This window comes from Solanum dulcamara, chromosome 3 (assembly GCF_947179165.1).
Source record: "Solanum dulcamara chromosome 3, daSolDulc1.2, whole genome shotgun sequence".
Taxonomy (NCBI): domain Eukaryota; kingdom Viridiplantae; phylum Streptophyta; class Magnoliopsida; order Solanales; family Solanaceae; genus Solanum; species Solanum dulcamara.
In genome coordinates this window covers 69,263,619-69,335,707 of record NC_077239.1, presented here as the reverse complement: position 1 = coordinate 69,335,707, position 72,089 = coordinate 69,263,619, and the positions used below count along the sequence as shown (strand labels likewise).

At 34.0% G+C, this 72,089-nt stretch overlaps 2 protein-coding genes across 2 annotated transcripts in view; both read left to right on the top strand.

The window, feature by feature from the left end:
• Positions 1 to 48,378: 48,378 nt before the first annotated feature.
• LOC129881725 (transcriptional regulator SUPERMAN-like) lies at positions 48,379 to 49,133 on the top strand. Its single transcript, XM_055955838.1, has one exon. The coding sequence runs from the start codon at positions 48,500 to 48,502 to the stop codon at positions 48,920 to 48,922; it is 423 nt and encodes a 140-aa protein (XP_055811813.1). The 5' UTR covers positions 48,379 to 48,499; the 3' UTR covers positions 48,923 to 49,133.
• Positions 49,134 to 69,407: 20,274 nt separating this feature from the next.
• The window catches only part of LOC129881724 (nucleolar complex-associated protein 2-like), a 4,023-nt gene continuing 1,341 nt past the window's right edge, over positions 69,408 to 72,089 (top strand). The window contains exons 1-5 of the mRNA XM_055955837.1: positions 69,408 to 69,433; positions 69,550 to 69,674; positions 70,273 to 70,344; positions 70,427 to 70,978; positions 71,676 to 71,981. Of these exons, the coding sequence (XP_055811812.1) occupies positions 69,603 to 69,674; positions 70,273 to 70,344; positions 70,427 to 70,978; positions 71,676 to 71,981 (1,002 nt within the window). The 5' untranslated portion in view covers positions 69,408 to 69,433; positions 69,550 to 69,602. The remainder of the gene's footprint in view (positions 69,434 to 69,549; positions 69,675 to 70,272; positions 70,345 to 70,426; positions 70,979 to 71,675; positions 71,982 to 72,089) is intronic.

Here is a 72,089-nt window from a genome sequence, read left to right as displayed (position 1 = left end):
AAAGTGTTAAAGGGGGTGGAACTGAAGGTTCAGGACCAGAAACACTGAAAATTAGAAGAGTGGAAGCTAATCCACTATCTGAATTAGAACCAATGTCATATAAATCATTATAAAAATACAGGTCTGGGTTAGTGGTGTAATGGTAGAAAAGATAGATGGGACATTAGAAGAAGCTGATGAGACAGAGAATTTTGGTAAAGTAGAAATAGAAGGCAAAATAACAATTTACTAGAAAACACTGCAATAGAGGAGATAGTTGAAGAAGTTGATATGATAGAGGTACCTAGAAAAGCGATATCAGAAGAGGCACATAAAGATGGCAAAGCAGAGGTACAGGGGATACAAGGAGAGAAATTAATGAGAGAGCGTATCCTGGTAAAGGATAAAGAGAAGGTAGACTAGGAGATGTATTAGAGAAAGATGCAACATAGGGTATAGTGAAAGAAGTTGATGAGATAGAGCTACCTAATAAAGCAGAAACATAAGGCACACGTAAAGATGGAAAAATAGAGGTAGAAGGGATAGAAGGAGAAGAAGTTGATGAGGCAGAGTATCATGGTAAAGGATAAAGAGAAGCCAGAATAGCAGATGTACTAAAAAACGCTGCAGCAGAGGAGATAGTTGAAGAAGTTGATGAGATAGAGGTACCTAGTAGATGTGTTTACTAGGTGAATTTCTACCAACTAGATGTTTAAAACGACACAACTTTGAGAAGGTCTTGGACATATATGATCTTTTTGATAGGATTTTAAAATTTATCTTTCCACTCATGTTTGTGAGTGTTGCGTCCAAACGCACACGTACGTATACACGGTCGTTCAAGTAATAAAGAAGCTCTCTTTAGGCATCGAATGTCGAACCCACAGATACTTATCGATTAACTATTTTACTAAATTATACTAAGTCTGACTATTTATTTAATACGCCAAAAGAGTATGATAGGTACTTGTATGCTAAAAGTTGCACGAATTAAATAATAAAATTAACTTACAATGATTTAAAAAATTCCAAGGTTGCAGCTTAACTAAGAATTCATGCGTCGTATTATTTCTATGGATTTTAGAAGGTTATCAAATTACTAATTTATAGGGTTGATATTATGATCATGATCTCTTGACCTCTAAACACCTACCTAGTTGACCATCTAACTACATCATTGGGTGAGAATAGATAAAATCAACTATTGAGCATTTAGTTTTCATCAAGTTTCATAATCAAGAACGACACTTAGGTATATCTATATCCTAAACACAAATTAATTCAAGTGGTATACAAGAAAAAATCATGCTTAAAGCATGATCAAAACCCCAACTCAACCCCAAACTCGGGAATTACAAGTTAAAAAATATCTCAAACCTCACTCTCGGGCAACCCACGAATCACATATTCTCAAGCACATAGAATAACAAATAACCACATGGGCTAAACTGCAGAAATAAGCTCCCACACGGGCAACACTAATATAACAAGCTCCCACATAAGTATCACAATATAATCAACAATGCCAAATCATATTATGATCCTATCCCAAAGGCTATGACATAAGAATGATCAATTACCCAATCACAGTCTCAAAGAATGATAGACAAACGTACCTCGAAGGCCGAAAACCTCACTTGAACACTCTACTGGAGCTTTAACCCAAAACACCAACAATGAAATGACCCCCAACTATCAAGAATAGAAAGGATTCATAAAAAAGAGTTCAACGATACGCATATTGCAACTTTGAAGAATCGGGGTCAAGATCGTCCAAAATCACCTCAAAAACAAAAAGGGTAAAACTGAAATTTTACTTAAAAATCAGGTTCTACATATCAAGAGGAGTTCATGGTTGAAATATCCATTAAAATTGAGTTTGAAATCATGATATTATAGATTTTGAAATTTAGGGGAAGAACCCCAAAACTCACACTGAAATCTTGATTTTGAAATATTTTTGGAAGTTCAAATCATTAGGGAATAATTTAGAAATGATAAAGAAACTTACTCCAAGGAATTTCCTCAAAAGATTGCTTCAAAAATTGTCTCTCCTAAACTCCAATTGCGTAACAATGGTGGAAATGAGAAAAATGATTTAATTCTTGACTAAACACTATTTATATCTAAAATACCCTTCGCGATTGCAGGCCACTATCTTCTGCCTTCGCAAAGCACACTAAGAATGATCATCGTGAATGCGGGCTTATAGACGCGTGCGAAGCACTGGCCAGACATACTCCACGATTGTGGGGCTGCCAGCCGCGATCGCGAGGAATAATTGAGGGAATTTTCGCGAACACGGTCCTGACCACCATGATCGCGAAGAAGAAAATGGACCTGCACCAAAAATCAAATCAAACTCAAACTCAAAGTCTCCGATCGAATCCTCAAAATTCATTTGGGGTTTAATAAAAATAAACCGGATATGTTGTTCATTAAATTCAATATTCCAGACTCAATGGAAACGTCGAATTTCCAAAAACAAATGTTATGACCAAAATAACATCATAGATCTCTCTTATGTCTGGACCTTAAATTTTAGCGTAAATACTCAAAACAAACTCTAAGATCTCAGGGCTCTAACCAACCACCCTATGTCGCGACCCAATCCACTGGGTCGTGCGGGCACCCACTCTATGACTTAAGTAAGAAAACCCTTAACCCATTACATAAAAAGTATTGCGTAATTTAAATCAAAACTTGAGTAATTAAACCAGATGTTTATAGACATCTGTAATAATACACTTGTACAAAAATAACACGTAAAATCCCCATGGATACTATTCTAAAATAGGTACAAGATCTTCTAAGAGTGGTAATAAAATAAAAGAATAATGACACAACTCCCACTATAAGAAGGAAAAATAGAAGTCGCTGGAGGATCGTCTTCGTCGTCACCTAGGAGACATAATTGACCCTGCGACCAGACTATACCAAGTGGAATAGCAAGATTAGTATCAGTACACACAACACGTACTGATAGACATCATCGTTCAATCTGATACTCATAACATAGTATATGAATAGAAAAATAAGAGAGATCATACTAATTAAACTTTACAAATCTGTCCACGTCAACCGAATAAATATTCTCCTTATTCTTACCCTTAAGGTCTTCACCACTCTACTCTCCAGAGTTCCACTACCCATTCTAATTACTACTTATGACCTGTGGGTTATGGGCCCACCATACTACTGTTTATTCACTCTAACAGTCCCCAACTAACAACCTTATCCTCCCAATGATTGCACCCAGCCATTGCTGGTCTTGGTCAAATTTTCTTACAATATAGGGCCTAGCCATCCCATAACCATACTTCCTCACTAAACCCGATTTTAGATAACCCGTAATACTACCACAGTTACTCATGGATAATTCAATGATACAACTGCCTGTGAACAAGCAACCTCCACCTCGAAGACTATAAATATAGAATACTTCATATAACACATATGTCATATCAAGGCCTAATACGACCCACCCTCTTACCCACGAAATAGTTTATACATGCTCAAAGTTCTTTATAACAAAAACACCTCAACTCAAGGGTTCCTTTATAAGTCCTTAACCCATGACTCATTCACCACTAACCTTATTATTACATGAAAATATAGATATCATCGGGTCCTCTCATAGGACCACCTACACACACATACTTGGCCCTCTCAAGGGACTCAATCAAATCATATATGTGTAGAAATATGACACTCGATCCAAAAATATGTCAAAACCTGACACCCGATCTAAGATATGTGTGTCAAAATATGATATTCGATCTAATTATGCAAACCACCACAACTATCAAATAATAGACCACATTATATCACCAAGAACATGTTTATCACAAACAAGCCAGTAAGTGATTATTTGTGTAAAGTCTAACATGTTTCCCCTAATCATACACATCTATGCATACCATAGGTAACTCAACAAATACCTAAGACATTTTCGGGAGACAAACCATTGCCTACACTACCAAAACCCTCAAGGTTTAGCATCAATATCTACTTGCTATATAATTTTGTACACCCTACTATGCCCGTTACTATTTAACCGTCTGTATACAATAATATCACAACCAATAAACTTTCCTAATTCTTACAACACCTTTTTACCCAGATAACATTCGAGTTAAACCCTAATGCCACCAAATTTCTATCTGTGCCATGACTACAACTTAGTTATACGATTTCTCATTAAATTTCCTTCTATACTACACAATAGGTATAGATTTACTACTAAAAAAAGAGAAGCCTAGCCTACCTGGGCACCAAGCAACTGTGGAGAGATATTGTGATTGAAATCCTTGGCTCCAGATGTTCCACGGGCAGGATTGGACTGAGTTCTACCGGTTGAAAGCCTTCTAATGCTGAGATTCCTTCTCCTCTTCTTCTCAAGTCAAGAGCAGCCTTTTGGAGGGTTTTTGCAATAACCCTCACCTCTAAATTACCATTGGGAGAAGTGAAAAAAATAAGAAAATTGCGACTTAAGTTTTTGACCCATGTCCTCCCGCTCTAGCAGTGCCACTAAGGCGGGACCATCCCGCTCTGGTGGGATGGTGGGACCCAGTTGAGTAGATTTCTTCCAATTTCTTTTAATCTTAAATTAATGACGATTCAGGTCGTTACACCCTACTAGACCAAAGTCGAAGTTTCAGACACAACAAAACTGATGGAATTATCATCCAATGCTTGGATCACGATATGTTGACCAAAGTTAACTATCTCATTAAAATTTCCATCCCAGGTCTCAAAATCTCCAAAATCCCACTTGATCACATCAGGGACTACACAAACTGCTCCCAAAACACAAACAAAGCATGAAACCGAGAAAAAGTTCAAAATGGCCATTTCACACGTAGAAGAATTTCTCAAAAATTGGTACATTACAATACATAAGCGTATTTTTCTTTATAAGATTGCAAACTTTATATAATATTTTAGTATTATTTTTCTTTTTCCTTTATTTAGTTATTTTTCATGAAAATCTATTTTTATTGAATTTACTAAAATTATATTTTCTATATATCATATATATTGCTATATATTTGCACCCTATCTATTGTGTTATTTAGTTTTACCTCTTAATTCTATAAATAAAATAACAAATTCCGATACCCTTTAAATTCAACATTTATATTTTTAGTTATGATAAGTTTATATAAGCTCGTTTACTTCATATGACCTTAAACATACATCTATATTTTTAATATAAAATGCTCATACATTTCAAATATATTTGTTTATTTATTTACTTATTTTACTATATAATAAATATATTACTATTAAATTTGCTCCATACATATTATATATGTATATATGACATACTTTGTATTTTTACTCTTTTTTCTCAAATTAATGAAAATTTTCTTATTATCATTTTTTAAAGCAAATAAATAAATAAAATATCCCTAATTATTTTTTTCTAAAACTAAATTTAAGGACCATCCTTGGATAAGCTCTAAGGGGTGCCTAACACCTTTCCCTCGAGTAACCAAAATCCTTACCTAGAATCTTACTGGGATCGCAATTCAAAACAAACTTTACATTTACTTATTTTGAGAAATGATTTTCTTAATTTTTTCCTTAAAATTAGGTGGCGACTTTAAATAATTTTCAAAATCAGAGGCATAGCCACTTCATGTTGTGAACTATTTCGACCATTTCAAAAATGAGGTGCGACACTAACAATTGCATGAATTAAATAATAAGATTAACTTACAATGATTGGGACAATTCTAGGGCTGCATCTTAAATAAAAATTCATGTGTCATATTGCTTCTATGGATTTAAGAAGTTTATCAAATTACTAATTTACAGGGTTGATATTATGATCATGATCTCTCAACCACTAATCACTTACCCCAGTTGACCATCTAACTACATTATTGAGCGGGGATAGATAGAATCAACCATTGAGCATTTAGTTTTGATCATGTTTCGTAACCTAGCACAACACTTAGGTATATCTCTATCCTAAATACAAATCAATTCAAGTGATATGCAAGAAAATATGATGCTCCTTGTATTCCATGTTCTATCCCTCTATTCCTCTCTCGAGTTCAAAAGTAGATAATATATTTATTTCAATGGTGAGAAGCATCAAAATACTAATTCAAGACCATAAGAGTAATTTAAGAGATAACCGACCTCATCCATAAAATTAATATTCAATAATTATTCTTAGCCACAACCCCAAAATGAGAATTCTTATAGTTACTCCTAATAATCACAAATTCAAAGAGAATTGTTTTAATGAAATAATGTCTAAGAAAAAGAAGAAGAAAAGAAACCTAAAGGTGGATTCTATTCCTTGCCTTTTACTCTCAAAAATATGATGACTCCCTTACAAAATATGCACAATGTCTATTTATAGGGTTTGAGAAATAACTCATTTTTCTCCTTCAGTTCAAACTTTACGAAATCTGAAATTTTCACGTCGGGGCATCAGTTGCGCATCACCCCACCATAGCGCCAGCCAGAGCTCTTTGAAGTTCGAGTTCTGGCATGCCGCGCCGGCAGTGCGCCAATATTTTTGTTGCCTTCTTCAAATACTACCACGTGGTAGCTTGCATATTTCCATCCTAAGAACTAAAAGTCATCTGTACCAAAACTCTAAACTAAACAACTCTAAATCAAGGGGTTACAACCCCCAAAGAAGAATAAATATAGTCATGAACTAAACCAATGTTTGAATCTAAGTCTTGGAAAAAGGACTAGAAAATAAGAGAGTTCACGGCAGCTTGAAAGAACAGATCACCCTTGAACTCGAACAATAGGCACTCCTTTAAATGTGATCTCTCCGCAGTCGGCTGAATATGTCCTATACTCAACAAAAGGCAGAGTGAGAGTAGTATCAGTACACAAAAATAATGGTGTATTGGTAGGATCACGCGGTTAGCCAGTAAATGGATCATAGACAAATAAACTCAAAACAATAAGCACATACATATAGAATAAGTCAACCAATCTCATGTTCAACCATATTCATCAAGATCAAAACTCAATAGTTTCAACATGTTATAACTTCACACAAGGGTCCTCGCAAGGGATCTACAAACAATCAACTTTGTGTCGAAATGTGACACCCAATCTAAATATGTATCAGAATGTGACACCTGATTCAAACATACCACAATCATAAATATATTCAATATTTACAGTATTATATCACCAAGAACAGGTTCATCATAAAAAAAAGGTCAGCAAGTAATCATTTCACACATAATCTAGCATGTCTCCCTATTTAAATATATATATATATATGAATATAATAAAGCAATTTAAAAGTATATGAAGCATATACGGAAACAAAATCATCACCTACCTCAAATTCAAGCTTCAACAACCTTACAATGCAAGAGCTTTCCCTTTCCGGGTTTGTTCCTCTCGTTCTTGGTCTAGAAAATAGTAAATACATATAAAGGATCAACATAATGTCCTTAACTATCATGAAAAATAACACAATTCTTATCCTAGGCCAAATCCATGATCCAAACCCCACCCTAGGACTATTTCCCACTATTAGTTTTCAGTTCAAACTCTCCCCCAATGATTACCAACCATAGTTTATAGGTTTTAGGAATCAAAGGATGAATTTAGGAATATAATACTTACACTAAGCATGGAAATACATGGGAAATTGATGAAATTCACCCTAGCTCGCCTCCTGAAGTCTTAGAAACTGATTTTGCAGAAAAAGACTATTTCTGGGGGTTTTCCTAACTTAAGTCGTGACTGTCCCTCTTTGACAGGACCAATTCCGCTCTAACGGGATAGGTAGGGATAGAGAGCTCATAAAGAGTCTCCAAGTCTCTCCTTTTACAACATACACTCTTTCCAAGATGTATTAAACTATACCCTTTACGCCAACTTCGATTTTAGGAGTTTTACTTGCCTGAATACAATTTCGTGAAGCTGTAAATGCTCTATATCATCTTGGATATCAACCTATCCAATCCAATTAGGGATTTGATCTTTCATCATTTATATGATTACCCTAGGCTTCACCTGACTTGGAATTTTTTCAAGTCTGGCTTAGGCTAAATTTTTTCAAAGTTACTATCCAAAGTTTTCTGGCCCAAAATCATTCCCCATTGGCCTATTCCTATCGATGGGGACAAGTCATTACAATAGCTACTAATTTACCCATCACTCATATCTGAGTGACTAACTAGGGAAAACAGGGGTAAAGTAGAGATAGATTAGTACATATTTCGGCAAACAGTTGACGATACTTGTCTCATATGTCTCTTTTAGTCTCCCATATAGCTTCTTCTACCGAATGATGTTTTCATTACACTTTAACCATATTAATCTCTTTGTCCTCAATTTTCGGACATCATGATCAAGAATTGCAACTGATTCTTACTCATACTGGAGTTCCTTGTCTAACAACACCGCGTCTCATTTAATGATATTGTCCCCATCCCTATGGTAATTTTTCAGCATGGACTCATGGAACACTGGGTGTACGCCACTGTCCCTACACAGTCAAGAATTTTAAAAGGGCCATTATAGCGAGGAATGAGATTGCCCTTCTTTCCAAACCTCATTGCCTCTTTAATGGGCGACAATTTTAGAAGTACATTCTCACTGGCCTCGAATGTCATATCCCTTACTTTACGGTCAGCATACTCATTCTGATGACTTTGATCTGCTAGAAGCTTAGCTTGGATGCTTCTTACCTTCTCCTGAGCATCCCTCACTAAGTCTACCTCCAATGTTTCCACTTTCCCATCTTCAAACCACCCTATGGGAGACCTACATCCCCTCCTATATAGGGCTTCGAATGGTGCCATATCAATACTGGAGTGGTAGCTATTGTTGTAGGAGAACTCACACAAGGGAAAAAACTTGTCCCAATGTGTTGCATTTCGTATTTTTGCATTTTGGATTATTCGTAAGCTAACGATTATAAATTCAAGGACTTTTAATTTTGAATTTTAAAAGGACATGATTTGTTGTAGATGCCAAGTTATTTGAATAATTTATGTGTAGTAAAATACATCTCAAGAAGGACCCTTAAGCCAAATCAAAATAGAAGCCATCAAATATGTTTTTCTTAAAATCACGTTTCGGGTAAGCTGACTTTGGGAGGCCATACCCTCTTTATAATTTGGGAATTTGGGAAAACTCTCAAAATGAAAGTTGTAGGTAATTGAAATATCTTTCCAACCATAGGTCGTGGGATGAAATGTGATAACGGAGTAATAAGATATAGACGTTTTAAGTCTGACAGGCCAAACTAAATAGTGAATTCGGCCCAACCCAATTCTAATTCGGGTCAGGCCCAATACCCACAAAATTAATCTAATTCTTATCTCTTCCTTCATACTTTAGACTAAGAAAATATCCAAAAAAATTTCCAGAGAGAGAGAGAGGGGAAGTTCTTGAGAGAAAAACCAAATCCGACCAAAATTAAAGCCCGAATCTCAAAGCTCTTGAAGAGAAAATTGTTGTACGTCGCATTGGCTTCAATTTGAGCTAGATATCATCCAATAAGGAGAAGATTTTATGTGGTGCTGCAAATTTAAGGTAATATTAAAGTCTCCTTTTCATTGTTAACAAGTTTAGTTAGAGTTTTAACGGATTAGAACGGAGAAAATAGTGTTATAAACTAGTTTGGTGATTTGTTGAGATTTATAGGTTAAAGGGTTGTTTTAGGTAGATTAAATGGATGGAATTAGCTTAGTGATGATGTATAATAATGTTTGATATTGTTTTGATGTTGTTGATGAGTTGTTGTTCTTGAATTTGGAGGAAAAAGGTGTATGAAGATTGTGAATGTTCAAACCCGTTTTTGGAATTGAGTAGCTGGTAGTAATTCGGGAATATCTCATTGTGTAGACCTTCGATTTTAGATATTAAACATGTTTTGGAAAGATAATACACGTACCTACAACTCTTATGTTTATGTATTAGTCTATATCTGCTGTTATTATGTCGAAAACGGAGAATGAATCATAAGACAAATTCTGTCCAGATTCTGGATTGAACAATCCTTCATGTATAGCTGTTCGTATTTTGATGATATCTCTTTGTAGAAAATGATTTTTGAGTTGATTTCTTTTGCATTGGAAACTTAAGACAGATATCTAAATGTTTCATGAAGGTCATAAAGTCCAGTTTTGCCGTTTTCATTTTCAAAATTTAGATACAACGTGAGGTACTTGACTTTCCGAATTTACTGCTTTGGTAACATGAGTCGGGTGGAAATATTCTAGGCTTATTGTCAATAATAAATCTTATTTTGTGTCAATATTTTGGATTGTTGATGTTGATTGATGATTATATGGCTGGTTTGAAAGTGGGAAAAGTGAGCGGTATAGGGGAGGTGCTGTCCAATTGTTTTTAGAAATAACCTACTAACGATAGACTATGTTTTATTCTTGTCCATAGCTTAACCATAGTGCTTAACGTTTTAATATAGGTTGAGACAATATTGGACAGCATATACATATAAACGCTAAAGGTATGTAAAGTTAACATTTTCTTCTTTTGGCATGATCCATATGAAACGAATGACGTATGCTTAAATTCCAAAGAAACTCTTATTCGTAGATATACTCGGATGGCTACCGTTCTTGATTTTCAAAATTTATATTGTTATGTCTTGACTCATGTGTATGATTCCAGTCATCCTAGTTGGTATAACTCATGTTGTGGTATAATTCATATTTTAGTATAATCCATAATTGGTGTGATTCATAATGACTATTGTCTTGGTTTTCAAATGATGGACTGTTTTGCTTATTCTATTAAGTCTCCGATAATGATCAAATTTCACAAGGTTGCTAATGATACCTTATTCGTGCATATTGTTATCGTATTATTCACCGAGTCCTACGATAGGCCGGGTATGTTATCATGTATGGATTCCACTACATTATTCACCGAGTCCCTTACTAGAGGGTCGGGTACGTGATATGATAATATGATATTATGATGATATGACGATATGATTATGGCACCGAGTCCCATAATGGGCCGGGTACGGTATCAGTGTACACTACTCTATTCATCGAGTCCCTTGCTAGAGGGCCGGGTATGGTATATATATACATATAATGATATATTGATATAATTGTGACACCGAGTTCCGTAACGGGCCGGATATGATATATGATGATGATATGCATGTATTCATTTCATAAGACACAGGTACAGTGATTAGCTCCTGAATCTTTATTGCAGATGTGATCTCCTTTACGGTATTTTATGCTTTATATACTCGGTACATAGTTTGTACTGACCCCCTTTCTTCGGGGGGCTGCATTTCATGCCCGCAGGTACAAATACTCATTTTGGAGAGCCGCCAGCTTAGGATTCTACTCAACGAGTTTGAAGTGCTTCATTGTCTCGAAGCCCAAACTTTGGGTACTAATCCTTATAATGTATATATTTGTGTATTTAGGGGTACGACGGGGCCCTGTCCCGTCATATGCTATTGTTAATCCTCTTAGAGGTCTGTAGACATATGAGTGGGTTGTATATAGATGTTGTCCGGTGTACTAGTATGACTTATATTTTTGGACGTTTACATTCAGAATGGAAGCCTTGTCGGCTTACATATTATGTTATCTTATTTTTGACAATTAAGACTCCCCAAGAAATAGGTGATTTTGGTATATATATAAGTAACAGTTTGAGACGACGTGCTACCCATATAAATCTTATATCATATTTAATTACCGATTGACTATAGATAATAGGTGTGTATATGAGGGTCCAATTCGGACACTAGTCACGGGGTTAGGTCGTGACACAATGTCCCCCAAAATCTATCACACATGCCCTCAACATATTTTCCAACACTTGGATAGTCCTTTCTGACTGCCCGTCTTTCTGTGGATAGAAGGATATGCTGAAAGTGATTGAGTACCCAACTCTTCATGCAACCTACCCTAAAATTGGAAGTGAACTGCGTACCACAGACTGAAATGATAGAAAGGGGCACCCCGTGCAGCCTTACTATCTCCTTCACATAAAATCTGGCGAACTATTGTGCATTGTAGTACACTCTAATAGGGATAAAGTATGCTGACTTTGTTAACTTGTCAACTACCACCCAAATGAAGTCATACTTTCCCAAAGTCTTCGGAAGTCCCACCAAGAAGTCTATGGCTATTCTCTCCCATTTCCATTTAGGAATGGGCATTCTTTGAAGCAAGCCTACAGGTGTTTGGTGCTCATATTTCACCAGCTGGCATTTCTGACCCTTGACTATATTCAGCTATGAATTTCTTCATACTAGGACACCAATATAACCGTTTTAAGTCTTGATACATCTTAGTCACTCCCGGATGAATAGAGTATCATGAACAATGAAATTTAGACAGAATCTTCTAAATTAGTCCATCTATACAGAGAACAGAAATCCTTCCCCTAAAGTGAAGCACCCCACTTTCATCAAGTGTTGAGTGTTGAGCCTTGCCCATCAACACTTTTCCTTTAATTTCATTTAAGTTAACATCTTCAAACTGCTAGGTCTTGATCTCTTTTATAAAAGTGGGCCTTAGATCAACTCCGGCCATTATCCCACTTTTCCCTAAGATGCCTAGCCTCATGAACCTAGCCTCTGAGGCCTGAATTTCTCTAGCCAGGGGCTGCTTAAGGGATCCCAAATAGGCTAGACTACCCATGCTCATCAGTTTTTGGCTCAATGCGTCTACTACCACATTAGTCTTGCCTGAATGGTGACATCATAGTCTTTAAGCAACTCCATCCACCTTCAGTGTCTCATATTCAAGTCTTTTTGGGTAAACACATACTGTAAGTTGCGGTGGTCAATAAACATCTCGCACTTGACACCATACAGATAATGTCTACAGATTTTTAGTGCAAACACTATCGCTACTAACTCCAAGTCATGAGTCGGATAGTTCCTCTCATGCACCTTGAATTTCCGCAAAGTATATGCTATAACATTCTTATCCTGTATCAACACAGGACCCAAACTAGAATGTGAAATATCACAATAAATAATGAAGTCTTTACCTTCGACCGGCAGGGTCAAAATTGGTGTTGTGGTCAGAAGAGTCTTGAGCTTTTGGAAGCTCTCTTCACACTTGTCAATCCACTTGAATGACACCTCCTTTTTAGTTAGTTTGGTCAAGTGAGTAGCAATAGAAGCAAAGTTTTTTATGAACCAGTGATAATAACTGGCCATTCCTACAAAGCTTCTAACCTCAATCACGAAACTAGGCCTAGACCAGTTTGTGTGGATCCACCATTACCCCTTTTTTTGAAAAAACATGGCCTAAAAAGGCAACTGAAGGCAACCAAAATTCACACTTAAACAATTTTGCATACAACTTTTGTCTTCCTAAAACACCTAAAACAATTTGAACTTGATCTGCATGTTCCTATTCACTATTTGAATATATCAATATATCATCTATAAATACTATTACAAATAAATCCAGGAATGGCTTGAACACCCTATTCATCAAACTCATGAAGGCTATACATGCGTTGGTCAACCTAAAGAACATCACCAAAAATTCATAGTTATCATACCTGGTTCTAAAAGATGTTTTGGGCATATCCTCAGGCCTAATTTTTAACTGGTGATACCCAGACCTGAGATCAATCTAGGAGAACACTGAAGTACCTTGCAACTGATCAAAAAGGTCATCAATATGAGGTAAAGGTATTTATTTCTGATGGTAACCTTATTTAGTTATCGGTAGTCAATGCGCATTCTCATACTACCATTATTTTTCTTGACAAACAATATTGGAGCACCCCAAGGGGAAGCACTAGGATGAATGAACCCTTTGTCAAGAAGCTCCTGAATCTGATCCTTAAGCTCCCTTAACTCTGTCGGAGCCATACGGTAGGGAGGAATGAAAATTGGATGAGTACCCAACTCTAAGTCAATGCAGAAATCTATATTTTGGTCAAGAGGCATATCAGCCAAGTCGGAAAGGAATACTTCTAGAAATTCACACACTACTGGAATAGACTCAATAGAAGGAGACTCTACCTCCACATTCTCAATATTGTCCAAGTAGGCCAAATATCCCTACCCCACCATTTTTGTAGCCTGGAGAAAGGATATGACCTTAACTGGCTTAGGCTTGTACACCCATTTCCACTCTAACCTTTCCCTCCCCGGCATCTCTAGAGCTACAGTTTTTGCATTACAATTAAGTACAACAAATTAGGATGACAACCAAGTCATGCCTAAGATCACATCAAAATTTGTCATGTCTGAGATCACAAAGTCAACCCAAGTCTAGTATCTCATAAACACAATAGAACAAGCACGATACACATGGGTGACTATGACTGACTCTCCAATAGGGTAGAAACATGAATAGGGGCATCCAATATATCACATAGTGCATCAAAACCCAATGCATATTTTACAGACACATAGGAATAAGTGGAATCCGGATCAAACAAAATAGTAGCCATCCGATCATAGACAAGAATAGTACTTGTGATAACTGCGTCAGATGCTTCTGCCTCGATCTTTCCCAGAAATGCATAAAACTGAGCCCGGTCATCTTGATGGACTACATCTCTGCCTGGCTAGGCTTCTCTTCGACCTGCACCACCATTACCTTGGCCCCCATAGCCTCTTGAATTTCCTCATCGCCCAATTTATGGATGCCCTCTACCATTACTCCCTCTAGCTACTAGGACCACTACTCTGGCCTTCTGCAGTGTCGAAACTGTCCCGCGGGAGTGAGAACCTCCCTCTGTATATGGCTCGACTCTCTACAATTAAAACAGTCACAATTAAAAGATGGGCGGCTACCTGGAATAATCAATGAACCTCATGGTCCAGATGTTGCTATTGAGTACCTCAAAAACTGCCAGTAGAAGCGAGCAGATCTGACTGAATTGGCCGGGCTGCAATCGCCGACCTACTTGATCCCTTAGAATAGGATCCCTAGAAGTTACTTGTACTCTTGGGCTTCTTAGCCAAAGTTTTGGCTTGCCCATCTTTTCTCACACTTTCAACCTTCTTGACAAAGTTTGTGACTTTATTGAAACTCCTGCCAAACGAAGTCATATGGATAGAACGTACCTGCAACTCGGGGTTCAACCCCTTCACGAACAAACTAATCCTCTCCTCCTCTGTAGTGACCAGCTAAGTAGCGTACCTGGATAATGCATGAAACCTGGCCTCATAAGCAGCCATTCATAACCCTCCCTCTTCAAGGGCTATAAACTCATCCTTCTTTCTGTCCGCCAAAGTATGGGGCACATACTTTTATAGGAACAGAGCATGAAACTGAACCCAAGTAAGAAGGGTAACACAGGCGAATGACACTCCATATAAGCCCTCCACCACTGCTTGGCCTCACCCTGTAGTTGAAAAGTCACAAACTCTAGTCTATGTTGGTGCATTATACCCATCTTATGCAACCTCTCATAATAATTAAGAATAAACTCTTATGCATCTTCATTTTCAATACCATAGAAGACTGGAGGTTTGAGTTTTAGGAACTTTGTGAGCATTTCATGCTCAATACTGGTCATTACTAGACCAATAATTGGTCTATAGAAGGCATCAATTCTTACCACCTCATCTGCTAGCTGAGCTGTAGTAGCAATAGGATGAGTAACAGAAGTTGATGTTGTGGGATTGGTGGTAATGGCTCCACTGCCGGCCAATCCACTCAAGAATGCCATGATCTTCTAAGCTATTATGGGGTTCAGAAGGGGAATACCAGTAGCCCCAGTTTGGGCATCCTCCTCCTTCTCAGCATGCTCTTCTTTCTCTCCAAGTTATACCTCTCCCTCTTAACTCATTCTAGGGAGCAGGAGGGGCCTCATCTACTTGCACCTCCTTATTAGGAACTTCCACTTTGGCGGGTGTTGCTCTACCTCTTCCCCTACATCGTCTCCCTTGTCTGCCTCTTCCTCTGGCTTCACTAGAGCTATGGGACTTACACCATTATAACCAGTGTTGACCATCTGCGAATAAGAGAGTGAAAAAGGTTAGATATTACCACATACCATTTGGAATCAAGTTATATCATGAATGAAAGAAGACAATAAAACTTTTTCTAAAATCCTGTAGCCTCTTGAAGAAAAGTACAGACGTCTCCATACTATTTTGCAAAACTCTACTAGACTCATTTTGGTATGAGAAGATCAATGAACCTAGACCCCGACCCGCCATGACTAGCACACATACTAACTTTTTAGTGGGAGAACCATTCTAAATTGTCCAACAATACGAATCACAAAGAAATCTTAAACTTAATAATGCAAAATATGTGTAAAACAAGAATAGATGTTGAGTTACCATAAACTCAGAACAAATCTAGTTATTAACTCAAAATATACGGAAGTAAACACATCCTAGGAACTAAAAGTAGTCTGTACCAAAACTCTAAACTAAAAAAAAGTCTAAAATAAGGGGTTACAACCCCTAAAGAAGAAGAAATATAGTCATGAACTAAACCAATGTTTGAATCTAATTCCTAGAAAAAGGGCTAGAAAATAAGAGAGTCCACGATAGCTTGAAAGAACAGCTCACCCTTGAACTCGAACAATAGTCACTCCTCTAAACGAGGTCTCTCCGCAGCTGGATTAATATGCCCTGTACTCAAAAAAAGGCGGAGCGAGATAGTATCAGTACACAAAAATAATAGTGTACTGGTAGGATCACACGATTAGCCAGTAAATGGATTATAGAAAAGTAAACTCAACACAATAAACACATACAAATAGAATAAGTCAACCAATCTCATGTTCAACCATATTCATCAACATCACAACTCAATATCTTTAACATGCTATAACTTCACACAAGGGTCCTCGCAAATGACCTATAAATAATCAACTTTGTATCAAAATGTGACACCCGATCAAAATATGTATCGAAACATAACACCTGATCTAGTTTATGTGTCAAAATGTGACACCCAATCCAAACATACCACAATCACAAATATATTCAATATTTACAGCATTATTTCATCAAGAACAAGTTCATCATAAAAATAGGCCAGCAAGTGATCATTTCACACATAATCTAGCATGTCTCCCTATTCATGTACACATATGCATATCATGAAGCAATTTAACAAGTATTTGAAACACTTACGGGACACAAGACCATCACCTACCTCAAATTCACGTTTTAACAACCTTACAATACAAGAGCTTTCCCTTTTTGGGTTCATTCATCTCGTTCTTGGTCTAAAAAACAGTAAATACATATAATGGATCAACACAATGGCCTAACTATCATAAACAATAACCATCCTAGGGCTATTTACCAACATTAGTTTTCAGTTCAAACCCTCCCCCATTGCTTACCAACCATAGTTTCTAGGTTCTAGGAATCAAAGGATGAATTTAAGTAGTATAATCTTTGCCTTAAGCGTGGAAATCCATATAAAATAGATGAATCACTTTCTGAGGTCTTAGAAACTGCTTTTGAAGAAAAAGACCATTTCTGGGATTTTTCTCAACTTAAGTCGCGACTGTCCCGCTCTAGCGAGACCCATCCCGCTCTGGCGATGGTAATCCTGCTCTAGCAGAAAAAGAAGAGACAGAGAGCTCGTAAAAAGATGTATTAAACTATACCCTTCACACCAACTTTGATTCTAGGAATTTTACTCGTCCGAATACGATTCTGCAAAGCCGTAAATGATTTGTATCCTCTTAGCTATTAGCCTTTCTAATCCAATTAGGGATTTGATCTTTCATCATTCATATGATCACCCTAGACTTCACCTGACTTAGAATTTATCTGAATCTAACCTAGGCTACATTTTTTTGAAGTTACTACCAGAAGTTTTCTAGCCCAAAATCCTTTTCCATTAGCCTATTCCTAACGACTAGGACAGATCGTTACATATTTGGAATAGAAAAACTATTTAGGAAGAAAATACGAAAGAATGTAGATAAAGTAGTGAATGATCATATGAAAAAATTGTTTGGAGAGTATCTAAGAAAGTATTCAAGAGAATCTCAATATTAATCATCTCTATCTGAATCTACTTCATCTCATGACCTATTTGATACATTTAGTTTTGATTCTCAAAGTGTGAAAATAAATTCTTTGAAAACTAACATTCACTTAAAGAAATAAAAGAAAGATTATGGAAGTGGGGGTGCTTAGTCATAGTGGGAGAGAAACATTAGTGAAGATCAGGAGCCTGAACGTGATGATTTTGACATCTTAAATTGGTGAAAAGTTAATTCTCCAAGATTTCATGTTCTTTTAGAGTAAGTAGCTTGTGATGTGTTGGCTATTTCAATTTCGAGTGTGGCATTAAAATATGCATTTGGTATCGATGGTCGTATTTTTGATCAATTTAAAAATTCTTTTAACTCCTAAATGTCTACAATCTCTTGTTTGTGCTCAAGATTGGCTTTCAAAAGAGACTAATTTTATTTATGAGGAAGAAAGTGAGGAGCATCTTGAACAACTTGAATTTGGTAAGATTTCATAATTTGCTGTGTGTTTTAGTGTAAACTAATCTACTTATTTATGTTGTTTGACAGATTTATTTAAAATATTTTTAAAAATGACAAATAATGAAAGGGATCTTTGCATTGTTGATATATGATTGCAATTTGGTATTTTGCTATTTGTACCCTAATGTTGAGTTTGAACACTTTATTTGTTTGTGATATGAGATATCTTTTGTTAGTTTGTTCTTTTATCTTGAAAGTTATATTCTAAGTTTTTACCTTTGATTTAATCTTTTTATTAAGTTTAAGTTCAATCATACCTCCTAAAGTTTGCTCATTTATTTGAAAATATTTCGTGATGGTTTAAGACAACGAAGAAGGACGCAAAGCAAAGTGCTCATCATGTGGTATGATAATTAAATGACATCATTGCTCCACAACCAAATGAAGCTCCTCCAGTGAAGCCTCGTCTTGATCGGCGAAGTGATGAAGAAGACACCTCAACTCTTGATCTCACTTTCCTCTTTAGTTCCAAATCTTTCAACTTTTAGTATCTTTATTTCTTTTATTTATTTTATCTAGTTAAGAGATTGGGCCTTTTGGGCCGGATCATCCAATAGTTTTTTGTATACATACTTTAAGGACAAATTGTACAATATGTTAACTCATAAGATTTACTTATTATTTTTTTAGTCCTATTTTTTAAAATTACTTAAATTGGCATTCGGCTCTTTTTTAACCAAAAAAAATAATCGTGCTGCTTCAGTATTCTTCTCCTTCTTCTATTGATGTTGTTGTTAAGCCTGTTAAGTAGACCGGTCTGACAATAACATTACTGCCCACCGGATTACTAAATTGGGCTGGGTCGGTCCTCCTTTTATTGGGTTGGTCCGCCCTGGGCCCAAGAGTAATAAAAGGTGGGATGACCCAGCTCATGACCCATTAAGGGTATAGTGGCAGAGCCTATCGGGCTTACCCGGGTTTCGGTTCCTTTGGCAATTTTTTAATTTTTTTATCGACGTTTATTTGTTCGAAAGTTTAATTCAATCATTATTATAGTGTATCTTTATCTATTTAATATGGTTATCTATTTAATTTAGAAGTAATTATAACAATTGATATAATTAAAATATATAATAGTTTACTTACATTATATTACATGTATACTTACTATGTATAATAAATATACTCACAATATGCAATCTATTATAACGATATACTTACATTATATTATATATACGTATAATGTATATCAAATATACTCACAATATACTATCTATTATAGTGATATAGTTACATTATACTATATATATGTACTACGTATATCAAATGTACTCACAATATACTATATATTATAGTGAGATAGTTACATTATACTATATATACATACTACGTATATCAAATATACTCATAATATATCATCTATTATAGTGATATACTATCTATTATAATAATATAATTACATTATAATATATATATGGATAATGTATATCAAATATACTCATAATGTACTATCTATTATAGTGATATAATTACATTATATTATGTACATATAATGTATATAAAATATACTCACAATATATTATATATTAATACTCACAATATGCTATCTAGTTACATTATATTATATATAGATATAATGTATATCCAATATACTCACAATATAATATATATTAATACTCATAATATACTATCTATTATAGTGATATATCTACATTATATTATATATATGTATTATGTACATCAAATATACTCACAATATACTATCTATTATAATAATATACTTAAATTATATTATATATACATATAATATATATAAAATATACTCACAATATATTATATACTACAGTGATATAGTTACATTATAATATATATATATATATATATATATATATATATATATATATATGCACTATGTATATCAAATATACTCACAATATATTATCTATTATAATAATATGCTTAAATTATACTATATATATGTACTATGCATATCAAATATATTCATAATATACTATCTATTATAGTGATATAGATATATTATACTATATATGTACGTACTATGTATATCAAATATACTCACAATATACTATATATTATAGTGATACTTACATTATATTATATATATACATATAATGTATATCAAATATATTTACAATATACTATCTATTATAATTTCTAGTGATACTTACATTATATTATATATACATACAATATATATCAAATATAATATACTATCTATTATAGTGATATACTTACATTATATTATATATACATACAATGTATATAAAATATACTCATAATATACTATCTATTATATTGATATAGTTATATTATACTATATATACTTACAATGTGCATCAAATATATTCACAATATATTATTTATTATAATAAACTCACAATATAATATTGTAATGACCTTGAGTGTCATTTTAGAAAATTCTTGAGAAATTACCATTTTACTCCTAGTGCCCCGAGTGTCATTTGATTAGTTTGTGTAGTTGAATGTATTAAAGTCTTAATAGTTTGTGAATTGGTCAAGTTCTTGAATTTTATAGAGTTAAGATGTTAAAATGTGGTGTTCGGTACCTATCGGAGCTACGGGCCTCGGAATGGGATTGCGTCAGTTTCATCAGCTTTGAAATATAAAAATTGGTGTGGGAGAGTCGTCGGAATCATATTTGGGGTTGATACGTGAATTTGAGGTCTTAAGTTTAAAAGTGTGGTTTTAAATGAGTTGGTGTGACATTTGTCAACACTTTGAGATCCGAACGTCGGATGAGAATTTTGTCAATTCCGTTGTGTTCAAAATGTCGAGTTTCTTCTAGTTGAACATTGAGTTAGAGCCCCGGGACCTTAATTGTCTTTTTGAGTTTTTAGGCCATAAAGTTGAGTTTTAGGCCAATAAAAGGTCTGGGAGGGTATTTTGGTCAAAATGACTACTTTTCAGAAATCTGTTTAGGCCAAAAAGGGTATTCCTTCCCATTACTGTTTATTGAGGGTGAATATCATGTTTAGGTTAAGTTTTGAGAACTTTGAACCTTGTATTACATGTCAAGTTGAATATTGCCTCCATGCCTTATGTGTTGTGAATGCATTCATCCTTATTCATTATATCATTGATCACTGAGAAGTTGAGAACTGTGGAAATTCTTTTTGAGAAAGAAAATGTGACACATTTTTGTATCCTTGACCACGAGTTAGGTGGCAAGCGGATGAGACATTAGTATCATGAGTCCTTGGCCACAAGCTGGGTGGTGAGGTAGTTGATACATTAAGATTGTGATGAGGTATATGGTCTGTGAGACCCCCATAGGTCCTGCTTGGTAGCATAGCTCGGCAGGTGTATATGACAGGCTGTGCGACAATCTTGATTCCACCATACCACTACATCATTGTAGCATCTCATAGTATTACATTCTTAGATTATTTGTCTTATCTGATTAACTGTGATATTGAAATATACCTATGTGTTTACTTTAACCGCGCCTTTTATATAAATTGGTGGCAGCATAGCCGGAGTGAGACTTTCTGTGTGCAGATAGAAGCATTCCTTAGTTTATTTTATAGGTTTGATTAATTCCTTATACTCAATCGGTTAAACCTACTGAATACATATGGATTGTACTCATACCTACTTCTATGTCCCTTTTTATGCAGATCTTGTCAGGGTATTCTGTGCGGTAGCTGATCTCTCTCTTGTGAATATCTTACTATTCATATTAGTGGTGTGGTCTTGGGATTCGGACCGCCATTAGTTCTAGCTTTTATATCTAGTCTTTGCTATTATTCGAAGACTTATGATGTATATCAGATTCGATCATTGTATTAGATGCTCTTTAAAATTATGACACTAAGTTTTGGGATATTTTATTTGTGTCTAGCTTTTATTTATTTTGTGGACTGACTTCCCTTTTTGGGAGTCTCGTATGAGTTTTACTTTTAGGCTTACACATCAGGTTGGGTGTTGGCATGTGTGCCATCATTACCTTGATTCTTTAGGTCGTGAAAAGTTGTCATCAGTCTAGAATGCGATGTTTGGGTAATGTCTACTTGGTATCAAAGCGCTAGGTTCACCGATCTTATAAGTTAAAGAGTAGAGTGTTTAGTAGAGTCTTGCAGATCGATACGTAGACGTCTGTACTTATCTTTGAGACGCTACAAGATAACTAATAGGAGAAATTCCTTCCATTGATTTCTTTCGTGTTAGTTATTCATATCAAGTATTGTAAACCTCTGTTTTATTCTTTTCATGTTAGAGGTAATAACCGGGCTTGAGAGGCAGCTCCTGCTCGAGGATGATCTAGTGAGGGGCCCCCGAGCCCGTTTATGAGTATGCGAATGTAGAGCATCGAGCTAAAGAAGTGGGGAAGTGATCAGTTAGACCTTGAGTGTTTGGATTTTAGATTTTGGTTATCCATTCAGCCCCGATTTTCATTTCTCCAAGATCTATGGCTTCACCTATTTTTCTGCCAGTGTTGCTATGTCTGCATCGGAGCAGAAGAGTTCTGAGAGATTCATTAGATCTTTGCCTCCTAAGTTTGATGGTATAACTAGTGAGGAGGCTTTTGACTTTTTGATTGAGTGCCAGGACAGGTTGTTCAAGTTGGATATTTTTAAGGGATATGGAGTTTGTTGCACCTCTTACTAAAGTGTCATCGAGAGGTTTGTGCCATATAGTCGTCATGATCAGTGCAGAGATGAGTTCGATAGATTAAAGTAGAGCTCCTTATTAGTATCAAAGTTCGAGGCTCGCTTCCGTGAATTGCCTCGTTATGCTATGTCGCGTATACCTACTTAGTTCAAGTGGATCTGCAAGTTGGTGAAGGGATTCACCGGTTATCTTCAAGAGGCTACAACCTCTCTTGTGTTATCAAGTGGTTTCTTTTAGAGTACTATTGATCATTCCAGGATGATTGAGAGTATCATACATGTAAATAGGGTGGCGCCAAGAGATTTTGTCGCCAAGGTTAGTTCGATGGTCATTCATCCAGTGGTAGAGATTATTTGGGTTCGGGAACCCATGGATATCAAGGTAGGCAGTGCATGCTGTGATTTGGGGTATATATAATATTGATGGATCTTTTGGTTATCCTCAGCAAGGTTTCGATCCTCGAGGATGTCTTGTTGTGATGAGTTTGAGCATAAGGCAATGAATTTCCCCAAGTGTGATTGCTCTTCTATTCAGCCAGGGTCACAGTTTATCCATGATATACCAGTTTCAACTATTGAGATAATTCATAAGGTACGAAAGGGAGAGCTTATGGAGTCGATATAGGGTCGTGGTGGTTCTTAGAGTAGTAATGGTGATTGGAGACTATGTTATGCTATATCGAGTGGATCTGGAAAGAGGCCTCTGATGCGATGATCATATGTATCGTCCTAGTTTGCCATCCCTCTATTTTAGTGTTTTTAGATCCCGGGTCTGCCTATTCTTATGTGTCAATTTATTTTTCCATGAATATCGATTACATATGTGAGCCCCTTGCAGTACTTATTGTGTCTGTACCCCGATAGCCAAGTCTTTAGTGGTGGATCAGGTGTGCTGAGGATGAGTAGTGATATTTAGGGGTCAAGAGACTCAGGCAAACTTGATCTTACTAGATATGCTTGATTTTGATGTGATATTAGGTATGTATTGGTTGTCTCCCTATCATGCGATTCTAGATTGCTATTCCAAGATTTTGATCTTAGCTTATCCTAGTTTGCCTCGGTTAGCATGGATGGGTAATCCAAGTTCTTATCCAATAGAAGTGATATATTATATTCATGCTCGTTGTATGTTGGAGAAAAGTTGCTTGTATTATTTGGCCCATGTTCGTGACATTAGTAAGGAGTCATCTCCTTTGGAGACGATGAGAGTGGTGAGAAAGTTCATGAGTGTAATTCCTATAGACTTGTCGGGTGTTCCTCCGGACTATGATATTGACTTTGTGATTGACTTGGAGATGGGCACCAAGCCTATTTCTATTCCTCCTTATCGGATGGCTCTGACCGAGTTGAAGGAATTGAAGCAATAATTAAAGATTTATTGAGGAAAGAGTTTAATCAGCCTAGTGTTTTATCGTGGGGTGCACCAGTATGGTTGTGAATAAGAAGGGTGGTACTATAAGGATGTATAGTGACTATCGGCAATTGAACAAAGTTACAATCAAGAGCAAGTATTTTTTTTCTCGCATGAATAATCTATTTAACCAACTCCAGGATGCGTCGGTGTTTTCTAAGATTGACTTAAGATTTGTATTTTAGAGATTGAAAGAGTAGAAGTTATATGCAAAGTTCTCCAAGTGTGATTTTGGCTTTAGTATGTGGTTTTCTTAGGTCAAGCGGTGACCAAGGATGGTATTATGGTCGATTCGGCCAAGGTTGCAGCAGTTCGTGATTGGGTTAGGCCTACTTTAGTGTCCGTGATTTGGAGTTTTATCGAGTTAGCTGACTACTATCATTGATTCATTTAGAGTTCTCCCTACCGCATATCCATTGACTAAGTTGACTTAGAAGACTGTAGCAGTTTAGTGGGACAATGAGTGTGAGGCGAACTTTCAAAAGCTCAAGGAGTTATTGAATTTGACACCTATTCTAGCATTACCCGAGGAGGGTATGGCACTCGTAGTATTCTATGATGCATCGGGCATTGTTTTAGGTGGTGTGTTAAAGCAAAAGGAGAGAGTCATTGCCTATGCTTCTCGATAGTTGAACGTACATGAGAAGAACTACCCTACTCACGATTTGGAGTTAGCAGTGATGGTTTTTGTTTTGAAGTTGTGAGGCATTATCTCTATCAGGTGAAATATAAGGTCTTTATTAACCATCGTAGCCTCAAGTATGTATTTTCTCAGCCGAATCTGAACATGAGAAAGTATAGGTGGTTGGAGCTATTGAAAGACTATGACATCACCATTCTTCATCATCCAGTCAAAGCTAATGTGGTAGCGGATGCTTTGAGTTGAAAAACAGCTAGTATGGGTAGCTTAGCCTTCCTTAAGGTGGAGGAGAGACCTTCGGCATTGGAGGTTCAACATGGGCTAGGCAGTTGGTTCGAATTAATATTTCGAGACCTCACAGTGTGTAGGCCTTCGTTGAGGCTAAGTCTTCTTTGATAGATTAGATTCGTGGCCAGTAGTTTGATGATGACAAGTTGAGAACGATTCGAGATAGTGTTGAAAGGTGAGGCTAAGTCATCTTCTCTAGATCCTAAAGAGTTTTGAGGATTAGTGGCATATTTGTGTGCCTAAGGTGGGTGATTGGGTGCGTCTGATATTAGAAAAGACTCATTGTTTGAAGTATTCTATCCATCTGAGAGAGGCGAAGATGTTTCATGACTTGAAATATAATGACCTTGAGAGTCATTTTCGATATTTTCAAAAAAATTATTGTTTTACCCCTCATGTCAGTTGACTCGAGTCATTTTAGATTGAATTTGAAAGTTGGTTTTTAGAAATTTTGTGAAAAGATGAGGTTTTGCTAGAGAAATAAGTTTTAAAGGCTTAAGTTGTCAAATATTGAGTTTCGAAGTCATTTGGAGTTTCAAGTCTCGGAATGGAATTCCGTTGATTCCATCAGTTCTAGAATGTGGAAATTGTTCTAGAAGAGTTGTCATAATCAGATTTAGAGTTGAAACGTGGAATTTAGGTTCAAAGTTGGAAATTGAGTTAAAGTTTGATCCAAATTTGACTTTGGTCAATATTTGGGGTTCCGATGCTCAGATTGAATTTCTGATGGTTCCAATGATTTCGAGAGGTGACTCTAACATTAGAAAGGGTTTCGTTGTAAATTTTGGAAGTCTCGAGCTCGTTTTGGTATTTTAGAAGCCTAAGTTAGTTTAATTGCGAATTTTCGAATTTCGGATCAAGAAGACCTCGAATTCAAATTCTGTCAATTTTATTGAGTCCAAAATATCATTTCCAAGATAGTAGCATATTTGGTTTGTGTTCGGAAAGTTTTGGATGAGTTTTGAGTTAGGTTTTAAGCTTCTTGGGTACTTTGGCGTTGTTTTAGTAAATTGTGGCAACTAAAAGGATCATTATTAGTTTTAAAGATCGAAATATTATTCTGAAACTTCTGAAATTTGAGAATGAATTATAGGACTTATCTGCAAAGTTTGGTGCATTTTCAGTAAGCTAATATTAGACTTTTATCGCAAAATAAGAAATAATTATTTACCGAGCAGAATTGATATTTAACTGGGCAAACGAGTTCAAAATTGATTTTTGATTGAAAGAGAAGGTATGTACCATTATTTAAGACATTTAGAAAAAAGATTTGGGTCACTTCGCTATCGTATGAGGGATTTATTGTTCTTTTAGTGAAAATATAAAGTGCAGATTTTCTAGTGCAAATACAGTTGTACGGTATATAAATTTCAGATTGTGTTCATTTGGTATTTTGAGCATATCCGGAGTTCTAGAGCTCGAAATGGAGTGATTCTTGCAAATTTCATCTAAATATGATATGGGGGTTAGTATACAATCCTCAATTCAACATTTTCTCATATTTCTTCATCTATTTTTCTTTCCTTATCCGTAAATTTCTTAGGGAAAATTATTTTTTTTTATCTATTTGGACTTCTTTTTGATTAAAAATATATATTTAGGATTCTTGTGTTATGGTAACCTAATTTTGGCATAAATTTATTGATTCATCGATTATTCTTATTATATTAACCGCATATAATTTGGATTTTTCCAATAAAGTTAAAGTTTTCTAAATTGAGGATTTCAAGGTCGATTTTAACTCCATCTTTTATAAATTACATATTTGAACTTTCCTAAATATAGGTACGATATTTTTCAAGAAATATTTCAAATTTGAGTCGGGATTTCAAATCCAAATATTGGGGGTTTTCTCAAGAACATAAATTTTAGTAAAATTGATGTTTGAGGGCTGATTTCAACTCCAAATTTAAATTGGTTTTAAACATTAGTTTCTAAATACTTCAAGGATCATTTTCATATTAAAAAAAATGGATTTTCTATTTGGTTACAAAATCGGTTTTTTTGGGTGTTTCGGATTAGATTCACTCCGATTTTCAAAAATATTAATTTGGGTACCGTTAGAGTCGTGTTCTTTTTAGAATTGCATATTTGAATAGATTATCTTGATTTATAGCGCCAACGTAAGAGAAAGGGTCAAGTTTTGGACTAGTGAAATCAAATTCGAGGCAAGTGAATTTTTAAACATATTCTAAAGCTTGTAGGATCCTGTATCTGTGTCTTATGTGTTGAGGATTGATATAAAGTGGTGTTAAGAACTATTGATATTCAAGTGAATGTGATGATAAAGAGTGAGTTAATAAATGTAAAACTTGAGATGAGATGACATGTAGTGTTTGATGTGATAGAACCTTGGCTTGTTGTGAATATTTGGATATATTTATATGTTGCTAATGTGATATTGATTAATTGGGTGATTGTGGACTATATGGCATTATATGTGAATATTTATTTTATTTTCATTCATTATTTGAGCATACACTTATCTGTGATAGTTGAGAAAGTGATATGAGTGAGATACTGGATATTGGGACCGTGGTTTCTACCGGTCGAGGTGATTTGCCGAGGTCTTTTCCGGTGGCCGAGGTCTTTTTTGGCAAATATTATGGATGAGGTTATTTACGATGGCTAAGGTCTTTTTCGACAGCTGAGGTCTTTTCCAGCGGATGTTACAGCCGATGTCTCTTTCGACAGATACATCGTCTATATGAGGCCCCATGAATTCCGATCGAAGGTAATCAATGAATGTGTATCATTAGGGCAGACATACATCATGATATGTGACATTGCTTGCATTTCATTGCATCATACATCTTTGGCCATTGTGGACTATTTTACCCCTGATATTCCATTGATTTGTATTATTGATTGTGCTGATTTTCTTGCGAATTAAATTATACTATTTTTGAGATATGTGAATATTATGTTGCTAGAACTGTTAGACTGACTGATTTTTGTGCAGGTTGTAGTCTGGGGGTTGGATGGTATGGCAGGAGTACATGTATTTTACTAGATTTGCTTAGTCTTAATTATTTACTTGTTGGGTACCGCATTATTGGTACTTATTTCTTGCTAACTACACTTGTGTAGGTTCTAAGCCCGAACAGTGACCCAATTTTTCTTATTTTCATTCGAGGCTTTCTGAGGTGATTCGAGAGCTAGCTATCGACGCTGGCCATCTTTCCTACTCCTCTTTACTTATTACTTTGTTCTATTCAAGAGACAATTGAGACTTTTATTTATTTCATATCTCGTAATTACAAGGCCTGTAAATGTGATAACTAGTCCATGGGATTTTGTAGTTGACTAAGTTACCACTTATCAATATTAATTTATCTAAATTGTCTTTAGCTTCTGCCTTTCGCATTTATTGGGTTTAGACTGAATTATCTGGTGACATGAAACAATACCATTGGTAGTGTGGTATGAAGAGGGATATTATGAAGTTTGTGGCTAAGTGTTTGAATTGCCAATATATGAAGTGTGAGCATCAGAAACCGGGTGGTTCTAGGCAAAGGATGCCCATTCCTGAGTGGAAGTGGAAGCGCATTACCATGAACTTCATAACGGGGTTACCCTTGATTTTTAGGTAAGCATGATTAAGTTTGGATAATCGTGGATTGGTTGACCAAATCATGTCATGTCATTTCGATGAAGACTAGCTATAATGTAGAGCATTTGGCTAGGATCTACGTCCGTGAGATAGTTCGATTGTACGGAGTTCCCATTTCTATTGTGCCTAAGAAAGGTACGCAAATTACCTCTCATTTATGGAGTTCTACGCAGGAGCAAATGGGTACCAAGCTTGAGTTGAGCATAATTTTTCATCCTCAGACCAATGATCAGTCGGAGCAGACTATTCAGGTGCTTGATGACATGCTCCGAGTTTCTTTCATGGACTTTGGTGGTCATTGGGATCAATCTCTTCTTCTTGCAGAGTTCACATATAACCACAGTTACCATTCCAGTATTCAGATAGAGCTATTTGAGGACTGGTGTGGATCTTTCGTGGATTGGGTGGATTTTTTTAGGACTTGGCCTTGTGGTACAGATTTGTTGAGAGATGCCAGGAGTAGGGTGGAGTTGATTCAGCAGCGTCTTGTGACTGACCAGAGTAGGCATGAGAGTTATGAGGATAGGTGTGTTCATGATGTGTCATTTGCTATTTGTGAGCGAGTGTTGCTCAAAGTTTCACCCACTAAAGGTGTGATGAGGTTTAGGAAGAAAGCAAAACTCAATCCAAGGTTTATTGACCGTTTTGAGGTTTTGAAGAAGTATAGGGAAGTGGCCTATAGATTGGCTTTGCCTCTGCATCCTTCATTTGTTCATAGCGTCGGATGAGAATTCTGTCAGTTTCGTTGTGTCTGAAATATCAAGTTTGGTCTAGTTGAACATTGACTTAGAGCCCTAGGACCTTAATCGTTGTTTTGAGTTTTTAGGCTAAAAGTTGAGTTTTAGGCCAATAAGGGGTTTGGGAGGGTATTTTGGTCAAAACGACTTCTTTTTAGAAATCTGATAATTTCATTGAGTCCAAAATATCAAATTCAGTATAGTAGCATATTCAATTTATTTTTATCGAACCTTGAATGATTTTTGAGGGTCGAACCGGGAGCGTTTTTAGACTGCAAAAATTGCAGATTCTAATTTTTGTGCAACTTAGATAGGTCACGCGATTGCGATGGGTAATTTCTTGGTGCTTCACGGTCACGAGAGTTAGTGTCTCACAATCGCGATGTACAATTCATGCTTGAACAGTGTTAATTCGGGAAAAAAACTGATTTTCCTCCATTTTTGTGTTCTTAGAGCTTGGAGAGGCGATTTGAGAAGGGATTTTCGAGAAAAATTGTTGGGTAAGTGAATTTTGACCTAAAACCTACTTTTTTCATTAATTATTTGGTGATTTCAACTCTTAATTTTTAGTTTCAAACTCCAAATTTCTTAGTTTCTTCCCTAACCCAAATTTTAAGGGAAATGGTGATTTCTAATTCGATTCCTACTCTATTTTTACGGATTTTCAACCATGCGTTTCTTATTACTAGTAGAAAGTGATTTTGTAATAAAATTCCAGATTTGACCCTTTTTAAAATTAATCAATTTTTGGACTATTTTACCCTCCAATTTCAAAACCTATCAATATGGGTGTCATTGGACTCCTTGTGACATGAATGTTTCATTCTTGATAGTGGATTGTCAATTCGGACATTGAATATGAGGGTCGTTCATCCGGTAGAAGTGTTTAAGTGCGGTTTCGGCAATTGAAGTAGGTTTGGCTATCCTTCTTGGGATTGAGTAGGGATAATTAGTCAATTCTATGTTTTATACTTTGGGATGAGGGTAGTAGCATAATTTGGGACTATTAATTACTTTGAGATGCCTGTGTGGGGGCTTATTTATATTGTGATGTATGTGTGGGGACTTAATTGTGTTATGTAGCCCATGTAGGGCCTTATTTGCTATCTTATTTACTTTGAGAGTGCGTAATTCATGATTTGCCCGTAAGAGAGGTGTGAGGAGACTCTTTTACTTGTAATCCCCTCCTGAGGGGTTGAATTGGGGGTTTTGAGCATACCTGAGTACTGAGACATTTTCGAAAAAAAGGGTGAACTCTTAATTTGAGGTAATTCCTTTCCATTACTGTCTATTGAGGATGAATATCATATTTAGGTTAAGTTTTGAGAACTTTGAACCTTGTATTATATGTCAAATTGAATATTGCCTCCATGTCTTATGTGTTGTCAATACATTCATCTTCATTCATCATAACATTGATCATTGGGAAGTTGAGAACCGTGAAAATTCTTTTTGAGAAAGAAAATGTAATACCTTTTTGTATCCTTGACCACGAGTTAGGTAGAAAGTGGATGAGACATTAGTATCATGACACCTTGGCCACAAGCTAGGTGGTGAGATTGTTGACACATTGAGATTGTGATGAGATACATGGTCTGCGAGACCTCCATGGGTCATGTTTGGTAGCAAAGCTCGACAGGTGTGTACGACAGGCTGTGTGATAGTCTTGATTCCACTGTACCATCGCATCATTGTAGTATCTCATTGCATTGCATTCTTAGATTATTTGCCTTATCTAATTAACTATGATATTGAATTGTACCTATTGTTTTCTTTAACCACGCCTTTTATATAAATTAGCAGTAGCATAGCCGAAGAGGAACTTTCTGTGTACAGGTGGAAGTGTTCCTTAGTTTATTTCATAGATTTGATTAATTCCTTATACTCAATCGGTTAAACCTACTGAGTACATATGGATTGTACTTACCCCTATTTATGTGTCCCTCTTTGATGCAGATCTTAGTCAGGGTATCCACGCGGCGGCTGATCTCTCTCTTGCAGATATGTTACTATTCAAATTAGTGGTGAGGTCTTGGAATTCGGATCACCATTAGTTATAGCTTTTATTTCCAGTCTTTACTATTATTAAAAGACTTATAATATATATCAGATTCGATCATTGTGTTAGATGCTCTTTACAATTATGACACTAAGTTTTGAGATATTTTATTTATGTCCAGCTTTTGTTTATTTTGTGGCCTGACTTCTCCTTTTGGGAGTCTCGTATGAGTTTTACTTTTAGGCTTACATATTAGATTGGGTCCTCGATTTTTTGGGTCGTGACAACTATCTATTATAGTAATATAGTTACATTATATTATATATACTTACAATGTATACTAAATATACTCATAATATATTATTTATTATAATATACTCACAATATATTATCTATTATAGTAATATAGTTATATGCCAGACCCTACGATGTGGAATTGCACTGGTTGTTGTTGTTGTTGTATAGTAATATAGTTATATTATATTATATATACTTCAATGTATACCTACTCACAATATACTATTTATTATAATTATATTTGTTTAAGTAATAAAATCTTATAGTGACTAAAAATTTAATTTTCAATATATGATTATGTAAAGTAAATAAAATTATTTAATTGAATCATATAAAATTTATGGGGAAAAAATTAAGAAATTATAACGATCTATCCCTGTCATTATGGATAGGCCAATGGGGAAGGATTTTTGGCCACAAAACTTCAAGTAGTAATTTCAGAAAAATTTAGCCTAAGCTAGACTTGGACGAATTCTAAGTCAGGTGAAGTCTAGGGTGACCTTGTGAATGGTTGGGGATCGAATCTCAAATTTGGTTGGGTAAGATGATATCCAAGATGATACAAAGCATTTACAGCTTTGCGGAATCACATTCGAGCGAGTAAAACTTTCAAAACTGGACTTAGAGTGAAGGGCATAATTTAATACGTCTTTGGAAAGGGGTGTAATGTGAAATGGGGGCTTGGAGCTCAAACTTCGGGCTCACTATTTCCGTATATCCCGCTAGAGTGGGATTATCCCTCCAGAGCAAGGCCGCCAAAGCGGGAGAAGTCCCGCTAAAGCGGAATAGTCGCGAATTAAGACAGAAAAAACCCCATGAACGATTTCATTCTGCAAAAACTATTCCTAAAATGATAGGAGGCAACTTAGGGAGATTTTCATCAATTTTCCACGGATTTTCACGCTTAAGGTAAGGATTTTACTCTCTAAACTCATCCTTCGATTCCTAATACTCATAAACTAGGATGGGTGATCATTGTGGGAGGGTTTTGGCCTGTAGGTAAGGGTGGAAAATAGTCCTAGGGTGGGATTAAGATCATGGGTTTTGCCTAGGATGAGAATTTTGTTATTTTTCATGATGGTTAGTTCATTTTGTTGATCCTTTATATGTGTTTACTAATTTTAGGCCAAGAACAAACGGAATGAATCCAAAAAGGGAAAGCTCTTGAACTTTAAGGTTTTTGAAGCTTGAATTCAAGGTAGGTGATGATTTTATTTCCCATATGTGTCTCATGTACTTGCTAAATTGCTTCATGATATGCATATGTGTATTGAATAGGGAAACATACTAGATTTTATGTGAAATGATCACTTGCTGGCCTGTTGTGTGATGAACCTATTCTTTGTGATATAATGTTGAATATTGAATGTAATGGTGGTTGTTGTGTATGTTGGAATTAGGTGTCACATTTCAACACATAAATTGGATCGGGTGTCAGGTTCCAACACATATTTGGATCAGGTGTCACGTTCCGACACAAATATGGGATCGAGTGTCACATTCCTATAAGTTGAGTGTTTGTAGGTCCCAGTAGTGGACCCTTATGTGAAGTTATATGATCTTGAGGTTGTAGAACTGTGATCTTACAGAATATTGTTTGAGATAACACTGGTTAACTTATTCTGTATATATGTTCTTATTACGTTGAGTTTACTTGTCCATGATTCACTTACTGGCTAACCGTGTGATCCTATCAATAAATAATTGATTTTGTATACTGATACTACACTTGCTCTGTCTTTGTTGAGTATATGGCATATTCAGTCGGTTGCGGAGAGACCTTGCTTAGAAAAGTGAGAAGTTGTTCGAGTTCAAGGGTAAGCTAATTCTTTCAGGCTACCGTTGAACTCTCTCTTATTTCTAGTCCTTTTTTACATGACTTAGATTCAAACATTATTTAGCTCATGACTATGTTGTCGTCTTCTTTTGGGATTACATTCCCTAGTCTTAAACTTGATGTTGTTAGAGTTTTGGTACATCGACTTTCAGTTCCTAGGAGTAAATTTCCATGTGCATGTTAAGTTGTCTAAACTTTTCTGAGTTTATGGGAAATCAGTATTTCTTATTAATTTAAAACTGCTTTCGAAATCTTTAAATTGTTATGTCTCGTAAGTGTTGTTAGCTTGGGTTGTAAGAATGGTTCTTCCACCGGAGGGTTAGTATGGGTGTCAGTCACAGTGAGTCGGGGTCGTGACAGAAATGCAAATATCCAATGAGTCTTTGACTTTATTAATATATTGATAAAAGTGAAAACATACAAAGTTACAAACTTACAATTAGTTGTATATATTAAATTATAATTTCTACATATTTTGAATTATTTTCTCCAATTCATCTGTATTAACATTAATAGGAATTGACTCATAATTTTCAAAATCAACTAATTCGTAATTTGGACTAGCTTGTGTCGAAAGATCTCCAATTGACATTATTTCTTCAAGTTTTTCTTCTTTTTTCATATATTGTGGTCTTTCTTTATTTCTTCGCTCTGATCTAATCCAATCTTCGAGGCAAACTAAAACATTCATGGCATTGCTCTCCAATGAGTGTCGAATATCTTCGATCTGGTGTCTTTCTTGACTAAATGCGCTCTTAGATGCAAAAGTTGACATTTGAACATTTAGCACATTACTAGACATGGTTGATAGTACTGGATATTATTTTTGGTTGTTCTTCCACCATTTCAGTAGGCTGACATTATTTTGATAGGACTCTGGGGCTTGTCTCAAATAAAAATCAAGCTCGTCTCGATTTACGGTCCTTTGTGATGTAAGTTGTATTCTACTCCAAAAAGATAAATTAATAACATAATGGGCAGACATACCTTGTGCCTGTCTTTTAGAAGATGATGGCTTGTCTGAAGGACGAGATATAGGAACAACATGAGTAAGGTAGCATTATCAAGTAAAGTGACATAATGATTATATAATGCTTGAATATGATCTTTTGTATCACTCATTGTCTTAAATATATTAGGTTCTTCGTCATTTTTAATTTCTAAAGAACTATATATAATGCGAACAAATTCAGACATAGTAGCAAATTTCATATACAGATTTAGCATAGCATCAATCAAATAAATAGGAAGAATAGAAAAAATATACAACAATAACAACCCAGTAAAATCCCACATCATGGGGTCTGAGAAGGATAGAGTGTACGCAGACCTTACTTTTACCAAGGTAGGACGACTATTTCTGGGAGACCCTCGTCTCAATAAAAGCATAATAAAAAGGTCAGATATGGTTAAGAAATTCAAAGAGCTATGAGATAACAGATAACGAAAACGTCATAAATAAAGTAGAGTGATCAGAGTATAAAAAGTATCATATACTAGCAGAATTACAAAAATAATAGAAATCAGAGTGCAAGAGATCGTAATGCACTACTACGCATATGAATAAGTACGAATAGCGAGACTATGAACTAGTCTTCTACCCTAATGTGGATCCTCCACACCTTTCTATCTAAGGTCATGTCCTCTGTAAGCTGTAACTGCGCTATGTCCTGTCTAATCACCTCTCCTCAATACTTTTTCGGTTTACCCCTACCTCTTCTGTACCCATCCATGTCCAACCTCACACCTCCGAACTAGGGCACCTGTGTCTCTCCTCTTCAGATGCCCAAACCATCTAAGTCGTATTTTCCCATCTTGTCTTCCACCGAGGCCACTCTCACCTTGTCCCGAATAGCCTCATTTCTAATCCTGTCACTCCTGGTGTGCCCACACATCCATCTCAACATTCTCATCTCGGCAACTTTCATCTTCTGAATATGAGAGGTCTTAACTAGCCAGCACTCCACCCCATACAACATAGCCGGTCTAACCACCACTTTGTAGAACTTGACCTTAAGTTGTGGTGACACCTTTTTATCACATAGCACTCCGGACGCGAGCCTCCATTTCATCCACCCTACCCTAATACGATGTGTGACATCATCGTCAATCTCCCCACTGCCTTGCATGATAGACCCAAGATACTTGAAACTACTTCTTTTTTGGATAGCTTGGGCACCAAGCCTAACTTCCACGCCAACCTCCTGGGGTGTCCCACTAAACTTGCACTCTAAGTACTCTGTCTTAGTCCTACTCATCTTAAACCCTTTAGACTCCAAGGTATGTCTCCACTCCTCTAGCTTAGCGTTAACACTGCTACGAGTCTCATCGATCAGGACTATATCATTTGCGAACAACATACACCATGGCACCTCACCTTGGATTTGTCTCGTCAATCCATCCATCGCCAAGGCAAATAAGAATAGACTAAGAGTTGATCCTTGATACAACCCCATCACAACTGGAAAGTACTCTGAGTCCTCTTCTACTATCCTTACCCTAGTTTTGGCACCCTCATACATGTCCTTGATCACCCTAATGTACTCAATAGGTACATCTTTAGCCTCTAAACATCTCTATAGTACCTCTCGTGGAACTTTATCGTAAGCCTTTTCTAGGTCAATGAATACCATATGCAAGTCCCTCTTTCTCTTCATAAGATGGATGGCTTCTGTAGGTGAGCATCCCAGCATAAATCCAAACTGGTTCTCTAAAATAGACACGCCTCTCCTCACCCTCATCTCCACCACTCTTTCCCACACTTTCATAGTATGGCTTAGAAGTTTGATACCTCTATAGTTATTGCAGCTGTGGATATCCCCTTTGTTTTTATATATAGGGATCATTACACTCGACCTCCATTCTTAGGGCATCATTGCCATCTCAAAGATGACATTAAAAAACCTAGTCAGCCACTCCAAATCTACCGAGCTCGCGCTCTTCCAAAATTCCCCAGGGATCTCATCGGGTCTGGTCACTCCTCCGCTGTGCATCCTACGCACAACACCCTTAACCTCTTCGACTGTAATACTTCTGCAACACCCAAAATTGTGATGCCTCGCTGTACGTTCCAAATCTCCCAACACAATCTCTCTGTCACCTTGTTCATTCAAGAGTTTATGGAAGTATGTCTGCCATCTCTGTTTAATGAGAGTCTCATCTACCAAGACTTTTCCATATTCATCCTTAAAGCACTTCACTTGATCCACATCGCGTGCCCTCCTCTCCTGCGCCCTGGCTAGCCTGAATAATTTCCTATCCCCATCTTTCTCTTCTAGTTCAGTGTAAAGGCGTTCAAAAGCTGTCATTTTTGCCATTGAAACCGCTGACTTCGCCTCCTTCTGCGCTATCTTATAAAGTTTATTATTCGTCCACTTCTCCACCTCATCCGTGCTTTCTATCAATTTCGCGTACACCATTTTCTTTGCTTCCACCTTCCCTTGCACTTCTCTATTCCACCACTAGTCCCCTTGATGCCGACTACGACTACCTGTCGATACTCCCAACACTTCCCTTGCTACAACTCTAATACAACTAGCCATCATATCCCACATATTGGTCGCATCCCCACTACTATCCCAGGCTCCCATGTCCTTCAATTTCTCTCCCATCTCTAGGTCACTAGTCGTGGTCAAACTTCCCCATCTGATCCTAGGTCGATCATCCTCTACCCTCTTCTTTTTCGTTATCCTGATCCCTAAATCCATCACCAAGAGCTTATGTCGGGTTGTAAGGTTCTCTATCAAAACGACCTTACAGTCTTTGCACAGACCTTTATCATCCTTTCTAAGGAGTAAAAAGTCTATCTGAGTCTTAGCCATCAAACTACGGAAGGTTACCAAGTGGTCCTCCTTCTTTAGGAAACTCGAGTTGGCTATCACCAACCCAAAAGCTCTTGGAAATTCCAAAAGTAAAACTCCTCTTCTATTTCTGTCCCCGAAGCCAAATCCTCCATGCACATCATCATACCCCCCCCCCCCCGAGATAGACCCGATGTGCCTATTGAAATTCCCTCCCACGAAACAGCTTCTCAGTAGGCGGTATGCTTCCCACTAACTCATCCAAATCCTCCCAAAAGTGCCTCTTCTCTTCCTCGCCTAGGCCCGCTTGCGGCGCATATGCACTAATAATGTTCAAAGTTATCCCTTCAATGACCACCTTAATCGACATCATCCTATCAGTGATTCTCCTAACCTCTACCACCTGGTCCCGTAAATCACTGTCTACTAAAATGCCTACCCCATTCTTATACTTCGAACTACCGGAGAACCAAAGCTTATACCCATCCACCTCCTTAGCTTTAGAACCTACCCATTTGGTATCTTGGACACAAGTTATATTAATTTTTCTCTTCTTAAGAATCTTAACTAGCTCTATCGACTTTTCCGTTAGCGTGCCAATGTTCCACATACCTACTCTCAGTCTAGATGCTCCTTTAATCCACTTACCCCTCCTTACCCTTGTCTCCGTCCCCGAGTGAGAACATGACCCTAGTCTATCATTCCTATCCAAAGCCACGAAAACACGTATGAATTAATAATCTATTCACAGGTCTAAAGTTCTAAAGTTAGCAAAAATGCAGCGACAAGTGTATGAAAAAAGAATATATGGAAACCGAAGCTACCAACTCTAGTCGAAATGAACTTGGTTGTCGTCGGAAAACACTGTCAAATCAGAAAACACTATTCACATTGGAAAACACTATTCACGCCGAAAAACAATAAATCTAGGTCAGATCTGGGGGAGATGCACAATTTGTATCTCTAATTTGCTGAATTACTCCAAAAGAATGGAGAGAGGCGACAGAGAGAACTTTTCAGATCTGCGTTCGAAATTCCGACGACAAAATATGCAGCCCAGAGTGGAAATGGAGAAGTTGACTGTCGAAGATGGAAGAACCCACAAAAATCAGATAATGAGAAGCAGAAGCAGCGAAAATAAAATAAAATAAAATTTAAAAAAATAATAGAAATAATAATAATAATTAAAAAAATCAGAAGCAGCGAAAAAAAATGAAAAAAAATAGAAAAAATATATTTTTTAAAATTTTCAATCATTTCAATTAAAAATTCTTTGTAATCTTGTTTAAGTTTATATTCTATAAGCAATAAAGAAAGATCGGATATATAAGCTAAAATATTACAAACAGTGGGATAATAAGCACCAAAAAATTCAACAGTAGTCGCATAAAATTTTTCTAAAAAAATAACAATATCATTAATTTAGTTCAATCAGATTCTTGAAATATGATTTCGAAAAATTTATATGCTTATTGATTAAAAGTTATAGTTATAGGGTCTCTATAAATATTACAAGTCTTTAAAATATCATAAGTAGAAGTCCACCTAGTCTCAATTTCTTCGGGTATTAATCTTGGTCTAAGATTATTTTTTTCACATTTTCTTTTAAATTCTTTAAGTCTAACTTTTCTATTATTTCCTTGAATAAAATCAACTGCATACCTAACTTTTTCAATTATTGGCTCAAAAAAATAAAGACCATCTTTTACAATTAAATTTTATATATGACAAGCACATCTAATATGAAAAATATCTGCTAAGGGGAGGGGAGGAAAGCTCAGTTTTTAAAGAATTAATAGCAGCGGTGTTGTTAGATGAATTATCAAAAGAAATACATAAAACTTTGTGTTCAAGACCATAATATTTTGCAACCATTGATATAGAATCAGAAATAAATTATGCAATATGTTTATGGTCTTCATCATATTAAAATGCTAAAATACATTTTTGCATGACAAAATCATTATCTATCCAATGACAAGTAATAGTTAAATAATCATTTTTATTTATAGCATAACCAAGATCAGAAGTAAGTGAAACTCTACATGGAAGATTTGTTAATAACCAACGTAAATAGTATGCATATTGTCCCTGAAGCCTAAAAATATCTGATCTATAAGTACTTCTAGAAATACTTTCCAACACGAGATTATAAACTAATTATATATAATGAATAAAAGAATCAGAAGAAGCAAATGAAAAAGGTAGACAACACAAAGCTATTATTATCTAATTCTTCACGATCCTTCATTTTATGATACGTCCCAATTAATTTTTGGTATGTTGATTTAATCTACATTGAACTAGTCCAGTAACACCCCCATGTTGTTGTATTCATTTTCTCCACCAGTATGCTCATTATCTAGATGTCTAATCAATTGATACATCCCACATTTATTACTTCAGGTCTTATACTCGAAAATTGTTAACAAACTTCACATTGAACTTTAGTTGTTGCGGCTATTTGTTCAAAATAATGTCATACTAAACTAGTTTTTTTCTTTCTTTTACAGGCTGTGGAGGAAGATTACTAGTTCTAGATTGAGCATTACCTATAACAACAAGAAGACTAGTTGGTGTATCATCTTCATCATCATTATATCTTTATCATTATTATCTTGTGTATTTCTACTTCAACTTCATTTGGTTCTTCTATACCGTAAGTTTCTTGATATTCATTTTCATTCATATCATGTGCACCTTTTTTTTCAAATTCATTAGATGGTGCTTCAGGCATACGAGAATAAAATCTACTTGTACTACCTCTACCGGAATCACTTTTTTTCGTACTACCACTACTACCTCCGGGACATAAATTTTTAACAATTTTACCTACTTTTTAAAATTTATCCATTATGCAAATTAAAATAATAAAAATTATAAACACAAAAATAAAATATTTAAATATAGAAGAATTAATATACTAAATAAAAATAAGAGAAGGAACGATTATACCAAATTGTCGGAATCAAAGAAAGAATCGTTGAATTAATGAAATGTTGAACACTTGAAAGTTGAAAACTTCCACTTGATGTTGTTAATTGTAAAAAAATAATAAAAGATTACTATCAGTTTAAGAGAGAATTGAGAAATTGAGAGAGAATTATATGATTGTTGTAGGAAAAAATGATTAAATGTTAAGGTATTTATAGAAAAAAATTGTAAAGATTTTTTTTTTTTAAATCAGAAATTGGGCCACTTTTTTAGAAAGTAGCCATTGGCCCAATTTTGTTTAGGGGTGGGTCGGTGACGAGTCTGGTTCCTCTCGTGCCAGGCCCATAGTGGGACGGTCTTAATGGGCCGAATACCGATCATACAGGCCCAATTGACACCTTTAGTTGTTGCTGCCTCCTCTTGCTTCATCTTCTTCTACTGTTGTTGTTGGTTCCTCCTCCTCCTCCTTCTTCTTCTTTGAGCAAGTTATATATCAAAATACTTAAAATATCGAGAGGATGTCATATCTAAAATTTAGGACTGTTTAGAGGAGATTTTGAGTTAGTGAAAATTAAATAGTCAGTGTATACTTCATGTATGGTCAGTGTATACTCCATGTATAGTTAAATATTAATATTCAGCTTTTTGAATGTATCATAATGTACAGTCAATGTATAGTTCATATATAGGTAAGCTATATTCAGCTTTTTGAGTGTATCATAATATATAATCAATCTATACTTTCTATTACATTTGACTATTTTTTATATAAATAAAATTTGACTATATTTATTATAAACTAATTACTTTATTGTATATATATTTGAAACTATCTCTAATTCAATTTTGTTTTAATAAATTGGCCCATGGCCATCTTCAACTTCTTCTTTTTTATAGAAAAAAACATACCCCTCTAATCATATAATGCCACCATGCCACATTATAAATGAATCAACTTTACAGCAGGAAGGCTAAATTAAGAATAAAGCAATGAAAACATTGTTTGTGCACTAAATGACAGGATGATTTGGTTGAGTGCAGTAGTAGTTAAGATCAGTCACGTAGTTATCGACCGTGACATTTTCCCTAAATCTTCAATTCAAATAATCTTATTTTGTTTTAAGTTGTGACAAATCCCCACTTGAGCTGGTAAATTAAGACTTTGTCAAAAGATCAAATTTTGTACAATACCCAAAATAAAAAATAAAAAAAAACTTGTCCATTCATCAAAACCCAACAACGTGACATTTAGACTAGACAATTTCTAGTTCTATTTTTTTTTATTGTTATGTTATGAGAGGATTGATTTTGGTTTTGTCTCTTGTTCAACATTAAAATAAAGATTGGAATTAGAGAGACAAGTCAGAAAGGGATGACAAGACCACAGGACTTTCTTTTATGTTTTTGCGTTTTGTCTTCTCATTTCTTTTGAACCACTTCAATCCTTTTTGCCTTCTCAAAGTCAAGGTGAAAATCGAGTCATAGACTGCTTGGCAACATTTCATTAGAAAGTTTAGTATGTAACTAGAAACTCTTTGGAATAAGAGGGATATTTAATCATATGCATTAATTATATATTTTCTTGTTCTCTAATTTAAGTAGGGGATACGGTGTTCAGTGTGTGAGACATAATTTTCATTAAGAGAGTTTAAAATATAAAGAAGTAAACACAAGAAAAAATTGAACGGGGTTCAACATCTATTATATTATATATATATATATATATATATATATAAAAAAAAAAATTTAAATCATGTATATAAAGAGTGTAATTTTCATCCGAAGGAAGTTCAGATGAACCCGCTTCGACCAAAGTTGACTCCGCCCCTGCCAATGAATATTAAACATATATCAAACCTTTGTAGATTGACACGAAACAAGAATTTTAACTTTGTAAGTTCTGAATTTTAGAATGACAATTTAATTGGTAATAATTAAGCTCTAAATATATAATATTTATTCATATTTAATAAATTCATTAACATAAATACATTGTTTGAATGAAAATAATTGAATTTGGCTGAATCCATACGCTGATTACTAGGTGAGCTCCTGTTTGTAAACCACTAATCAGTATAGGGAACAAAAGTGCGAAAGAAATATAATTAAATAGTAAACCTTATTTACTCTGCCTAATCGCTTATACTTTTAAATGAAATATTTATACAATGTTATATAATAATTATATCATATTATAAGGCAAAGATCTTGAATTTAAGTTTCACGATCACCTGTTATAAAAACAATTTTTACATTTCGGGCCATGAAAAAAATTAAGCTTCCATGAGAAATTCAGCAGAGAATAAAACGAAAACCACTAATCAAGAAAATTTTAGTAGCCCAGTTAATTAATTATAAAAGAAGCATTGATCAGAAATTCAGAATTACTCGGTCAAATTGAAGTAGATATTCTGATAACTATGAGTCCTATTAATAGATTTTCCAATAAGACTTTATACATTAACCGAAAAGGTTGTCATGAATTTTAGAATAATGTAAGGGCACTTGCTATTTAATATATAAAAAAATGTCTTTATAAATTTATAAATAAATCAGCTGGCCTGCAAGTGAGTCTGAGATGGGAGCATATATTCAAATGATGACCTAATTTAATTAAGACCATCAAATAGTCTTTGTATAACAGCCTTTTATTTAAGATAAATGTTAACCAAGTCTATGGAAAAGGAGAAGCAAAAATATAGAAAACATTTTATGTTTTTCAATTTTTTACGTGTGGTTAATTAAAGCTTTTGAATAATATTTTTTTAGGAAAATGAGTTTCTTAAAATGAGGAAAATAATTTTCTCAATGAAAATAAAAAAAATAGGTTTCACAAACATTCCACATTAATTATGTTCTCACCACACTCTAACACACTTCATCTTCATCTCCAACCCTGTAGCCCTCCACCTTCACCTCCCATATTGCCTATATTATATACAAATATTTTAAGAATAATTATTTTTTACGTACACACAAAATACAAAAAAAAAAAAAAAAAAAAGCCCACTTATTTTTCTAATTATATTTTTCTTGATACCAAACACAGCCTTAGTTAAGCTTTTCTTCTAATTAATTAGCTCTAAATGAAAAATTCAGGGAAAATCATTATCAACATCAGCAATATGCATTTAGCAACAATTAATCTTCAGATGTGCGTAGAGCTGTCAATATGGGTCGGTTCAGTCCATTTGGATTAATTTATACAAGCTTTGAAATTTTACGGGTCAGATCGGGTTGATCCATTATTTTGGCGGGCCAAAAAAATGTCAGCCTAACCCACAATTACGTGGGCTATGGGCCGCACCGGGCCAGCCAATTTTTTTAAAAAAAATATTATTTTTATAATTTTAATTTTAATTTTAATAACGTAAATAACGACAAGATAATATTACACGATGTTTACGCTAGGTTAACCATGTCTCAAATTTATAAATAAAATAATCTTAATAATACTTATTAAGTTTAACTTTAAGTAAATATTTGGTTGTATGTTTTCAATCTGAAATCATTGTTATTTTATGTAAATATTTTTGAGACAACTGTACAAGAAGATATTTTTTTATTTGGATTTTGAACTTTGTAATATTCGATTTAAAACTTTAAGTTTGGACTCCTCTTGTTATTTTTAGTATTCTATTTTATTTTTTATTTGACTCACGGGCTAGCTCAACCACATTGTTCAAGCCTTAACAAACTGACGAGCTTATCTGGGCCGGACTAAAAAGTCCTACTCTTAAATGAATTTTAAAAATCTTAACCCAACTCTATCAAATTATAAATTATGCCGGACTAGCCAAACGAGCCTAGCCCTTATTGACGACTCTAGATGTGAGAGTCTCATGGTGAGGGAGAGGAAGCAGAAAAATATGTACATCTTCAAGTTTTTCTTTTTGGTATGGAAATAAAATTTGTTCTTTTATGATCATGAATTTGTCGATATAAATTTTGTTAGAAGTGTTTGCTACGAAGGAAGTCATTTATCAAGAAAAATAATACCTTCCTAGAAATATTTCTCAATTTTTTTTTTTGATGATGTTCACATGGTGGATCAAAAATATATTCCAAAAAATTGATATTACATTAAAGAGTAAAATTATATTATATTATAACTGATAATTGGCTTATAGGTTGGGGGCATTTGTTAAACACTAAGTAAGCTAAGTAATTATTAAACACTAAGTAAGCTAAGTAATTATCCGAAGTTCAGTATTTAGATTAGAAAAATGACCGCCATAAGTGTGGGAAATCATTTCATCTATTTGACACAAATGTCGTCGAAAATACATTTTGTATCGATCAAACATCAAAAGAGGATTTATTTATTTATTCAAAAAAATGTTTGTTGTCATGCCAAACACTCCCTAAAATCTTGGCATGTCAAATATGATAGATTTGCATATTTTATAAATTAGTATTAATAGTTAATTCACATACACGAGTTTCTTCTATATATTTTCTTTTATACTTTTCCAACAACACATGCCCACATAGATTTAAATTACTATATATTTAGCATATTAATTGGGATCAGACTTGATTTTGATGCATCTGAGATCATAGCTTGGATCATCACTACCAAAACCTTTGGCATTTCATTTTTGTTTTTGAGAAGCAGCCAGTACCTAGTTAAACAACAAGTAATTTTCATGGAATAATTAATTAAATAGGGTGACATCTAGCTGTGATATAATTGCATGGTGATGGAGACTGTGATGACACAGAGATAGTGAACGTGTGTTAATTTAATTAATCCCTAATAAGTATAATTAACGCAACAAAAAAAATCGACTCAATATGTTTTATGAACAGACAAAAAGAAACTACAAAAATTGCAATGTTGATGGGTCATTATAATTTTTACATCTTATCATTATCATGGTCACGACTCATGGGGGAAGCATCCTCTGTCCTTCAGCAGCTCTCTATTATTAAAAGAGTGAAAAGTCAAAAAAACACCTAAAATATTTTATTTTTTTGAGTTTAATTTATATCTGAATTATCATATATGCGGATTTTTTCTTACTTGAATCATCAAAACACACATCAATTAATTGTCGGTTGACAGAGTTGTATACTAGTTGTCATATTTTTGTTCTTGGTGTTGGACTTAGTTTCAATTTGTAGTAAAACTAATAGGAAAAACTACATAATTCAACATACTTCACTATCATATATACTATTAACTTATACTTTTAAAATATTATTTATTTTACCACTAATTAAAAGTTTTCTATCATATATTGAGGAAGATGCACTTCAATATATGTATGTTTGCTACTAGCTACACTAAAATTGGGAGAGAGTCACGCGAGATGAGAAGGGAGGTGAGCGAGATTTGTTACATATCGCAGATACATGCGACTCACACTAGATAGACATGACCAGATACATGTATCTGTATGTATCTGGAATACCAAATACATCCCAAATACATAGGGAAGTGGTGAGTGCGATGGGAGGGAGACGAGAGAGATTTGTTATGTATCTCAAATACTTGTGAATCCACTTGTATACAATGTTATCTAGAACAAATTACACCTAATTTTAACCCCATGTATCTCGAGATACATGTATCTGAACGTATCTTGACGCACTCAAATCTGGTAAGATACATAATATTGCAAATTAGAATGTATCTAAATAATTAGCTCCTAAACTAGTAAGATTTATATAAGTTTCCCAAATTAATATAGGTGATAGTTGACACAAGGGATTAACATTTCTTGAGGAGATCCCTAGACGAAATTAAGTTGACGACTTTGAAATAAAACGAGTTCATTACTCAGACGACGACCATTTAAGTATTCAAAATTACCTAATAAAGTCATTTTGTTTCTCTTTATAATCTATTAGTTGTGAATTTGACTATAGAACAAATAAATCTTATTTATAAAGTAATTTAAAAAGTGAAAAATAATTTTCAAACATATATAATAGTGTAATAATAAAATAAGATTTATTTTTTCTATTAGTAAGTCCATAATATAGATTAAAAAAGAGAAAATAATATTGGAAAAGTATTAAAAGAAAATTGATAATCAAGATATATATATAAACATAGATAAGGTGATGTGACACTTCTTATGACCTCCATTCTTATTTATTATTTTTCTCTTTTTTTGATCTTTTTTTCTTCATTCTTTTCATTAAATAAATTATTTATTAATTAAAATTTTCAATCTACTTAAATAACATGTCTTCTCAACTCCTTTCTAACTATTCTTATAGATTACCCAATTTGTTTATTAATTAAAAAATTCAATCATATTTACTTCTTAATTTCATGTATAACTTTATTGAAACATAATTCAAGTATTTTTTACTTTTGTGCATTGCAAATATTTTTTTTATTTTTTTATATTACAAATGGAGTCGTTTATACATTAAAAAAAAAGTCATGTAATTTATAATCAATTAAAGTTAATGTTACTTTGGTTGAACTAATATTATTATTATCATAAAATTCAATGAATTTAATAAGAAACTACGATAATTAGATAGTCAATTTACTGAAACTTTTCATATTAATTTTTTATATTTTTCTTCTTTTTATCGACAATGTTAAGCTGAAATTAAAGTTTGAAAATATCTTTCTAGCAATTTTCTAGAATAGAAAACATCAAGACCTTGACTTGATTTACATTGTTTTTTTTTATACATTGCTTATTGAAAAATATCAAATGGTATCGATTCTCATTTCTGTCCTTTGGATTGACGATATAATAATTTTGATTAGATTTATCAGTCGAAGCAGAATTATTCCAAAATATATTTAATTTCGTATGAAGCGAGGATAAATACACTAATTTAGAGGATAAAATAGGTATTTGGCTGGTTGAGTGAATGCTTCTGAGTAATATATATATTGGATTTGCTGTGAATATGTATAATAAATATTTAAATTGGGGATATGTCAGAGGAATTTACGAGGAAGCAATAATACGAGGTTTATATGTTTTTTGCCAACATAGCTAGTTGTATTTTGATTTGAATATTAAAAAGGGTTGGTTTAGGAAAGTCTCCACCCCCACGGCTCTATGCCTTGATATAAAATAAACAACTAGTAATATTAAAAGCAGAATATATAATTCCTAATCTAATTTTATTATCTCTGTGTAATAAAAATGGAATTAGAAATTACCCGTCCGTCTCAAATTAATACTTACTTTAGCTTAAAAAGTTATTCTAAAATAAGTGTTATTTTAAGAATTTAATATTAGAGTCAGTACTAATTATTTTCAATTATATCCTTAATATTAAATAAATAATTTTTTTAATACTGCTCATTTTTTTAAAGAAAAAATTTCTAATAAGTAAATTAGAAAACTTAGTAAATAATACCTTAAAATCTATTCGTTATTTTCTTAATGAAAGTAAAACAAGAGTTAAAACAAGGGACAAGTAATATATACTCTCTAGTCCATATTAAATGAAATGTTAAAGGTATGATATTCATTAATAAAAATATTTAAGGACATAAATTAAAGACTATTTTCTATCATTCTCAAATTATTTTTCTAGAAAATATAAAGTAGTTAAGAACATCAAATGAAGGATAAATATTGATAGTTTTTTTTAAAATTTTTCATATGGCATCGGCCTATACCTACATTGGAGTATAACTATTTCGAATTCACGCCACATAAGACCCTAGTATTTCTGACAAAGAATTTTTTCATATCCAAAATTCGACTACACATGTGGTTTTATTTAGTAAGATACATGTAAACGGCCGGCCTGTAATACTTAACAAATAAAGCAACATTAATTATCCAACCGTCCCCCACACTTTTCAAAATCGAAAGAGCTTAAATTGTCTCATCTTCCATCACACGCTAATCAGTCATTAATTTCATTTTCCCATTTTTAATTACTCCTATCAATCAATCAATCAGATCAAATTAACCAACATGAAGAACTCGTCAGTTCATCAAGAAGTTGACCACCAGCCAAAGCATCAAGAAAATGGTATAGGCCGATCTTATGAGTGTGTTTTCTGCAAAAGAGGATTTAACACTGCTCAAGCTTTAGGCGGTCATATGAATATTCACAGAAAAGACAGAATCAGACCAAGTCAGATAAACGGGCCTTACCATACTGCCGCAACCCAATTAAGTTATCAAACATATCTTCCGGCCCGTTCATCTACATCTACTATGGGCCCGTTTTTTATGAACGGGCCTGATAGGGGCTCGGAAGATAATCGACTGCAGTGCCTAAATTTGTTCGGAGGTGATTGGCGCATCATGCAACTTGATGAAACTATGGACGAAAAGATTAAAGGGACAGAAGATGATTTGGATTTGGAGCTTCGATTAGGCCATGATCCTTAATTAATTAATATTCTACATTAGTACGTACGTTCACGATTAATCGTGCAAATTATGCACATACTGGTAAGCACTAAGCAGTATATTATATATATATGTACTAAAATAATTACTATATGTTTATGCCGAAACTATATGTTAGGGTTTTGTGTGCTTGTTAGATTATCCGTCAGTCCCTTATTTTTTACTACGTAATAAATAAGAATTCTATTTATGTTCTTTAATTTTCTACTTTTTGCGATTTTTGCACTGAGGGATTTAGCTAGATGGATTCTTGTTTCCTCACATTCATGAAGAATGCTACATTTTTGCAATTCAACTAATTAAAATTTGCTTATACATAAAGATGGTATAACATCTTAAATATAGGGCATGTCTCTTATCCATTCCCCCCTTCTTCTTTTTCTTTTTTCGCTACAAAAGATGTACTCATTCTGTTTTAATTTTTTGTCTTTGTTCCATTTTTAGTTCATTTTAAAAAAAAAGTCTTTTGATAACTATTTAATTCTAACTTTCTACATAATATGTTTAACTAAAACTATAAGATTTAAGGCATTTTGATACATTCTTGATTCTACAATGACTATAAGATTTAAAAAGCTTATTTATTTTCTTAAATTTTATGTTAAGTCAAAATTAGACAAATAAATTGAAACGAAAGAAATATTTGCGTTTTTTACTACATCATAATACAGCTTCTAGGTGCATTTTTCTAATGAAATTTGTCCCCTTTTCCTCACTTTTTGCTCACTCTTTTGTTCTTTCAGGCCACTTTCAATTTCTTAGTAAAAGTGGGTTAAGGTAATTTGTCTAAATAGGTAGACACAAATAATTTATTTTAAAAAAAAATACTAAAATAGTAAAGGAAAATTTACTTGTTGCTCAATTGGGGTATTTTAATGTGCTTTCCAATAATATTCAAATATCCAATTCAAGACTGATTTGGTAAGAGGGAGAACAAGGATATACTTTTTTTTTTTTTTTTTTTTTTTTTTTTTTTTGGGAACAGACCCTACACGAGGCTCCCACCTCTCGTGCACAGTCAGGGGTTGAGCCGCACCCCCAAGCCTTACCATAAATAATCAAAATAAAATACAAGGAGGGGGACATAAACCTTACCTCCGATCCTATGGTGGTTCATAAGTCGGCTAACCTCTTAAGGTCGGCTAACTCATCCCCGATACAAAAAGAGACTAACTATAACTAGAAAGCATTAAACCTGTGAGAGGACTCCTCTCGGTACAAATCAACTAAGAAAGCATAAATGAGGGAGACTCTCCCCTTCCATGAGAATACAAGAAAGTAGCCTACACTAGTCCTATTCAAGAACCAGTACACGAACCTTCTATCTCGCATGGGTTGGGGAAATTCTTTTCATCTTTGCTCTTTTTAGACATGTCGTACCAAGTAGGTCCAAGGAAAATTGCAGCAACACCAATCGTAGCCAAGTTGGTAAAATTAGAGATAAACATGTTCAAGAAGGTTGTTTTATCCTTTTTAATCTTCTTCTCCTGAAGCTTGCCAATCCTATCTTGTCTAGCTTTATGTGGCCCTTGGTTTCTTGTGGAAGTTGTTGAAGGTTGTAGAAGTGTTGTGTATTATCAAGTGTATGGCTGTACTTAGATAATGTATCAGCTGGAAAATTTGCTTCCCGAAAAACATGTTTGCATTGGAAGTATTCTAGCAGTTGAACCAGTTGTTGGAGTTCATTAACGTAGTTTTGAATGTTCCAGGGTGGTTTGATGTCCAGATTCAGCCACTTGATCACAAGTTCCGAATCTACTTCCAATATTACTCTATTATAACCATGATGAATGCACCAATTAATGCCAAAACTGGCTGCCTGCACTTCCGCTTGATTATTTGTTCCAACTCCCAAAGGAGAGGCAAAAGCATATATCAAATTACCCTTATGATCCCTTACTATTCCTCCTGCTCCTATCTTTCCTGGGTTGCCTATGGCACTCCCATCAGTGTTAAGTTTAACTATGTTGGGGGGGGGGGGGGGGGTTTGAGCCATTTAACCTGGGTTACTTTTATGTCATGCTTACAGTTTTCTATCCAAATAATTAGATCTTTCCAAGCTGGTGGCCATTGGATATATGGAAAAAATGTGGTAATAAGCATGTATATTTCTTTGATTATATTGAACTTCACCCTAGTAGTACTAGATTTCTTTCCTCCATATTTACTTGCACACCTATTCTTCCAGACATTCCAGCAAATAAATATAGGGAGGGCTTGCAACATGAGTTTATGTACATCATTGTTTGGTTTGTAGGTCCACCATCTCATCAAGATGTCTCTAATAGAGTTGTGGTCCTGCCTGATTCCCCCCCAGTTGGAGAAATATGTCCAGATGTGTTTAGCAAAGCTTCCGGAGACAAATATGTGCTCTATGTTGTCCAAACCAGGCCTGTAGCAGCATGAGCACTCTGCAGTTTCTCTCCCAAAAGAAATCAGTTTATCATTGGTTGGCAGTTTGTGTCTTAATGTTCTCCACAGTAAGAATGAAGCCTTGAACGGGATGTTAGTATGCCATGTCATCCTATCTATCAATGTCTTGTTTTTTTTCTTTCTCACATTTTCCCAAGCTGATTTACAAGTGAAATTTCCATGTGATTGCAGCTTCCATTGAGCTTGATCTAATGTGTTTTGTTGGTACATGATTTTAGTATTGAGAATTGTGTGTATCATGTGTTGAGGGGCCTGTTGCCTGATTTTCTCTTCATTCCATTTTCCATTTGTCAAGAACATGGAGACAGTGGAGTTGTTGAATCTTGGAATATATTCATAGTGATTGGCTAGAGGGCCAATACCCAGCCAATCATCCCACCAGAAACTGCAGTTCCCTGAACATAAGGTCCACTTAATGTGAGGTTCTATGTCACCTTTGTTCTTCATCATGTTCTTCCACATGAGGGATTGACCTGTGTGCCACTTTTTTGTGACAGGGTGAGCTCTTTGGCAGTATTTAGCTCTCAAGAAATCCCCCCATAAAGATCTCTTAGTTCTGAACACCCACCAATGTTTGTATTGCATTGCCAGACATATATCTTCCAAGTTTTTTACACCAATACCTCCCTCCTCATATGGTAAACTAAGGGTTTCCCAAGAGGCCCAATGGTACTTCCTTTTCTCCTTATCCCAACCCCAGAAGAAGTCAGCAATAAGACATTTTATTTGTTTCAAAGTGGTTCTGGTAGGGGTTATGGCAGATAACAGATGTATAGGAAGTGATTGAAGCACTGATTTGATCAAAGTGGCTCTCCCCCCATAGCTTAGCATCTTTGTCTGCCACCCTTGAATTTTAGCAATCACTTTTGAAACTATACCAGTGAAATATATGACCCTTTGTCTTCCTATGTACAATGGACATCCCAAGTATGTCATAGGCCCATGAGTGCATTTATAACCAGTGATGGTCGCTACTCTATCCATTATATCATCAGGGGTATTGGTAGGGATTAAGATTTGGCTTTTGTCCTTATTAATAAGCTGCCCAGAAACGCCTTCATACATCTGAAGAGTCTTCATGATGAGTTGAAGGGAATACTTGGAAGTTGAGGTGAAAATAATAATGTCATCTGCAAAACTCAAGTGGTTAATTTGAGGACCCCTTTTCTCCATTTGAAAACCAGTGTATAGAACAAGGATATACAGCTACTTTTAATGTGCTTTCTAATCCGCTTCTATAAAGAAAGGAGAAAAGAGAGGCTAAAGTATTAATTAAATCGGTCTATGTTGATCACTTAAAGTAATTGATTATCCTATTAGATTCAGTTAAAGTATATACATAATGTTAGTGTAAAGAAAATAACACACTCGTAATATACTTATATGTTGACGCGGTCTATTGAAGCCGATGATTATTTATTCTATTATTTTTTATTTTATATATAATGTCTGATAAATACTTTAAAGTTCCAATTGATTCAAATTTGCATCGGATAAAGTCCATTAAACGAGTATGCATGCTCTTATCCACCTGATAATTAATTAGGATAGAAGCATCCTATTCATCCATAACAACTACGGTGGTACCAACCTATTTTTAAGAATATAAATATAACTTTTTTATGAAGACTTATCTGTAGGAATTTTTAAAGAGAATTCTTTACACTTATATTGCAGGTAACTTAAACTATTACACCATATCTTAAGTTATAGTCCCTAATTCTATGTTGGCTCACCATATCTTTAGACTCTCGTACTCCTATACTAGAACTAGTATAATCACCACATATGGGGTGGTTTATTGTTTATCCTATTGATCAAATCAAATGACATGCTAGGAATTAATATACAGGTTGTTATTTAAACGTGACGTACAATTATATAATTCAAAAATAGAGCTTTTGTAATTCAAAGGTACTATATATATAGAGAGAGAGTGTTTAGTATCTTTTTATATTGTCTTATTCTATTGTCAGAATATACTATTTGTGTTTCTAAATTGTTTAATTGAGTCTGCAGATAGGTGTATGCTGGTCTGGGTGATATGAGAAATATTGATTTATAACGAGTCGTAATTCTTTTTCTGACTGCTTAACTTCTGAGTTATGTGGCCAGAATATATCCGGGGTGGGTTAAAGATGAAGTTGTTAAAAATAAGTTAAGATGAAGAGATGAACGGGTAAATCATTTTGAGATTTTGATTTTTTTAAAAATTATAGTTTTTCTACTGATTTTTTGTAAATTTAAGAGTGCAGGTAATGAAGAATGAAAAAGAAAGAAGAAATAAAAAAGGAAAAAAAGTCAATAAAATAAGAAAAATGAAAATAAAATTAAAATTAAAAATTAAATAAATTTAACACGTGTCTGACAATAATTGGTGCGTGATAGCACTTCTTTTCTTGCAATTGAGGTTGGCTGGAAAATGAGATATTTATAACAGTTTTAAATTATTTATGAGGGTCATAGGAAGACCACAAAGTTAAGATGTCTTTTAGAAAAAATTAGACAACTTCAGTATTGAAAAAAGAGCCTAGCAACAAAAATGTTTGTTCAACTGATCGTTCTAAGTACAACTTCAAGTTCACTTACACAATGAGGAGGAAAGTAAAAAGTGTTGGTAGAAGATATTAGTAAAGATAGACGTTATCCAATTGATGCTTGTATTGAGTGTAATACATCTATAAATAAAAAAGTATGTTTGAAAGCAATAAATATTTTATTGGAAAAACTACATAAATTGGATCAATTATGCAAAATATTTATCCAAATTGAACTCAATTCAAACTATTTACACTGATTAAATCAATAACCCCAACTATTTATCCGACTGCCCCTTGTTCTATTCACGGAATCACTGCTTCTTTATCCTTGATACCTACCTCTAATGATATCAATATACTTTGATGTTATCGAATAGTAATTGAACAGCCTTTTCACTGAAACACCATATATTATATATATATTCTAATGGTATTAAGGAGTAATTGAGTAGTGTTGTCACTGAAGTACTATTTCCTCCTATTTTTTATATATATTTTGATAATTTCAAGCGGTAAATGCACATTAATAGTTAAAAACAGGGGAATGAAATTAAATAGGTAACCGCTTGTAAATTATTATTTTTTTGGTTACAAATGTTATTTTCTCTATAATTTAAGGCCCGTTTGAGGGCCCAATATACTAAGGCTCATATTCAATTTGGACTATATTTTCATAAGTCCCTAGTAAATAAGAAATCAAAATCAATCAGAAAGCTCACGAAGTTGGAAGCCTACAAAACTCTTGCTTTTTACCTTAGCCAAATTCTGCCTCTAATGCTGCGTGTCGTTTACTCTGTGTTGTTTAGTTTGTGCTTGTCACGAAATTATACTAAGTGTCAAACGTGAGAGAGTGTTGTTAGGCTGAAGTTGGGTGCGACGCCGACTGCCGGAAAAACACAACTAGAGTATCTCGGATTTTCGAGTTTTCTATCTGAACTATTAGGTGTGTGAATTTCGTAGTGAACTATCACCAACTTTTTGGCATTTTTAGATTTTGATTTTTTTTAAAAAAAAAAGAAATTTTAGCTTTTCTACTTATTTTTTTAAAATTTAAGAGTTGATATTCAAAAACACAACTAAAGTATCTCGTATTATCGAGTTTCCTATCTAACTATTAGGTGTGAGAATTTATAAATATTTAAATTATTTTGAGTGCATGGTCAAAATAAAAAAGTTTTGACTCTGAAAATTCGAAAAATAACATATAAATTGAGACACATCGAGGAAGTACTAAACAAATATATTTACTACACCAATTCCTTAATGAAGCGAAAAATAATATAATCCAGTACTCAAACGTGTGTTTTGTGTACCCTTTCTGCATTCTCAAATTAAGTATTCTACCTTAAAGAACCAGACGATCGTCCCGACTAATTTTATGAAATATTTGTTATCTCTCATCAATATGTCTATTAAATAACTCTGTTATATCTATATTCTAATGGAATTAAGGAATAATTGAGTAGTGTTTTCATTGAAATACTATTTCTACTTCTTTGATATATATTTATTTATTTATGGTGTCAAGCAGTAAATGCACATTAATAATTAAAAACAGGGGAATGAAAATAAATAGGTAGCCGCTTCTAAATAATTTCTCTTTTTTTTGGATACAAGTGTTATTTTCTCTATAATCTAAAGCCCATTTGCGGGCCCAATATACTAAAGCCTATATTCAATTTGGACTAGCCTATTTGAAGGCCCAATATACTAAAGCTCATATTTAATTTGGACTATTTCCATAAGTCTCTACTAAAGAAGAAATCAAAATCAATCAATAGAGAAAGCTCGAGAGATCAGTCGATCGAAAATGGCACAAGTTTCGAATTTGGATAATGCTCCGATAAATCTGAAATCGTTAAGGTACAATTATATATGCATAATGTACTTTAATGTTTATGCACAATTTTTATCCCCAATTTGATTCATTTATCTTAAATTGACTTTACAGAGATCAATCACAGAAAGAGATGCGTGAGTTTCATTCCTCTTTTTCGGCATTTTGAGATTTAGATTTATAAAAAATTATAGTTTTTCTATTTACTTTTCATAAATTTAGATCAAAAACATTAATAGAGTATGTTGGTTTTCGAGCATCGTAGTTAAATTATAAGGTGTATATGACTTTTCTAACTGAACTATCACCAATTTTTCAGCATTTTGAGATTTTGATTTTCTTTAAAATTATAGCTTTTTTATCGAGTATTTGTAAATTTCTGAGTTATATCTGGGTTTTTCGAATTTCGTATTCGAACTACCAGGTGTGTGAATTTCGTAGTGAACTATCACCAACCTTTTAGCATTTTGAGATTTTTATTTTTTTAAAAAAATTTGTAGCTTTTCTACTATTTTTTTGTAAATTTAAGAGTTGACGGTCAAAAACACAATTACAGTATCTCGGATTTTCGAGTTTCCTATCTGAACTATTAGGTGTGTGAATTTCGTAGTGAACTATTATCAACTTTTTGGCATTTTGAGATTTTGATTTTTTTTTTAAAAAAAGAAATTTTAGATTTTCTACTGATTTTTTTGTAAATTTAAGAGTTGATGTTCAAGAACATATCTAAAGTATCTCGAATTATCGAGTTTCCTATCTAACTATTAGGTGTGTGAATTTCGTAATGAACTATCACCAATTTGTTGGCATTTTGAGATTTTGATTTTTTTTAAAATTATAGTTTTTCTACTGATTTTTTGTAAATTTAAGAGTGCAGGTAATGAAGAATGAAAAAGAAAGAAGAAATAAAAAAGGAAAAAAAGTCAATAAAATAAGAAAAATGAAAATAAAATAAAAATTAAAAATTAAATAAATTTAACACGTGGCTGACAATAATTGGTGCGTGATAGCACTTCTTTTCTTGCAATTGAGGTTGGCTGGAAAATGAGATATTTATAACAGTTTTAAATTGTTTGTGAGGGTCATAGGACGCCCACAAAGTTAAGATGTCTTTTAGAAAAAAAATAGACAATTTCAGTATTGAAAAAAGAGCCTAGCAACAAAAATATTTGTTCAACTGATCGTTCTAAGTACAACTTCAAGTTCACTTACACAATGAGGAGGAAAGTAAAAAGTGTTGGTAGAAGATATTAGCAAAGATAGACGTTATCCAATTGATGCTTGTATTGAGTGTAATACATCTATAAATAAAACAATATGTTTGAAAACAGTAAATATTTTATTGGAAAAACTACATAAATTGGATCAATTATGCAAAATATTTACCAAATTTAACTCAACTCAAACTATTTACACTGATTAAACCCATAACCCCAACTATTTATCCAATTGCCCCTTGTTCTATTCACGGAATCACTGCTTCTTTATCCTTGATACCTAACTCTAATGATATCAATATACTTTGATGATATCGAACAGTAATTGAACAACCTTTTCATTGAAACACCATCTGTTATATATATATACTCTAATGGTATTAAGGAGTAATTGAGTAGTGTTGTCACTGAAGTACTATTTCTTCCTCTTTGATTTATATATTTTGATGATTTCAAGCAGTAAATGCACATTAATAGTTAAAAACAGGGGAATGAAAATAAATAGGTAGCCGCTTGTAAATATATATATATTTTTTTGATTACAAATGTTATTTTCTCTATAATTTAAAGCCCATTTTAGGGCCCAATATACTAAGACCCATATTCAATTTGGACTATATTTCCATAAGTCCCTAGTAAATGAGAAATCAAAATCAATCAGAAAGCTCACGTAGTTGGAAGCCTACAAAACTCTTGTTCCCTGCCTTAGCCAAATTCTGCCTGTAATGTTGCGTGTCGTTTACTCTGTGTTGTTTAGTTTGTGTTTGTCACGAAATTATTCTAAGTGTCAAACGTGAGTGAGTGTTGTTAGGCTGAAGTTGGGTGCGACGCCGACTGCCGGAAAAAGGGTAACGTTGACGAGAAAACAAAATCACCCCTGTTTCAACTCAGTCGATCGAAAATGGCGCAAGTTCCGCATTTGGATAATGCTCTGATAAATGTGAAATCGTTAAGGTACATTTACGTATGCATAATGTACTTCAATGTTTATGCACAATTTTTATCCCCAATTTGATTCTTTTATCTTAAATTGACTTTACAGAGATCAATCGCAGAAAGAGCTAATTATGATATTGAGGAGCGTTAGTTTCATTCCTCTTTTTCGATATTTTGAGATTTAGATTTTTAAAAAATTGTAGCTTTTCTATAGATTTTTCATAAATTTATGAGTTAATGGTCAAAAATATTAATAGAGAACGTCGGTTTTTCGAGCTTCGTATTTGAATTATAAGGTGTGTGTGAGATTTCTAATTGAACTATCACCATTTTTTTGGCATTTTGAGATTTTGTTTTTCTTTTAAATTGTAGCTTTTCTATCGAGTGCTCATACATTTATGAGTTATGTCTGGGTTTTTCGAATTTCGTATTCGAACTACCAGGTGTGTGAATTTCGTAGTGAAACTATCACCAACCTTATGGCATTTTGAGATTTTTATTTTTTTAAATAAAATTGTAGCTTTTCTACTGTTTTTTGTAAATTTAAGAGTTGATGGTCAAAAACACAATTAGAGTATCTCGGAATTTCGAGTTTTCTATCTGAACTATTAGGTGTGTGAATTTTGTAGTGAACTATCACCAACTTTTTGGCATTTTGAGATTTTGATTTATTTTTTTTAAAAAAAGAAATTTTAGTTTTTCTACTGATTTTTTTGTAAATTGAAGAGTTGATGTTCAAGAGCATAACTAAAGTATCTCGAATTATCGAGCTTCCTATCTAACTATTAGGTGTGAATTTTGTAATGAACTATCACCAATTTGTTGGCATTTTGAGATTTTGATTTTTTTAAAAATTGTAGCTTTTCTACTGATTTTTTGTAAATTTAAGAGTGCAGGTAATGAAGATTGAAAAAGAAAGAAAAAATAAAAAAGAAAAAAAGTCAATAAAATAAGAAAAATGAAAATAAAATTAAAATTAAAAATTAAATAAATTTAGCACGTGTCTGACAATAATTGGTGCGTGATAGCACTTCTTTTCTTGCAATTGAGGTTGGCTGGAAAATGGGATATTTATAACAGTTTTAAATTGTTTATGAGGGTCATAGGAAGACCACAAAGTTAAGATGTCTTTTAGAAAAAATTAGACAACTTCAGTATTGAAAAAAGAGCCTAGCAACAAAAATGTTTGTTCAACTAATCGTTCTAAGTACAACTTCAAGTTCACTTACACAATGAGGAGGAAAGTAAAAAGTGTTGGTAGAAGATATTAGTAAAGATAGACGTTATGTCACGCCCCGAGAGGGTACCCTAGGCGTGGCCGGCACTCAGAAACCATTTCTGGCTTCCGAGAGAACCACTTGGTCTCATTTCTTATTTATTCATCAGCGGAAGACATAAGAATACTAATGTGGGCTAGTCATAATCAAAGGAAAAATAGATAATTTTTATAAGAAGTAGTTTCTAAGGAGAACTACTCCGATTACATCATCAGACTCTGTCTATGAAGCCTCTAATACTCTTAGATGGTGCCAATGACATGTCCATGGCTACCTCAAAAGAAACATCACACTCAACAATAATAAAAGGATAATGAGTTCCTTCGAATACAAGAAGGACTCACCAAATAGCAGAAAAGAAATGATCTTCAACGATGCGCCTGTTGAGGATCTCTAATACCTGTATCTGCATCATAAAACGATGCAGGTCGAATGACGTCAGTACGTGGAATGTACGAGTATGTAAAATGGCAGGAAGGTAAGGATAGATATCAATAAACTCCTCTCAAGAAAACTCATCTCAAAACTCAACATCATCTCAACATGAATATGTAATGCAAGTTTAAAAATATAATAATAAAAATAATAGTAATAAGCAATGCTTACTCAGTTGGGAGTTTCTCTAACCGACAACCATCACTTATGAGCTAGCGATGATACAACGAAGCGATGTCGTTGCCACATCCATCCAATACCTTGCCAGGGTAAAGGACATCACCATCTTGGATCCACTCATCAAAGTCCTCTTTTTGGGACTTAAGAGGCATAGCCTCCATCCTACGCTGGCTACGTAGTTCTGGGGTTTGAGTCAATTAAACTCTTAGCCAACTCGGTGCTCAATACTACCCCCAAAATATGTGATCATATTAAACACATCATCTAGTCTCATTGGACTTTAATTTAAATCATCAAACTCACTTCATTTCATGTTCATCAATCATTATACTTCCAAAAAACATCATTTACATCTCATCAAAACATCTTGCTCAAAATATCATTTGTTCAAATTCATTCAAACTCAACTCTTTTGCTCTTTTAAAACTCAATAAAATACATATGTAGTATTAATTCATATAACTTTCTTTTTATCAATGAAAATAATAAAAAGCCAACATCTTTACTCAAAACATGTGTAAAAATATTCATGAACATCAAATCAATTAAGATTCATGGGAAAGTAGCCATGAACAATAATTCCAATAATATGAGAGATAACAATAATAATAATAATAATAATGCATAAATATATCAACTCAATAGAAGAAGAATTAATTTATCTAGAATTCAAGATTTGGATAAAACTCAACTATAACTCAATTATAATGAATTTAAATATTGGGCGCATGGACGAACTCAATCCAATGCTATGAAAGCCTTACATACCTTAAATCCGAAGGTTTACTCCGAATTGGAACACTCTTGGACCACTAGCCTTTTCTTCTCGCCGGAGCGTTTTGTGTACTACCCGGAGTATAAGAATCACCGGAGTAGTATTTTTTTATACTACTAAAACTAAAACTATATTTGAGAAGAAGTATATAGAGAGAAGAAATGCTTAAGAAAGCTTGATGAATAAAATGAGGAAATAAGGTGGGTATTTATAGGCCACTTCCTTAGTTCTTAATTTGCGAACCTGACGATCAAGAATTTGAACTGGAATCTCTTCATAACTCAAACTCTCTTTCACCCCAATGCTCTCAGCTGGGACAACAAGTGAAGGATCTCCCAAACACTTCTTAAGCATAGAGATGTGAAACACGGGATGAATAGCAGCTAATTCTGGAGGCAACTCCAATTCATAGGCTACGTTACCTACCCTCCTCATAATCTGATAAGGACCAATGTAGCGGGGACTATATATTCTAATGGTATTAAGGAGTAATTGAGTAGTGTTGTCACTGAAGTACTATTTCCTCCTATTTTATATATATATTTTGATGATTTCAAGCAGTAAATGCACATTAATAGTTAAAAACAGGGGAATGAAATTAAATAGGTAACCGCTTGTAAATTATTATTTTTTTGGTTACAAATGTTATTTTTTCTATAATTTAAGGCCCGTTTGAGGGCCCAATATACTAAGGCTCATATTCAATTTGGACAATATTTCCATAAGTCCCTAGTAAATAAGAAATCAAAATCAATCAGAAAGCTCACGTAGTTGGAAGCCTACAAAACTCTTGCTCCCTGCCTTAGCCAAATTTTGCCTATAATGCTGCGTGTCGTTTACTCTGTGTTGTTTAGTTTGTGTTTGTCACGAAATTATACTAAGTGTCAAACGTGAGTGAGTATTGTTAGGTTGAAGTTGGGTGCGACGCCGACTGCCGAACAAGGGTGACGTTGAGGAGAAAAAAAAATCACCCCTGTTTCAACTCAGTCGATCGAAAATGGCGCAAGTTCCGCATTTGGATAATGCTCTGATAAATGTGAAATCTTTAAGGTACAATTACGTATGCATAATGTACTTCAATGTTTGTTATGTCGAAAAATGGACGGGAGTTTAAAATTAATTTCATCTTTTTAGAAAAAATCATTTTTTATTAAAAGAGGAGTCGCCACTTAATTTTTTTAAAAAGTAATTAAGAAACTTAATTTAAAAGACTCTAACAGATTAAGTCTTAAAAATTTAGAGAAAAAGGTTCGAGGTTCATATTACTATTGTAAAAAGGTTTTAGTATTTAAAATAGCCGCTAACATGCGGTTGTCCGATGATTTGAAAATTTATTTGACTAACTTTGAGAAAATATGTTTTATCAGTAATAAAAGTATTAAACAGTTTTGAAAAAAATATAAATTTAAAAATATTCAAGATAATTTATAAGAATAATTGACTTAATAAAGTTATTAAATAAAGGAGGAATAATTTAGATAAATTATTTAAATAAAACAGTCGATCATAAAAGAAAATGACTTCTCTTTGAGGGATTTAATTAAGTTAAACTAAACAGTTAATGTTAGACTTAAAACATGATAAATGAATATTATAGCCTTGATAAAGACAATAGAAGTTAGTGATACCTATAAGGAAATATTTTAGTTTTTAATATTAAACTACCCCAAATATGTATCAAACAAAATATATAGGCAAGATGAAATATTTATGTATTCACATTTTTCGAATCAGCGCCGGCTTATTAGTCGGAAGACAAAAATATAATATTTTATCGTTTTCTGCTCGAATCGATTTCCATCATTTCTGAAGGGTCTATCTACCCTTACCCCTCCTAATTTTGTTTGTTAGTTTAATCCTAAAGCGATCTAAAAGAAATATTAAAAACTAGCGTCTTAAGAAGTGTCTAGCGTCCCAACTTAATATCCAAGAGGCATTGGACGTACTATTAGGATAGGTGTTAGACTAAAGAAATATAGGTCTCTTAATTAGACACATCGTCAAACAAAACAAATAAGACGTCACTTAGCACATAAAATCTCAAATAAGCCTCTATATTAATTAACTAGCATGCTTGAAAACACAAAAAATAGTGAAGGTCAAAGCAAATATTAAGAGTGTATGAATACCTAGATAAGATGACATAAAGGCAAAGTTTAATTACTCGACATGAATATTTACAATTAATTTTTGATAAGTAAATGCACATTTAATGATTTTAGTTATTAACTAATGTATTTATAACATCATATAAACAAGATTTCTAATTAATAGCTAGTTGCAAGATTATTAAAAATAATATAAGCATGATTCCTACATAACAAAATTTATCAAAAGTTATAGGCATGATTTCAATGTAAGAATAATATGACAAATAATTATTAAGATCATATGAGTGTGATTTCTATATGATTAGTATGTTAAGAATATTACTTAAAGTATATGTAGACATGATATATTAAAACTTATAAATCCTATGAATATGATGTCAATACAAAATGGTATGTTAAAAAAATTAATTAAAATATATACCGAAATGATATATTAAAATTATAAAATCCTACGAACATGATTTCTATACAAAATGATATGTCGAAAATAAGTTGTTACATCCTATTGGCATGATTTCTAGATTGTTAAAAATGTATAACATCACACTAAATAAGACATGATTTTAAACGACAAAGATAATTTTAATCTATAAACATGATTTCTACATAAAACAACATTCTTAAAATATATATATATAACTCTAATTGACATGTTGAAATTATTATTAAGTCTTATAAACATGCTTTCTATAAAATTTCGAAAATGTTTATTAAAAACTTAAAAGTATTATTCTATCTAAAAAACTGCAAATACTTTATTTAATCGTGCGGACATGATCTTCTTGTATGAATTTAATATATTGAAATATTAAATAAATCCAATAGGCATGATTTTAGATAAACATACATAGTGTAATGTAAACTTGATTATTTAAGCTATTTATTTAATAACATGAGTTGGTGATTTTAAATTATTGGCATAGTAACTTTAGGCGATTTTTCCGATTAACTAGACAAATACCTATAGAAACGATATTCAAACCCAAACTTAGATTTTAGTCTAAGCGTTAGATAACTACATTGTTTTAACAACTACGATCAATCAATCAACACTTATAAGCAAATACACACAAATTATGACAAAGTAAAATAAACAAGTAGCATGTTAGTTCCCCTCCCCCTTTAGACAGTCCCCAAATAATTTCATTATATAGTATTTACAAATTATTACAACCTAACAAAAATAAAGAAAGGTAAATAGAAATAATATGAATAGACAAAGATGTGAAAAGTAGTAGCTTCTCCGACCCAAGCGAAAGCTTCGCGTCTCAAACTTTGAAGTTCAAATCCTGCTAAACTATGAAGAAGATACAAAGCAGTATACGAATAATATAGGGGTACATCATAACGATAATTATATTTCAACAGAATAAACATACAAGGCAAAATATTTTTTTAAAAATAGTAAACTAATGTATGAAGAGAGGTTGGAGACTAACCTGGATACTTTAGTTATGAAGAATAAAAATCGAAATCTGAAAACCGATGCTTAATGCTAGAAATAGAATATCAAGTGTACAAGGAACGTTCTTTTTGTTTTCTGTTTTAGATTTTTTTTTAACTTGTAAAGTAAAATGTTTTCTTTCTTTTCTTTCAACTCTCTCTCTACTCTTGTGTGTTCTCCTCTGTTTTTTCTGTCTCTTATTGTGTCTCCCTTTATATGGATAAATCAATGGGTAATCAAAGACCGTAGAATCAACCTAGATAACTGTCAAGATTTCCCTTTATATGGATAAGTCAATGACTTTCCAAGATTTGCATCTGAAATTATTCAAAAGATAGTTTCAAAAAAAAAGTCAAAAGTTATGCCAAAGGGACCCAGTGTCAATAATGGTAAAGAAATTAATTTGAGGCAATAATCAATTTTAAGAGACCAACTCATATTCATACTGCTAGAAATGTTAACGTTTCAAATTGGCTATTTCAAAACCAATCAAGTCAAATGAAAATATCAATCTACAATCTAAGCATAAGACCAATTCAGTATCCACAAAAGGGAAGAAACAAAATAAATAGCTTCACACGACTCGCTACAAATTCTCAAATTCAAACATTAAAACTATAATAATTTGAAAACTCATAAGTTAGGCAATACAATACATGTTTCAGCAAAATTAAAGCAAAAATATGATTTTCCACTTATTGAAGAAAACATATACGATAATTTGGATTCTTAAAGACAAACCAAACACAAATATACAACTCAAATCTAAAATCCGAGAAAATAGTCATGATAAATTGGCCAAGTAACCACATATCCAAAGTCTTTGAGATTCAGAGAGTATGAAATTGATGAACAAGCAATTTAACCACAAACTCAAATCACACATTAATGATGTAATGAAAATTAACAATCAAATGGTTTGAATTTAATGAGATATGACCATATCACAGACTTTGCAAATGTTAAGATTTTTCATACATGAGAAGCTAAAAAAAATTAGCAAAGCACACAAGAATCTTTGAATCATAACCATAGACAAATAAAAATATACTCAAAGCTAAAAGACGAGATGGCAATCGAACTTAAAGAAACGAACCTGGACGGATCTGTTAAGATCCGTCTTCAGCAAACCAAATCTTCAAGCTTCTAGCTAACTAAGATCTGACCATGGTGGTGTTGATGTTGCTGCAGCTGAAGGTTGCCGTTGCTCGTCGAGCTCGTCGGAGAAGAGAGGGAGACGGAGGTGTGGGTGTGTGTGAGGGGTCGTTTGTGGCTGTTGCAGCTGTGCGTCGTGGCTGCTGTTAGAGCTGCTGGTGGCGCTGTGCTGCTGCTGGTGACCCTTTCTGTTTTAGGTTATGATTAAGACAATGAATTGATACTGGAGAAAGAACTGTTGTATGAATTATAAAAATCGACACTTTACTGAGGAAAAGAGAACAATTATTTTGCTGTGACATTGGGTGGCAATTGTATACAATCCTGACAGATCCTGACAGAGAGGTAGCACACCTTTTCTTTCTTCTACTTAGCCCTTCCCCTCCTCCTCTCTCATTATAGTTCATATAATGTAGTTGTTAAAAAGCATAGGATTGCTTGTGTGACCTCATGGGTTATTTGGTAAAGATGAGACGTAATTCTAGGATTTTCTTGAAGGTTCATGCTAGTTTATCATATTATGTTTAGAATAGTTAGTTGTCATTCTATTGTGTAGGATAATGTGTGTGTGTGAGTGAGAGAGAAAGTGTGTGTGTTTTGACAGAAAAACAAAGGTGAGAGAATATGCAGGAAAGATGAAGTTCGTCTTATCATACTCTTTCAACTTGCTTTGAAAGAATATGCTTTTTCATTTGCCTCTATTCAAACAGTTAATAATTCCGCAGGTCTAATCTTGCTTCTTCAACCAGGCTTATGCAATTGCAGCAATTAACCAAAGCTGTACTGGTATAAAATAATACATTCAAATTTTAACGGCAATAACAAAGAGAATATAGGAGTAGCAACGCTGAAACATGGCATATGTCAAATGGACGTGATTATGGGTATATAATGAGTGTGTGCAAGTGTTTAGCAGTGGTGCATGCAGGTTTTTGCTTAATTTCAGTTATTTTGAAGAATCCACATTAAATACTCATACGAGTCACACCCTTTCTACATGAGCACATTAAGGCAAATGAAGAATCTATGTTTTGTGATGGAAGAAGGTGGCTACTACAGGCCACAATAAGATTTAACTCAAATTGTACTAGGTGGAAGTTCTGCACTTTCCTTTAATTATAACATTTTGACAGATCAATAAGATGAAATCAAACACAAAATCACAATTCACAAGTATGATCAATTTATTCTGATTATAGCTAACCACTTTATGGCAAGCTTTCCAACCTAAGGATAAACTTTGCACTTTCCCTTAATTAGTACACCTTCACAGATTACCAAGACAAGAACAAAGACAAACTCACAAGTATGATCTACATCTACGGATTCTAGTGGACTACTCTATGATTCACTAAAAACAAAGGAAAACAAGATTCATAGATTCACAACCACACGATAAAATAGCAACATTATGTGATCCATGAAAGAACTCGTATCCGTAAACTACAGAAGCGAAATTGCGTTGATATCTGATATGGAATCAATTAGTCTGAGATAGATAATAATTACCAGAACAAGAATCATCAAAGTCTCTCCTTTTAGCATTTCTATTTCCACCAATACCATTAACCAAAGAAATTTCCAACAATTCAGAATCATCACAGTCCACTTCTTCATTACTAATCTGTGAACCCAAAAACCCATTTTTCAACAATGCATCAAGAAAATTATCAGTTCTACTTATATTAGCCTCCATCTTCTCATTTGCTAACTCAACAAGATACTTTACATACTCAGAAGATACCATTATCTTCTCAGTATCCCCTAATGGAACTTCCAATCGTATGGAACATCGTATAGCAATAATAACTCTTTTATTAACACTAGTAATACCACTCTCCCTAAACCCAGATGAAACAACTAAAGAAACCAAAAATTGAGCTGCCTCAATATCCTTACACTCCACTGCAATGATCAAAGGCTCAAATCTGAACACAAGGCTATGTAGATCAGTAACCACAGTTACGCTTACGGTTACTGATTGAGTTGATTTCAATGGGAAGAGAAGTGATAAAATCAAGTGGGGTTCAATTGGGTCGTGAGAAATGAACACCCATTTGCCTCCTTTAGCTTTTTTCTTGGTGGGGTTGGTTATGGGGGTGGTGGGTTGTGAAAGAATGGAGATACGACCAGAACAAGAACTGGTGGTGAAAAATGAAGGATGTGAGTTAAGGGTATTGAGTAAAAGGATAATTGGTGGGGTTGGTTATGGGGGTGGTGGGTTGTGAAAGAATGAAGATAAAGTTGCTAACTTTCTCTTCTCAAACTCCATTGATGCTGATTCTTGTTCTTTACTCTCAGTAGCAGAATTAGGGTTTAAGCAATAGGGAAGATTATGATTTGGGGTTTAGGGTTTATTGAGTTTTTAAAAATTTTCGGGCTTATATAACTTCGGGCCTTGGGCCTGGCCATATTAACGACACGTTAGATATGTTTAAGTAGAATTTTCATAAATAGCTTAATTCATAAAATTTAATAGGCCAAAATAATTATGTTTTAGTTAATTACATTTTGTAACTATAACAATAATAGTTGTTGTATAATTCGCATATCTGTTTGTATAATTCGCGATCAATATACAAATTCATTCGTATAATTTGCTGGCAATATACAAACATGATAAGTATATACAAATTCTGTATTTATGCATATTAGAAATTTTTCAAAATTTATACAAATCAACTGTATCAATACTATAATTATATACATGCTAGGGTAAGCATATACAAATTCTAAATTTATACAAATAAATTTTGAATTTGTACAATTGGGATCTTAATTATACAAATTTTGGATGTGCCCCAGGAACCTATAGCTATGTATATTAATTATTGACAAAATGTTAGTGGCGTGTAGTAATTAACTTAAATTATAGCTATGTATATTAATTAATTAATATATATTTGTCAATTCGTGTCATTTTCCGTATGTTTAATTTGGGTCTCAATTGAAGTCTTGTTTACCTGGCTCTAGGGTGGGCATTCGGTCGATTTGGAAAGTTCGGTTTGATTTTTTGGTGTTCGGGTTAGTAAAAATAAAAATCGAAATCAAATTAAAATTAATTCGGTTCGATTTGGTTTTTAAAATTCGATCTGATTTATTTCGGTTCGATTTTTCGGCTTGCACTTATCATATTAGAAAATTCTGAAATTAGTAGATTATGAAAAAATAGAAGAAAAAAAACACGAAAAAGACAAAGATGAAATGAAAAAATATTTTAACTTATGCAACTAAAACTAGATGAATCTAAACTAAACAGCAAAACTGCAAAAGTCTATTTAGAGCGCGTTTGGATGGACCAACTTATAAGCACTTTTTAGCTTATTGTGGTGTTTGGCTACCAACTTAAAATCCTAAATTTAAGCCATAAACTTCTTAAAGTCACTAAAAAAAATAAAAAGTTGAAAATCCTATCTTTTTTTTTGGAGGGCTTAAAGCCATTTTCGTTGAGAATGAAAATGACTTTTATATCCTTATATTTTATTTTAATTCCAAAGTACCCTCTCAGCTAAAGCCCTAAAATTCACATTTGTTCCTCATTTCTTCAGCACCAACGTCTGGGCAAATTCTCCCACCGACGAGGAAATAGGAATATATCAAAAACAAAAAGATAGCAACTGAAAAATCACAAACAGAACCAACAATGGAGAATATAGAGCACAAAAATTTGACTGTAAACGACATAAATATGCATATAGAGGTTCATCAACAATATTATCCTCCATGATTTTCCTAAACTCCGATATACATGGCGTCACCAACTGATTTCACTTGCATCTAAGGGTTAACGTGCAATAGCTCCAGATCTACATGGTTATGGTGATACAGATTCTCCTTCTAGCTATACCGTTTTTCATATTGTTAGTGACCTTATTGCCCTTCTCGATGCGCTGAAAATAAGGATATTTCAGTCATTTTGATAGAAAATAAGTGCTTATCAAAACTTATTTGTCAAATACATCAACAATAAGCATTTTTATCCAAATAGTCAACTTCTTATTTATAAAAATAACTTTAACCACTTAAAAATTAAGCCATCCAAATGGGCTATTTATCAATGGAGCTAAAATCTTGAGAACACTAAACCCTGGAGCAAATCATAGGGTTTTAGAAGCTCACAAATTTCAATCAACGGGGAGGAAGAACAAAGGTGTTTTTTTTTTTCCCACTCTTTTCTTTCAACGCACTTTCCTGTTTCACATCCTTTTTTGTTTCTTATTTTACATCCTGTTTCATGATAATTATTTTTTTGGTTGGGCATGTCAGAATCGAAGAAATTGAGCAAAAAATCTCCTGGGGTTGAAGAAAATACAGATGAAATGATGCCCAAGTCATCTTCAGAGCAAACTGTGGGAGGACATGCGGAGCAATTGAAAAGACTCCAAGAAAAGGTGAGATTTTTGTCGACGTGTCTATGAGTTCTCCGCTTTCCGACATGTCTACTCTACCAGTGACCTTTTCCTATATTTGGTAGAGCAACATGTCACAGTCCTTCTCTATTGCACTGAGAGATAAAGTACTGTTTCTTCCATGGAGCTAATCCTTTCTTGCACCTGTCAAGGACTCCTTGCCAAATCCTTATGTCTTTCAGTCTAGCACCAGGGAAAGTCCCAAGTAAGTCGTTGAAGAGGACTCAACTTAATATCCAAGAATGCTGTCAAACAGAAACTCCAGAATGCTATTATCAGGATTTTTTGCAAATGATTGCTTTTGGCCAGATTCAATTTCAGATCAGAGACAGCTTCAAATACCAATAAAATGATTCTAAGATGTAGCTTGATAGATTTCCTTACAGATTTTAGGTCATTCATCTATAACCATTCCTATATTTAGCCTGCTTGCGTCACTGAGCAACGTAGTCAATCTGCTATACATTTTGATATTGTCAGTGCAAGAGTAGTATGGTGCAAATATTCATTCCATAATTTTTGTGTACTGACTACTGATAATCTATTTAACCAACATATGTCACATTTTTTTTTCCTGTAGGATCCCGAGTTCTATCAATTCTTGCAAGAGCATGACAAGGAGCTCCTTGAGTTTGATGATGAGGATATTGATGTAAGTCTTTACAATATCTTTCCTTTTCGTTGTTCTCATGGTATGTGAAATGTTTGTAGAATCTTATCCCAATTTTGTGAAGGACGATGAAGAGACTGAAATGGATGGTGACGAAATCGAAGATGATGAATTTGACACTGAACAACTTGTTCATGCAGATGGAAAGGAGGTCAAGTCATCCACAAAGGTCATCACTAGTGCAATCGTCGACTCTTGGTGTAGTTCAATTCATGAAAACAGGAGTTCAGGAGCTATTAGGTCTCTCATGAGAGATTTCCGCACAGCTTGTCATTATGGCGATGATACTGGTGAAGATGCTAAGTCAAAGTGGAGTACTATGTCTAGCACCGTGTTCAACAAGATCATGTTATTTGTTCTAAAAGAAATGGATGGAATTCTTCGTGGCCTGTTGAAGTTACCAACTTCTGGTGGGCAGAAGGAGATGATAAAGGATATGTCTACTACCAAACGATGGAAGAGCAACAATCACTTGGTGAAATCATATCTTGGGAATGCCCTACATGTTCTTAATCAGATGACTGATACAGAAATGATATCATTTACATTAAGAAGACTCAGATTTTCTTCTGTATTTTTGGCTGCTTTTCCAGTTCTTTTAAGGAAATATATAAAGGTATGGGATTGAGTGATCTAATACTTACAAATTCACATAAACTCTTTTCATGTACAAAGGAATGATTAATCTAGAACAGTTTTCTTCTGCAAGAATATAAATTTATTGGCAAGAAATTTGCATGTTTCATCCTCTCTCCCTCTCTCTTTGGGCAGAGGTGAGTGGGTAACTGTATTTTCTGTTTTGAGGCTTTAGCTATTACCAAAAGCTAATTATCTTCATTTTCTCATAGGGGTCCTTTAAGTGTTTACTTTATCAGGACTATGAAATTGACAGATGACAGTTGAATGACATGGCATTTGGCCCTTGATCACTTCAAACTATACACGCTGCTTATTTCCTAATATCACAAAGAAAGTTAATTCATTGATGTGTATCTTGAAATTATTAAAAAAGTATCTTTTATAAGCATCCTATTCTAAACATAGCTCTAGATAATCCTTACCCCCCCACACCCAAACCACCCACTACCCCCCAAAAAAAAAGTAAATAAGAAATCTTGAGAAATTTGTGTTTATTTGCTGGTAGTTAATTATGATCCATAAGAATTAAGTTAAAAAAAACAATTGCGAAGCACTCTCGATTTAGACTTTTTCTGTGTTTCAGAATACATGAGGCACAAGGGTCTTTTATTATTTGCATAAGGTATTCTTCACACTTCTAAAGAAACGAGCTTAAGCAAAATTTGCCTTTTCAGGTTCTTCTTCATTTCTGGGGTACAGGCGGAGGTGCACTACCAGTTGTCTCTTTTTTGTTTCTAAGGGACCTGTGTATACAGCTTGGTTCTGATTGCATTGACGAGTGCTTTAGAGGGGTGTATAAAGCTTATTTATTGAACTGCCAATTCATGAATGCGTCAAAGCTGCAGCATATTCAATTTCTTGGTAATTGTTTCGTTGAACTCCTTAGGGTGGATCTTCCCAATGCGTACCAGCATGCCTTTGTTTTCATTCGGCAGTTGGCAATGATCTTACGGGACGCGCATAGTAGTACCAAGACCAAGGTTTGTTATTTTGTTTCTGATAACTTGTCTTCTCTCTATTTTTTTTGTTACCAACCACTGATATATGCTTATTCTATAAATCTTTTGGGATTAAAACTTAAAAGGGTA

Excerpts from the sequence above, each read along its gene's own strand:
- LOC129881725 (XM_055955838.1), top strand. The coding sequence starts at position 48,500 with ATGAAGAACTCGTCAGTTCATCAAGAAGTTGACCACCAGCCAAAGCAT.